Here is a 66,302-nt window from a genome sequence, read left to right on the forward strand (position 1 = left end):
CACAGGCAGGCATGCGCACCTTTTACCGTGTCCTTTCCTTCCTGGTATTCTTTTTGCCTTGCCCCTCTGCCTCAGGGCTTGTTTTTGAAAATCACATAACGCTGCCCCTCCAGATGCCATTAAACACGGAAGAAAGAAAAATCCATCTTTTTCATTCGTTCTTCAAATTATCCCTTTCTCCCGCAAAACCGGCACCCGGTTGCTCCTCATGGCTTTGCACACAGGTCTCCCCCACCCCCTCGCCTTCCTTTCTGCATCACAGCCTGCTTTCTTGTTCTAGTCCCACAGAGGCTGGCTCTGGCCCTGACATAATCATCATCAAATTCCAAGCCCCCGTTTCTCCCTGTGTCCTTGTGCCTCTCCAGTTTTCTCTTCACATGGCTTCCAGCTTCCTGTAGCTTGTCTTTGTCATTTTTGTACCCTGTATGACACCTTGCCCTGTTTTATGGTAGTCTTCCATCCTTTCTGCCACTCTCGTCTCCCCTGCTCCCAGTTACTCTTCTGTCTCTTTTGCATGAATTCACTGTACTCATCTCCGCTTAAGTCTACCTAGGGGGGCACCTGTCCTTTGTCTTGCTGCAGTGCCTGATCAGTGTTTCTGAAATTAGCCTGGCATCAAGTCCATCCCCCTGGCATTGTCTCTGTTGCATGGCTGTTCATTTGGTTATTTGTCTTTACACTGTTGTGGATTACTGTCACTGATTCACAATTCTCTACCCTTACCTCTTGCAATTAAAAGCTTTTGCCTCCCTCCCTTGGCATTTCATTCTTTTGTGCACCTCTTCTTAAGACATGTCTACCTCCAGCCCCGTTTCTTTTTACCTTCAGGCATATCCGTTGTGCTTTGATATGCTACAGTGCCTGACAGAGTCTTAGCCTGGCATTTGATGCTATTGGTAGGGCAAGGTACGTGGACAGGGTTGGGGGGAGACAGCATTAATCAATATGAAACAGCAGAAATCTAAATACAAATAACTCATATTTAACCCGCTGTGACATTTAGCTAATGCATATAGATCAGTTTGTTTAAAATTATTTTAAGTTCCACTCATCTTCATGCCTTTGCCCTTCTTTGTCAAGAATGTTAGAAGCCAGGAGAAGGCTTACTACTTACTCAGTAACTGAGCTGAATATTGGCACCACACATTTTCGTTGAAAACAAGCAAGCTGAAATTTTGGGGAAGGCACCTCCAGCCTTGGTGCCAGTGCTGGTGGACCTTTCCCTGGTTAAATTTATTTTCTGCAATACAGGCTTAGGTTCCTTTTGGCTACTGAAATTGTTCTCCCTCCTTATAAGGGTGGGTGACACATCACTGCAGAAAATCAGTTTCTCCAGCCAGTCTTGTGTGGGCAGATATTTAGTTGTGTTTGTTGTAACTTATGTAGGACTTAGTAAACTGGCATAGGCCAGTTGAGGTTACATGAATACAAATAACTTGGAATCAAATCCCAAATCATTGAATAATCTTACACAAGGTTCTGTCTCAGTTTGAGTTCTTCACATATATGTTTTTTTTTAAAAATAACAATCTTCCTTGTAGTGTTGTAAGAAAATGAGGATAATAAACTGCATGTACAGAGACAGGCATTCTTAAGCCTGTTGAAATTAATGTGCTTAAGCAAGCATAACTCTGTTTAGGGTTGCTGGCTTAGGCATTATACACATTTATTTATTCATGTTATTTATAGTCTGCCTTTCTTGCTGGGACTCAAGGCACAGTACACAGAATAAGTTAGTACATTCAACAGGATGGGATATCCAATAGATAATGCAATAGGATTTGACTTCGAACCCACCAGAGATCTGAAACACAGATGAAACAACACATAAGTATTAACATGACACGTAGTAGGAACCTACTTTATAGCAACATATAGTACAAACTGTACACAGTGGTATAGTCTCCAATCCCAAACCCCAAGGTTCTTTCTGAACCATTTTGTTACAGCACAGCCCTATTTCCTGTGCAAAAAAACATTCTTGAATAAATCAGTTTTGCATAGTTTGCAGGCAGGCCATTCCATAAGGTGGGGACCACAGTGGAGTAAGGCATGTGTATGGGCAGTTGTTGATTTTGCCCAGTTGCAGGGTAGCTCCCACAGAAGGCCCTGCTCAGATGAGCAAAGCTGTTGTGGAGCATAGTGGGAGAGAGTCCCACAGGTATGAGGGACCAAGCCTTGAAGGATTTTTGTATGTGATACCTGAGTACCTTAAATTGAGCCCAGTAACTGATGGGCAAACAATGGAGAGCCTGCCGAATGGGAGTAATATGCATGCTCCATCTGGCTTCCAATAATCGCCGAACTGTGGAATTCTGCACCAACTGGAGTCTCTGAATTGACTTTAAGGGGAGACCTATGTAGTGTGCTTTATAGTAGTCTAGTCTCGATGTTACTGTGGCATGGATCCAGGTGGCCTAATTGTCCATATCAAGGTAGGCCATCTTCCCGGCTAGTTACGAAAAGGATTTTTTGGCAAATGATTGTAAGGTGGATAAAAATAAGTTATTTTTTAATGTTACAGCTATAATTTAAAAATAATTTGGTTTAAAATTAAATCTTAAGTGAGTGCAGATATCTCTTAGAACTGAACATGACCATTTTACAAACTTACAAAAGGCTGCTTTTCTTTGTAATGAAAGAACTTATGAAGAAAACATCAGTCATTGTACAGCAAAACAGTTCATTCATTTACATTATGGCTTGATACTGAGACCAAGGTAGGAAAGGTCACCCCAGGACTATCCTATTGATCCATTGGGTGTCTCTTTTACTCCTGTATTGTGCCTTGGAACTACCTGATCTTTAAAATCTCAGTTCCCTAAATTACAAATATTTGACTATACTTGTTAATCAAACAATCAGTCAACCTTCCATCTCATACAGGTGACAGTGATCTGACCAGTAGCTGCCACAGCCTTTGCTTCTGGTTGAGATTATTTACGTTTTTGTGAGGTCCGGAGGAACAGACTAAAACTAAAAGGAACCCTGGATCTTCTGGTGTTCATTCCAGCCATCATATGTTTACAGAAACCTGTCATAACTGCATGCCATAAGAGACAGTGTGTGAAGTTATGAGTATTGCTGTTTCAAAACTTATCATTTGTGTTTGTATAGTGAACATCATTTTCTAAAACAATATATTAAACATTTAAGAAACATTGCAGGGTACCCTCTAAGGTTGTCTAAAGGCTATACACAGTTTTAAATCAATATGTTTTATGGTTATAATATCTAATTATCATGCACTTGAATTGGGGAAGTATCTCAATAATAAATGGAAAATTGATTTAAATCTACAATTTTAATCCTTTTCTCTGTGATTTAAATAATCAAGAAAAGATTAAATTGTGGATTTAAATCAATTTTCCATTTATTATTGAGATGTAATTTAATCTCAATTTAAATCAATCCGTCCTGATGGTTGATAGCTTGCCAGAGTAAGATGCAAGCGTTGTCCTTAGAAAGCAAGAATTACACTATCACTGTTTCAAGATCATCTTCTCAACAGATGACATTGCTACATTAGTAAAAGGCAATTCTGTTATACTCCCATCTTCTTCCCTTAGTTTATCAATAACTACTTTAGGCTTAGAAGTTTTATGTTCACATTTTGCAATAAGACAGCAGCCATGAACTATGAGTATCATTCCAGACATCTAGGACCTGGAAGGTTCTGCACTGCAAGAGATAACGACCTCATTAAGCTTGAGGCGTGCGAGTCAGGTGAGCCTGTCAGGATAAAGCAGGCTTTAGTACTATCAATGTTACATGCAACAGGGTACCGTTTGTAAGATCAGGCATACAAATGGCCTCACAAGTATTGTCGAGCAAGGTTTATGCTGAGTTATAAATCCTTGGTTTGGAACCAGTGCAGCGTGTACAAAGGTGCAAAGAACTCCTGTGTAGTGTGACTTTCTCAGCTTTCGCCTCCCGCAGCAGCCGGAAGTGTCCCCTGAAAGTCTGATCCTTGGGAGGAGAGGACCTAGGAACAAGATTGAAGGAGAGGGTTCACTTATATTAGTGAAACATCCTGGAGTATATTAGTGCTACCATGTTGCTCTCTGTCATCGCATGTGCATCGCTAGCTGTGTGAAGTAAATTCTGACCTTCATTTCAGCAAACTCATTTTACAGCCACTTGTGTTTACTTAATTAGTTGTCTTAAGAATGTAGCACAGGTGAAGTGAGAAATAGTTCAGCAGGAGGGAATTACAAACATGGCTTAATATTGTGGGAATTACTGACAATAGGTTAGAAACAGGGGCTCCACTTCCGCTCACAGGTTCAACCCTTGGTCAGTACAGACGTTCTTATTCTGTTAACACAGTGTGTAATTCCCCAAGTGGATAACGAACCAACAAATTTCATTTCTGGACCTCTAACTGCTTCCATTAGTAAGCTCCCCTACCCTGCATTGTAGAAGAGTGACGGTATACTGGTAACGTTTTTGACGTTACAAACTGAAGATTGAGAATGCAAGCCCTGCTTTATTCTGTTTGTGGACGACTACAAAGGGAAACCTTTCTTCCAGGCTGGTGAAGTTACAGTGTTGGCTGGTCCTGCTTGGCTGGAGGTAGTAACTGTCGAGTGCAAACCACAGCGTTTCATAGGCCCTGGAGTGTTGTTAGAGATTATATCTAGACAAGGAAATAACTTATGTATTAGCCACAGCATTGATAAAGGGAAGTGTTTCAAACATAGCAATACATTTCAGAGTTTGTGGTGAGTGGGAAGAGATATAAATCCACACGTCACTTTGCTTCCCACTTCTGATGCTTCTCCCCACACGCACGCTCAGCCTAGCACTGTGTGGATAGCTGCTGGTCCCAGCTTTTCCATTACATGAACACATGAAGCTACCTTATACTGAATCAGACCCTTGGTCCATCAAAGTCAGTATTGCCTACTCAGACCGGCAGCGGCTCTCCAGGGTCTCAAGGCAGAGATCTTACATTTATTAGATTTATTAGATCTTATGTGTTGGTGGCAGGGATATGTTAGAGTTTTTCAAATGTACAACACCTAGCGCATTAGGCATTTCATAAATAAGTTGGTAATACCTAGCGCTTTACAGAGTAATCCAAGTGAACACATGAAACTGCCTTCTACTGAATGAGATCCTTGGTCCGTCAAGGTCAGTATTGTCTATTCAGACCGGCAGTGGCTCTCCAGGGTCTCAGGCAGAAGGTCTTTCACATCACCTACTCACCTAGTCCCTTGAACTGGAGGTGCCGGGGATTGAACCTGGGACCTTCTGCATGCCAAGCAGATGCTCTGCCACTGAGCCATCAAAAGAGAGCACGCGCAGTTGCTGTAGTACTGCTGTGGAAAAACACTGGGCGGCATTATAGCGGGTTCAGGAGTCCAACCAGTAGAAAATTATTGCTTGGGTATTGGGGTCAGGGACAGTGGCTTCTCGCCCCCCCCCCCCCAAGCAAGTGGCAGCATATATCATTGCTTTACATTGGGGTAGGTAGAAATCAGTGGGATTTTTTTTCTAATATGAAATTATCTTTTTAACTTAAGGTTTAATTTTACATTGGATTTGATTCTTTTAAAATAACTTTTTTATTTTAAAATAACTTTGTATTTCAGAATACAAAGTCCATATTTACTGTTTTTATTATCATAACCCTTTAATTATCATAATCCTTTGGTTAATTATCATAACCCTTCATTCAAGTCCCCATCCCCTTTTTTTGAAAGGCAGAACTATGGGGACAAGATACTACTTGCTCAAGGCTGAAGTCATTGCGTTATAAATATGATACACAACAATTCATGTTTTGTATTTTTGTTTGAATTTTTGTTAATTCATAATTTACCCAGTACACCTTGGACCCCGACGTTCCATGTCACAGAGAAGGCTTGTTCTGCCCAACAACTATCAGTTCTGGGCACTTGGGCCAAGAACTAAGGAGCTGCTCACTCTCATACAAGAGGCTTGCACCAGCCCAGTGACATTTCTCATAACTTGAGGCAAGTTTCAAAACCAGTTTCTTAACTGGCATAGAGGGAGCTGCTACCAGTGAAACTTATCAAGAGCCTCTTCGAGCACCAGTATTCTGGTGAGTCCTGACCTTAGCATAGTACAGCAGCAAAAATGTTTCAGTTCCTTTAACCAGGACGTAGAAGAGATACATAATGGCTTCTGTGCATAGTGCATACTATTAAGTAGGTGCCTACTTATACCTACCCTAAGTGCCCACTGCAATTAGTCTGCTGCCTGGAAGCTGAAAACTCATTTCTGATGAAGTTCATCAAAGCTGAGTACTTAGTGCTCCAAGACTTGGGATTGAACAGCTGATAAGAAAAAAAACTAGCTTGCTTTTATGCAGGTAAAACAGATTATGCAAGAAGATATTCCTGCGACTTTTTTTGTGTGCAACAGAACTGGCACAATCAAGTTTAAGCAATTGAGAGGGGTAGAGGCAATAGAAGCAGCTGCACCAAACAGTACAGCTCTCCCCATCTTATCTCGTAGTTTTGCAGGGCAAGGCTTTCTTTGTGCCCCAATAGTTACCACAGCAGAAAATTCTTCAACAATATAATGCAATTTGCAAAACACACACACACAAAACCCATAACCATCTCAGTGGGAGTTAGCACCATTTTTCCGACACATATTTACATAAAGGTAGGTGTTCATGTAATGAAGCTGGAATGGGACTACTTGAGTCAGTGAGGCAACTTGTTCCTTTTTTTTAAAAGCTAATTTGCTTATTTCGGATACTGATCTAAATTAAAAATGTCAGTGTGTTTTGCCATCTGCGGTTGCAGTTGGTGCAAGCAGTGCTTCTTACTGTAATAATTCTGTTACCTTCACATCGAGAATTCTTAAAATGATGTCCTCAGATCACATTAACCCCAATGAAGTTTGGTTTCCAGTAGTTTGGCAATTCTGCCATGATCTTGAGGCTTCTTTTGCAGCCACAGGGGCAAAACCCTGTCATGCTTGCATGCTCCTTCCTCCACTTAACCGTGTCCAGATTCCCTCTCTTATCTGCTGGTTCTTAGTAATTATAATTTGCCTTGATGCTTGGGTCAGGCAAGCCACAGTTACCGCAAACTGTCATTTGCTTTTCAACCAACGTTGCAAACCCAGTTTGCAAACCTATGATTTCTAATTTTGGTTTGGGGGCAAATTGTGGTAATCTTAGTTGGCTGAATGTGATCATTATACCAAACTGCAGTTACCAAGAGCCAGAGTATGAGGGAGGAAATTTGAGCATGGGAAAAAGGAGGCACAGACAAACAGCATGTTTGAAAGAGGCCATGGTCAGGCAAGAAGCTCAGTGCTGTGCAGGTCAAGTTTGCCAAATTACTGGAGCTAGTCTTCAAAAAATATTACCCAGTTCGGATCCAGTAACTGAAATGTTAGGAGTTAGGAGTGGAGAAAGCAGGGTTTTATTTGGGAAGGTTTATTTAGGTGATTTATATAGAGTGTTTTAACTGTCCCGCCAATTGTATGATTAACTACTCATGGCAGCCTTACAAATAAGTCCATAAACTTTACTAACCTAGAATGCAGCCTGCCTAATGATTTACATGAGTGCAGCCCCCCCAGTCGTCTTTTTTTTTTTGAAATTTTTTTTATTGGGTCTCAGGTTTTGGAATACACGCTTTGTCACTCAGTTTTTCTGGGCTTAGAAAATTAAGAGAGAACTGATCGGGATGAGGATGTCTTTATCTTGATGTCAAGAGTTTAAAGAAATGTAGAAAAGTCAAAGTCTCCTAGGAGCTTTTCAATTAATTTTCCCTTCACAGAATCCAAACACATATAAAACATAGGGATGCTACCCCCACCCCCAATTTGCAGCTGCTTACTAAAGAAGAAAGAGGTAGTACCGGAATTTGCTTAACTTCTTTTCCCTTTCTTGTTGTATGTATCATAACACCTGTAATATATACAACATTGAGTCGGAAGATGGTATATAAATGCCCCAAATAATAATAAAATTGTAAGTGCTGTGCAAGTGACCATATTTCCTGTCCTTCCTTTCGTTGAACCAGAATTTACTAGAACAATGCAATAACTTGTTTTTCATTGCCAGTATCAGGCTCAGGACTCTGAACAATAATAAATTAATTTTCCCAGGTAACCTTTAGCAGTCTTGCATGTATACAAAAGCTGTTTCCTGCCTATTTTCTCTTAAGGTAGCTGCAGCATCTGCTGCAAATGCAAATTGGAGTCTTCACACTCTTCACACTTTTTTGTTTGATTCCACTTCAGGGCAATGAAAAGGTAAATAGAAGGATTTAGGAGCTCCTTCTGAAGACCACACAGAACACAGTCAATCACCCTCCCTCCCTTTTTAAGGATAGCAGTTACAGATCTGAACCCAACAGTGTTTCTAAGAAAGCCTTGTTTGTGCTGGCATGCCTGTGCTGATCCTGCAACGGAAGTGCTTGTTACTGAGGAAGTTTTAAAAGTGGTCTTAACATAAAAAGTTTTGTTCATATGATTGCTCAAAGATGACTCAGTGTAGAGAAGGTGATGACAATACTAACTATTGGTCTTGTTTAAACTTGAGCAAGATTCCTGGAAGTCACTTCCTTCTACAGACGAAACTTATGTAAGTGTAATGGATGGATTAGTGAATGAGTACATACCATGAACCTTTTATTTTTAGTGCAACAAAAAGAAAAGTGGAGCTGTAAAGCTTTTAAGTTTTGGAGGAGACCTAAAATGAAAGCTTGGGAGGAAGTTGACAGGGGTGAGGGAACTGCTTATAAAATTTTCCTGTTGCAGAATTAAGTTTTTGAAGTGATAGTTACATAGCCAACTCATGCTGCTGTAGATCTTGGATTTAGGGCTGTCGATTCAGTACGTCCCGAACCAAAAAAACAGCCGAATTTCCCCTGATTCGGCGGTTTTTAGTTCGGATGGAACCGAACTCAAAAAGGGTGGGAAAATGGGGAGCTGAATTCAGCAAGTTCGGGGTGTTCCGTGAATAAATTCGGGGTTCGGCGCAGCAGCATAACCGTCAGTTAGTAAGCAGCATTCTCCCACGGCCAATCGGTGGCCAAGCTGGGTCTTCGTCTGGCCAATCAGTCGCGATTGAGTGCATGAGCCCAGCTGCTGCATGGCCCAGGGAGAGAAAGAGAGAGTATCTGTTTGTTTGAGAGAGAGATCCCCCTTGGGGGGGTGCGTGTGCACATTCGCGCCATTCCGTGGCTGCAGGGAGCGCATTTTTGGGGGTAGAGCCCCCAAACTTTGATCATAGCTTCAGAGGACCCTTCTTGCAAGAACCCCCAAGTTTTGTAAAGATTGGATCGGGGGGGCGAAATATGGGGCCGGGAAGGGGTCCCCCCACCCTTAATGTGCATCTCTGACAATGGGGGTTTGCAATTAGCAGAGCTTGCCTCCCACGCCCGAAGCTCCCAGCCCCCCCCCCGACCCGATCTTCACAAAACTTGGGGGTTCTTGCAAGAAGGGTCCCCTCAAGCTACGCTGAAAGTTTGGGACCTCTACCCCAAAAAATGCCCCCCCCGGAGCCGTGGAAAGGCGCGATTGTGTTTTTAATGGCTTTATTCGGCCGAATTTTTCCCCGAACTCCGGATCTCATGCCGAATTGCACGGACCCGAAGCGGGGGAGTTCGGACTTCGGCATTTCCTGAATAAAAATGGGCCGAATTTTGCCGACTCCGAATTTTACCGAATTTCTTTTTCAACAGCCCTACTTGGATTAAGATTTCTGAAGTAGCAATGGTAGTGGCAACTGTATGGCTTCCGCACTTCGATTGGTAAACAAGTAACCTACGCAAGAATTGATTTTGGAGAGGTATTGCAAATGTTGATAAAAGTTTGAAAAACACACATGAAGAACAAACTAAAATGTACAAGAGTTGAAAAACCTTTTTTTCCAGTTCAGACAAGCCTTCCAGTTTTTAAGTCTTTAAAGGTCAGAGTCAGAAATGGGGGGGGGGGGTATCCTGATTAGAGAGCTAAACTTCAGTTACGCTAGCATTTCCAGGGATGTATACTTACTGGGATGGAGCAGGATATAAACTTACTATATATGGGGCCAGCCACACAAATCCTAAGCATAGGTACAGTGTTCTAACAGTGTATTCCTGAGCGGAATGCCTGTGCTGTGTCCAAAGGAGGTTTCGGCCCCACCCAAACCACCTCCTGGTGCAAAATATCCGTGCAACCCACCACCTAAAAGGTATCTCTTATCTCGGCAAAAAAGGGGGGGCATTCCCGGGCTGAAACTACTTTATACCCCATTATGCGCCGGGAACGCCTTGCGGGTCTCTGGCACAGCCTTTGCCTGCCTTTGGACGCTGCTGGAGGGCTCCGTCGGCGTTGGTGCCACTAACGGTGGTGTAACTTGCCCGGGCCCTGCTGGGCCTCCTGGATGCCGGCACAGCTCAGGAATGCACTGTAAATCACAAGAACCCTTGAAGTAGCCTTATACTAATTTAGACCATCAGTCCATTATAGTCAGTATTGTCTACTCATACTGGCAGTGGCTCTTCAGAGTCTCAAGAAGAGGTCTTTCCCATCACCTACTACCTGATCCTTTTAATTGGAGATAGCGTGGGGTAGTGGTTAAGAGTGGCAAACTCTAAGCTGGGGAACTGAGTTCAATTCCCCACTTCTCCTCATGAAGTCTACTGGGTGACCTGGGGCCAGTCACGGTTGCCTCAGAACCCTCTCTTTTCCTTAAGTTTTTGTCAGTTGAGAAAAAAAGATATTTCAAGATGCAGCAGATTAATCTCTGACACTTGGTATATTTGTAATTGTTACTTTACTTGTTATTCTTGTTATACTTTTAAAGTATGCCATAAAGTACAATTTTTGTGCCAGCAGTCATACATAATTCACTTCATGTGCTTCAGATGCTAAAGTAAATTTACATTTAAAATTATTTTACTATTATTGGTGCAGTAAATCTCTAAAAGTTTTTTTTATTTATACAGCAGTATTTCTAAAATACATATTAATATTTTGCCATGTTTACCAAGACTTCCATATTCTTTGGCCTCCTCTCACCCACCCACCCCCAAAAACTCCTCTGGTTTCCTTAATGTTTCAAGTTTCCAGAAACTTTCCATCTCTACTATAAATCTGAGTTCAGTTTATCCCTTTGAAATTGATGGAACACAGAAGTGCTCAATTTTTGGAATAATAAGTATGAGCACAATCTTGCCAGTATCTTAGTGCACCTCAAGATACAATGCATCTTTTTGAAGAAGACACACTGCATGTTTTTCTAATTTAGACGTAGCCCTAGTAAAAGATAATGGGAAACCACTATTCCTGGAGCAAGGGCCACTGGGAATGAATGAATAGCTGTTATCCTGCTACTTAACGCCCCCCCCCCCCAGCTGGTTTCAGTTAAGCTACATGCAGGATTGCATCCCTTGTAAATAACCTGCAGCCATCAAAGCTTATGTCTAGTAATACAACATCTGAAAGGCAACAGGTCATACCTAACTTTGTCTTTCAGATAAGACTGTCTTAAGAAGCTGGCCTTAGATGCCTTCTCCAGTACAAGGAGAAAGTTGTGCTATATTTAGAAACCTGTATTACTGAAAGCCCAAGCAGTAGCAGATGGAGCAGTTAAACTCTTGCAAAACTTTAAAATGTTTACTCACCTGTTGTGACTTCTTCACTGTCTCAGTCACATTCTACTGGAAAGGTAGCCCATCTTTCTGTGCTAGAGTTCTTGAAGAGCAATGTGCTCTCTGTGTTATACCCTAAGGTGAAGGAGACGTTGTGGCTGTCTTACTAGCCCTGTTCACAAGTTACAGTGAACACAGCTACCATCCATGTACAATAGATTTTTCTTTCTATGTGCATTTTGTATTTCTCAGGTTACATTCAATGCACATACAGTTGAACATGTGATCGAAACCACACATTTATCCAGGTACTGGTACCCAGTTTCATTTGGCTCTTTCTGACAAACAGATGTACGCACATACATGCAGGATGTGCATGCATTCATTATAATGTGAACACTACTGGTGGGATCTTTATACCAAGACCCCATGAGCTGTGGTAAGATTGTTGAAACCTTGGCTGTACATAGTGATTCTGCCAGAACTCATAACTTCTGGACCTGGCAAATGAAATTTGGCTGCTCATAATGTTCACTGATAATATGAGGTGAACATTATAACACATCACTATTATAATCCAAGTCTTTTTGTGATTTGGATTGTAACTCTCCCATCCTCCCACTTACCTGACTATGGTTGTGACCTCAAGGAAGAGAGGGCATCTCTCCCCCCTCCTTCCCCCCTGTCACGTTCTTTGCAAGCTACAGTTCCCAGCTGTCCTGCTCAAGCAGCTTTAAAGGCTCTTGGGAAGAGGAGGAGGAGACATACACTTCCTGCTCTGCCCACATGGCCACTACAGTGAAAGCCAGAAGTAGGTTTAGAGAGCGGGCTTGTTGAAATCCATAGTTCTCCCAGTTACGTTAGGGAGCACATGGGTGGGGTTTTGAAATTCAGAAACGGGCTCCAAAAGTGCTAAAATGTATTCCAGTTTATCAGCTCAATAGCTCAGTGTAGCAAGCCCAACTCCAGGTCAGGCTGGGAGGGGAGGAGCGCCCATCACAAATTTTTTGTTAGGTTGGAGCCTAAATTCCTAAGAGGACCTGGCAGTAAGCTTTGCAAGTAAGTGAGGTGGGAGCAAGCCAAGAAATCAAAGGCCGAACATTGATCAGGTAAGATTAAAGACTCGGCCTTGCAGATTTCTCAAATACTATGTATCTCAGCATTTTAATATTTTAAAATGAAAGCAACCCCACAGGAGTGTGGTATTTCTTAATGTGTCCCATAAAACCACAACAGTCTTACCATAGTTAATCACATGCTATAAACGGAATAGGATTTATTGGCCCTCAACCCATGAGAATAGATTTTTGCAGGAAAGTTGGGGAGGGGAGAGCAGACAGTGTTACTGCGTAGGCCAAGAACAACTGCCCTGAACGCTGGGAACACACACAGTGCTGGGTGCAGGAAGAACTACAAGCAGTTGGCCGCATCCAACTGTGGTTGCTTCCTATCTGTTCTGATGAACTTGCTGCTCAGGTTATAAAGCACTCCTATGTTGTTCTTGTTATTTAATTATTTCAACCTCGGTAGTGTTTTAATTGTTCTTCTGCATATAAACAGATTACATCAATTTTAAAGAACTGCAAACATGGAAATTCAAAAGGCTTGCTTGACTGTGCCCTTACGTTGATTTCATTGAGTGTTTTTCCTGGCCACAGTTCTTGGTAAGCTTCAGCTAAGGTGTGCCTTTTCAGGCAACTTTCAAAGGGTACTGGAATGTGTCAAGCTTAAGTTTATTATATCTTCCACATTTTTTTCCCTGCCCTTCCTCCCAGGAGCTCAGGATGTTGAACATATTTCTCCCTTTCTCTATCTTATTCCCTAATAACACTGTGAGGCAGGAGGGGCCAGTCAACCTAAGACAGCATTATGATTGAGCAGAGATTTGAACCTAGGTCTCACTGGTGTTAGTGCAAAATCTTGATAATATGACAAGCTTCTAATACTTCCTCAGTATTTAGCCGACCTACTAACAGTCCATCTGCCTACTTTTATAATAATTTCAGTAGCTGCTCCAAACAAGTTAATCACATTCAGATGAATCTTCCTTGGCTTTCTGTCTGTAAGGCTGCCAACTACATGGGCCTTATTTCACCAATACTTAGACATGTTGTCCATTATTTTAAAGCACACCTGTACCCAGAGGTTCAGGTAACCTTACTTGTTTCCTCCTGATCAGGAAAATCATAAATCTATTAAAAATGGCATAGCTAATATCTATAAGAAAACCTCCATATTCAGAGACTGTATACAACTAAGAACTATCACTGTCATCTTTCGAGTCACCAACTGCCTGGAGAAAAAAATGTACTGTCCCTTTCATAAGATGCTTAGTGGGATGTTATTTACCAGGTGATTATATTTACCTGTATGCCATAAAAGGTTTTGGCCGCCCATTTCCATATATGAAACCTCTATTAAAGGGATAGAATATTTTACTTAAGGCCTGTTGGCAACTCTGATAATCTCTGCGCTCTGTTTTCAGAAGTATCTGGCTATCTCCTGTTGGAAACAGGATTACAGGATGGACCCTTGGTCTACTCCAGCAAGACAGTTGTATTCTTACGTCCTGGGTATCCTGTTGAAATTACAGATCCACATTATGGGGATTATGGGCGGAAGCTTGATTTGTATAACTTACTGTTATGCAATGTAAGCAGAGACAAAGAATAAAGAGAAGCTGTGGAAAAATTGGGACGGAAAAACTTTGTTAAACAATAGAGATTCATGTTGCTGCAGTTGCCCAACTCTGTATTTTTTTGCAAGGCATGTTCTTCTCAATGGAAAAAATCATAGTCCTTGCCTTCCTCCCAAAAGAATCCTGCAGGAACTGAGAGCCAGGAGTTATTGGCAAAAGGCATGTTGGATCAGAGCTCTGTTCCAGAACATCTCAGGGACATGGTTCCCAGGTTGCAGTCTAAAGAACCGACCCACAGCACTGAGGCAGCTGATGAGGTTGTGGCACAGTTGTCCTGTCCCTTCCCTATCTACCGTAGCAGGCAGGGCTTTCTGTTGCCCGGCTGGTGGAAGAGGAGGGTTAGCACCAGAACCTGAGAAGGAACCAGCCAGTGGCAGCTGTGGCAAAATGGGGCCCACACGGGGACATGAAATGTGCCCAGCTGGCCCAGCTTCCAAGTTACTAGACTCCAATCTTGTTCCACCTTCCCACACCCAATAAGCATGAGAAACTTTTAACGCACACTGCCACAAGGAATTTGTGGAGCTGTTCTGAAAGCTAAGCCGTTTCTTTTTACCTACAGTTTTTTCCTGGCCATGTTTCACATGTGGGCAAATTTAAGTGAAGCCGACTGACTGCAATAAGATGCCAGTTTCAGAAAATGGAAAATGTTAACTTAAAGCAATTAATTTCAAAAAAGAAGGGGGGAGGGAACCTGTAGTATGTACAGGAATGTCTGACTACGTAGCAAAGGAAAAAAATATGAAAGGAAATATGGTTCCCTAAGTGTGATATTGAATTTATATAATTTTCTGTCATTTTGTTTTGGCTCTGTCTCTGTCCAGGTTATGTTCTCGAAGCTATGTTTTCTCTTCCTTGTTCTAGCCAATTAAAGAATCAAAACCTTCTCCCCCCCTTCCTCAGACTGTGAGGAACTCTCCTGAAATTCCTGGTATTCTGAGCAAGACTCCCAACAAATCTCTCCCCCTCACACTTTGTATGAACATCAGACTCCTCCCCCTATCTGGTAGAAATTCCAGTCCCCTGGTTCCAGAAGATTCCAATTAATCCATTGATTACATGTAGGATCCTAATGCTACAGGAAAACAATGTTTGGCTATTTACTATTGGATTATCAGTTGTCATCTTCCTAGACAGGCAGTCTGAAAGATGGCTATAGAAATATGTTTGGCATCCTTTCTAAAGCTCGGAAAGTTACTTTGAGCATTGACAGGGTGCAAATTAATTATAATTGTTATTTGTGTTACCTGTGGAGTGAGGCATCATTTCATCACAACGGCAGCCTTGTTCTTCAGTACTAGTACTGTTTTCTGGGTTGTAGCCTAGCAGTCATGCATCACATGCTTGAAAGTCTTGTGCTATATGGTTATATATCAAAGGGATTTCCAGTGGTGTATGGGAAAATGCAGGTTTTACCTATATAATGTTTGACATGGGCCTCATGGAGTTTTGATAATCCGGAGTTTACTCTGCAGTTTCAGCAGTACGAAATCCAAAGCAGGTTGTTTGGGCATAATGAAATGAGGTGTATAAAAACAACAACTTTCATTCATTTTATGTATTTGTTTTACAAAATCTACACTATGTATTCATGACAAATCTTAGTTTAGGAACTTATATCTGAAGATTGACTCTGAAGAGTTCCTAAATACCATCTTGAAGAGACTGGCTTATATAGAAAAAAGTGGACACTGTTCCGCTTACATAATGGGAACTTCCTGTTCTCCCACCACTAGTCCAAGGGCTTTAATCCTCATATTCACTGAAAAGTCACTCCCAAGGTTTGGGGGATTCCCTGAAATGGTATGTTGTGCAAATTGGAGGGGGGCGTGGCTCAGTGGTAAAGCATCTGCTTAGCATGCAGAAGGTCCCAGGTTCAATTTTCGGCTTCTCCAGTTAAAGGGACTAGGCAAGCAGGTGATGTGAAAGACCTCTGCCTGAGATCCTGGAGAGCTGCTACCGGTCTGAGTAGACAATACTGACTTTGATAGACCAATGGTCTGATTCAGTATATGGCAGCTTCATGTGTTCATGTGACACATGAGTTGATTTCCAGTTATTGCTTGAGGAAAAAGTGCCTTCTCCATGCACAATTAGAAGGAAGTGTTCCTGAAACAGGTTTTGTATTTAGTGGAATAGATATTATTTAGGTAAGGTCTTAGACACATGAAATATTTATTTGCTTATGTGGTACAAACAGATTCCACATGGTTTTTCGCTCTAAAGAAGGCTTGTGTTTTATGTTTACTTTTACTTTCCAAATGGTAAGGGGGTTCATTCTAAATCCTTATAGCTTAACCCAGCAGCACTCTGCCTTGTTAAGTTGTTGGTGTTCCTTCATCATTTCTAGCTAATGAAATGGATCAGTCATGTGACCTTTAATGCCGGTCAGTTGATTTTGTGCTCCAGAAGATACATTATTTTCTCTTGAAGTAGTCTGCAGTATGATTCAGGAGAAAGCTGGAATGAGATGGGAAAATGAGCTTGGAATCAGCTGCTTTTCAGTAGAGCAGTGAAAGAAGTTCACATGGGGAAATAGACTGGCACTAAAATGATTTCTTAGTCATATAACCTGCATGGTAAAGGCAAAGATTGCTTGAACGTTTAAAGTGTTTTCCCTCATCTTTCAGCCAGACTGATTCCAGGCTTACATTTCATTGCAGATTTTGGACTGATAAAATTACTGTCACTGAAGAACATGCAGTACAGTCTTGACAGTGGATGATCTGAAGCAGTTCTTGGCCTACCACACCTTTATGAGAGAAGTGACACCATGAGTGCTGATGCACTCTTTCCATGTCCAACTCACCTTCCACCCCAACCCAGTTTACTAACCCATGCAACATGCCGCTGGGGGAGAATATTTACTTGGTCCTCAACCTTCCCTCCACAAGTTTGCTCACAGGGTTTTTTAGCCTTTGCGCACCAGTGATTTGGAGTGGAAAGCAGACTAGCAGAATAATTTCTCCTGCTCAGTAACAGCAAACAAATGCTATTAACTGACTGACTGAGGATATTGCTTTGTAGTTGGGTCTGCATATGAGATGGTGGAATATATGTAAAGAATTCCTGAGGATTGTGCTTCCTATCATAAATATATGTACCTTATTTTTCGCTCCATAAGACGCACTTTTTTCCTCCTCAAAAGTGAGGGGAAATGTCTGTGCGTCTTATGGAGCGAATGTGCGCACAGAGCCAGCTGGGCACGCTGGAATGGCGCGAGCCGGCTCTGTGCTCCTCGTTCCAGCGCGCCCAGCCGGCTCTGTGCGCCCCGCTCGCCTCCCAGCTGGCCGTCGGGGAGGGAAAGCCGGCTTGCGTCGTTCCAGTGCGCCCAGCTGGCTCTGTGCGCCCCACCCGCCTCCCAGCTGGGAGGCGGGCGGGGCGTAGTTCCAGCTCGAGCCGGCTTTCCCTGCCCCGACGGCCAGCTGGCAGGCGGGCAGGGCGCACAGAGCCTGCTCTGTGCGGCCCCGCCCACCTCCCAGCTGGCCATCAGGGCGGGGAACGCCAGCTTGCGCCGTCCCGAGACGCACGCGCCCAACCGGCATTCTCTCCTTAAGACAAGTTTTTAGAGGAGGAAAACAAGATTTTTCCTTGTTTTCCTCCTCTAAAAACTAGATGCATCTTATGGAGTGGTGCGTCCTATAGAGCAAAAAAACCGGTATGTTGTTTATTATTTAATGTATCAATGCATTGCCTTTCTGTCAACACATCAAGCAATTTGCAGTTTAAAATGTGAAAAGATAAAAACAGTAGAATGCTTGCAAGTCATTGGTGTCTCCTCGGGAGTTAATGATATGAACTCTCTGGCCTGCATTTTTTCTTTCTTGACTTCTTTTCAGAGGGTATGAACGATGTACTGTATGAACGATGTACTTGAATTTTGCAGCATTATAGTATTAGCTCCATTTGTTGGGGAAATGACTTGCTTCATCATGGATTTTTTTTTCTTTCTTAGGTCCATTTTGATTTCTCATCCTGTGGATTCTGGCAAAAAAGAAAATTAAAAAAATGGGCGTCAAAACGTTTACCCACAATTCCCCCGCACACAGCCAGGAGATGCTTGGGAAGCTGAACATGCTGCGTAACGATGGGCATTTCTGCGACATCACCATCCGCGTCCAAGACAAAGTCTTCAGGGCGCACAAGGTGGTGCTGGCAGCCTGCAGTGACTTTTTCCGTTCCAAGCTGGTTGGTCAAGCAGAAGAGGACAGCAAAAGCGTACTGGACTTGCACCACGTAACTGTCACCGGCTTCATGCCCCTTCTGGAATATGCATACACAGCAACGTTGTCCATTAACACAGAGAACATTATCGATGTCTTGGCCGCAGCTAGCTATATGCAAATGTTCAGTGTGGCTAGCACCTGTTCTGAGTTCATGAAGTCAAGCATTTTATGGAACACTCCCAGTAACCAGCAAGAAAAGGTGCTAGATACAGGACAGGAAAACAGTGCAAACTGCAACTTTACCTCTCGAGACGGCAGTCTTTCTCCGGTTTCCTCTGAATGCAGCATGGTAGAAAGAACCATTCCCGTCTGCCGAGAGTCACGGCGGAAGCGCAAAAGCTACATAGTCATGTCGCCCGGAAGTCCGCTTAAGTGTAGCACTCAAACAAACTCCCCCCAGGTTCTGAATCCTTCAGCTTCCTATGCAGAGTCCAGAAGTCACCCTGTAGATTCTTCCTTGGCTTTTCCTTGGACTTTCCCTTTCGGAATTGACCGGAGGCTTCAGTCGGAGAAGGTGAAGCAAGTGGAAAATTCTCGGACTCTAGAAGTGCCTGGCCCAGCAGAGGCGTCCAGAAGAATTGCTGACTATGTGACTTGTGAGAGCACAAAGGTCAGCTCACCTCTGGTGATTGAAGAAGATGTGCGTGTCAAAGTGGAAAGGCTAAGTGACGAGGAAGTTCACGAGGAAGTGTCACAGCCTGTCAGCGCGTCCCAAAGTTCACTGAGCGATCAGCAGACGGTTCCTGGAAGCGAGCAAGTTCAGGAGGACCTTTTGATCAGCCCGCAGTCATCTTCCATAGGTAGATTCGCTTGCACTTCTATGCGTTCCGTTGTGATTTTATTGGCAGCCATGCGGGCTCCCTCTTGTCATGTAGCATTCTCAGTGCTTGGGTGTAGCGTTTTCAAACGATCTGAAAAACTCTGCTTGTTAACAATACTGTTTTCATTCTGCTTCATCCAAAATGTTGTGGTCATGAGAGTGTACAGTCATTAATCCCTTTTACAACTCAGCATTGAGACTCTTCTGCAGCTTAAATCTTTCATTTAGAGGGCCTAGCACCATGAAGGGGGGTGGGAACGGACTGGAACCTTTCAGGGAGGAAATGTCTGAGCTGTGGAGTCATGCTACTTCAGCTGCACCATTGCTTTAAGGAAATAGGAATAGTGTCCCCGTGGCACATGCCTCGACGTACTTCTGTTGCTATTTTTTGCATCGTGCTCCGAATAGCTCATATGTTGACATTCTATATTGGTGGCGTTGCTGCTCAAATTAAATTGCTTGACCTATTAAGAGTTTTTGTAGACTTTAGTGGTTGTGGATCTTCTCTAAATAGAAAGCCCGCAAACGTTAAATGCATCATCTTGCTAGGCTCCTTATACCTAATCTGCCAGAAATTTGAGAGTGTGGTTTATAAATTAATGGAGGGGGAGCAGAATTTATTTTTGGCAGCCTGTCAGCCAAAAGCTGGTTTACTGGACTGATGTAATCTGACCCCATGCCCTTAAACACATGGAAGTAGGAGTTCGGGGAAGAGGTTGCCAGTGGCATGTGATTGCTTATGTGAAGTCATTACACGAGTAGAGCTGTGTATAGTTTCTTGCATCACTTAAGCAAAAATGAAGGGGCAGCATTGTTATATAATGATAATGATGTTCGTGCCAAAGTGGAAAAGTTAAGTGACGAGGAAGTTCATGAGAAAGCGTCACAGCCTGTCAGTGCATCCCAAAGTTCAAAACATGAAAACAGTTAAAACTAGACCTAAAAAACCACACAAAATGAAAACAGCAATTTAAAACATTGAACGTGAAGGATTTACTATAGTTTATTGTTCTTTCTCTGTTGATATATGCCTGTTATGGCTTCCCTTTCTTGACTGATGCTGATTTGTTGCCATCAAAAAGCAACAACCCTATGAGGGAGGGTCTCGGTGTGGGTCCTGTGATCTGGGTTCAAAGGCCAGGCCCTCAGGATTTTCCCTGGCGTTCTGCAAGATGGGCCTCTTGCTGTGTTTCCTAATGACTCGATAGAAATCACTCCTGATAAAATGTTCATTCCAGCGTTGTGTCTACCTAGGAGTATCTGGATGGTGATGGTGGAGACAGTCTTCAAGGAGTTTCTTCTTGCATTAACCCCTATTAAATAAATGCTGTTTTCTGTTGCAACCATTATTCATTTCAGAGGGTTCTTGCACAGGAGGCATTCCTGGTAGGCTACACTTTTTTAGTCTGAGTCCATTGATCTTTTTTCTTGATCTTTTCTCCACTTCTTGCCCAGGGGGAAAAAAAGCAGCGATCCATAAGATATGTACTCGTTTGAAAATTCTGCTTTGCTTTGTTGTATTTCTGCAGTAGCCTTTGGATTTCTCTTGATTAAGATACTAACACACACCAGCTCCTTGCACGGAGCATCATACAGAAGCTATATTTGACAAATACTTTAACAGTTGAAATATATTGGCACGTAGTCCAGCCTCACTGTTTCGAGGACTAACTCACATTAAGATCTTCAAAAGAAAGAGCAGTAGTTTCTGCTGGATCTCCCTTCTCACTGCAGACCACCCACTATGCTCTTAGTGCTGTACCTGAGGGTTAGGGTTGCCAAACTCCTGGTACTAGCTGGAGATCTCCTGCTATTACAACTGATTTTCAGCCGATAGAGATCAGTTCACCTGGAGAAAATGGCCACTTTGGCAATTGAACTCTATGGCATTCAAGTCCCTTCCCAAACCTCGCCCTCCTTAGGCTCCACCCCAGAAACCTCCCACCAGTGGCGAAGAGGGACCTGGCAACCCTACTGAGGGTCTACGGATGCCCAGGAATGAAATTTCAGTGGACTGCAACAGAAGGGGGAACTGGAAAAGCCCCACTCTGCAAAGATGACAGACGGTTGGATAAACTCAGTCTCTCTTTAAAAATGATTTAAAAAGCAATACTTGTAATTAGTAGTCTGAACTTAAAAGGGGGGCAGGGGGCGGGTAAGCTTTGAAGGCTTCCCATTCTTCCTGGAATACCACATTGCTGCCTTTGGCCCTGCAGCTGCCATGCAGGTATCCTGCTTTGCATGACAATGTGGTTACACGCTCCTGATGGTAATAGAACTCAACCGTTTATTTTCCTTATTTATGTCATTTATATATTTACGTTATTTATAGTATGCTTTTCTGACTGGGACTCGTTACACAGTGTGAGTCATACAGTCAACAATGCAATAGGATTTCAGCTGCGGAAATCTGAAAACAGAGCTGAAAGAAAGCATAAGTTTGCCTGATGAAGTTAAATAAAGAAGGCAAAATGGTATCTGACAGACTAACATATTTTCCTACTATCAAAAACTTTTGTGGTCTAGAGCTCGCTTTGTCGGATGATTGTATAGTGTGTTGGATCGCATGACTACCTTCTACTAAAGTGGGCCCTAAAATTCCTCTCCATCAAGCCTTTCTTCAGGGGAGAAAGACTTTTTCCAACAGATAAAGTCTCCGTCGGAGGAACATATGATGGAAGGAAATCATAGGGCCTGCTTAGCAGTGGGGAATTGTAGGGTCCAAACTATACAATGGAGGATATCAAGAACATTATAACAAAACATTTTGGGCAGAGTAGATAAAGATTGCAGTTTAAAAATTTTTAATGGAGGAGTTGCACTTAAATTGCATTTTAGGTATCAGCTATGTTAATATCCATTTTAATGAGATACAAACCTAATGCAAACAAATGTCTTTCAAAGTCATCAAACAGTGCAATACTTCATGCACTTGTATTGTGAGACAGAAGGGGGAGGGGGAGGGATTGGTGAGTCATCATTGGTTTCAGGCCCTGGCTAGTTTACATGCTTATATGAATTTAATTTAATCATAAGACTTTCTTTACTACAGTCAACAATAGCCATGCAGATTAGCTTTGGATTTCACACATTAACAGATCACTTCAGGATACAATGGTTCCATATTAACATACCACACCCTCATCAGCACAATATCTTGATACTTACAGGACAATGGTTAGCACATTACCTTTGTTACTTTTTGCAGGACAATGATTCAGCTGAAACCCAACCCCTTTCTGACTATATATTACTCTTCCTACACACTTGACACTGAGAGACACTGTCCTTCAGTGTTACTCCTCTGAAGATGCCTGCCACAGCTGCTGGCGAAACATCAGGAAAGAAAATACCAAGACCACGGTTACATAGCCCGGATAACCTACAAGAACCAATAAGTCTTTCTCTTTCCAAGAAGTCAAAAAGCATTTTCAGACAGGCAAATGAAGTGTTCACTGTCTAAAATATGTACTATTTCCTGTCACTTTTTGTTTTTATAACCACAGCTCTTGAGTTTTAATCTCTTTATTTACCAGAATTATGAAATCACAATTTGAATATGTTACTAACCCTGAACTAATGCTAGCTGTGCAGACCTCATATTAGATTTGAGTCAGACAAAAGGGCGATGACTTCTGGATCTCATTGCCGTGAGATGCAGTGATGGTCAGTGGCCTAGAAGTTTGTAAAGGGACAGGTTTAAGGAGGATAGGTCTATCATTGCCAGTTAATCATCTCCAGATGCAGAGACATAATGCCTTTGTCAGATGCTAGATATCAGTCAGCAAGCAAGGGCTGTTGCTCACGGGTCCTGCTTGCAGACTTCTGACTGGCTGTGGGTGGACACAGGATGGTGGACTAGGCAGATGGTTAGGCTGATCCGACATGGCTGTTCCTATTATCTTAACCTACGAACCTGCCTTATACAGACTTGGGCAGTTGGATAATCTAGCCCACTCTTATGTACCCCCTCTAGCAGCAGTTCTTCCAGGTCTCACGAACTTTCCCAGACCTGCCACTTGAAATCCTTTAACTGGATATACCAGGAATTTAGCCAACACTTTTCTGCTTGTAATGAATGTGATTTGTTACTATTGCCCACCCACCACCATTGTTTTGATTTCACCGTTGAGTTACAACTTTTATGCGGAGAGGGCTGGAGAAATTCTGCTTAGAATTGACTTGTCGACTGTTTAAGCAATGGGTAAGCCTTAGGGCGCTTTCACACATAGCAAATAATGCACTTTCAGTCCACTTTCAAAGCACTTTGCACCTGGTTTTTACTGTGTGAAATTTCAAAATCCACTTGCAAACTATCATTAAAGTGCATTGAAAGTGGATTTATAGTGCATTATTCAGGATGTGTGAAAGCACCCTTAGAGATAGCAAAACAGATCAATAGACTAACTTGCGAGAGCCAGCATAGTGTAGTGGTTAAGGTGTTGGACTAGGGTCTGGGAAACCCAGGTTCGAATCCCCACTCGCACCATGGAAGTTTGCTGGGTGACCTTGGGCCAGTCACACACACTCAGCCCTCACCCTGGCTAGTATTTGGATGGGAGACCTCCAAGGAATACCAGGGTCATAATGCGGAGGCACGCAATGGCAAACCACCTCTGAACGTCTCTTGCCTTGAAAACCCTACAGGGTCGCCATAAGTCAGCTGTGACTTGATGGCCAAAAAAAACCCCCAAAAGACTTACTTCCACCCCATTCGTAAACATGCTGATTCAGAAGTCCCACTGAGTTCCACAGGAGTCCCTGGTATGTATGCTTAGGATTGCCTCCCCAGTTAAATAATGAGCTGTCCAAGTATCTCACAGTAAGAAAAGGTGACCACGGTTGTCTGGCCAAGAAAAGTAGATGTATGAGGCTTGAGATCGCCTGCAACAAAAATCCGGGCATTATCCATCCAAAATAGCACTCAACATCAATAGTGAACTTCTCCAAGATTTGCTTTCCATAAAAGAACAGGTAATACAATCAGTTCCACATGTTCAAAATGTCCATCCACATATTGCAGGACTGGCTTACATTTAATGAAATTTCAGATGAGTTTGTGGTTTCTACCTTTTTTCCCCCTATTGTGATGTACCACAATTACAATTTTATTGTGTGTGTCAAATGAAAGCCACTATTCGTCTGTTGTGCTGAAGTGTCCTAATCCTGAATATATTTACTTGGAAGTTCTTTGTGAAGTTCCTTGGTTTTCAGTGTATCTTACTTCATTGTCATTGTATGTAGAACAGAAGTGTTTTGGAGTATACTGATCTATTGACCAGAGATGGGAGAGGGAGCTTGTGAGAGGATACAAGATTTGGGCTCTTATGGCACAATAGACATTACTTTTAATGGGGGGGAGCCCTGGTACCAAGGTCTTTTGAGTTAACCCTGGTTCACCACTTTGTGAGTGATACTTGGCTAGATTTTTACTGATTGCTTGTCAAGATTACAAGTCTGTCAGTTAGTTTGACAGGTGCAGGATAGATCAGTGGGATCTAAGGATGATGTGATCAGCCTGGAAAGTACCTGGGGAGCTAGAGAAAGCTGGCCTGATCCAGCTAGAGCCAGGTGGCTGATGCAATGCAGTAGCAATGCCAGGATAATTGGATATCTACTGTGATTGGTGGTTGCAATCACCAGGTGTATATATTGAAGTGAAACCGCAGTTCTATGCGGGATGTTATGAGCGGAGAGTGTGAAAGGAGTATCTGTATATATTTCTGCACTGTACAAATAAACTACACTTTTTCTATGTGGCCGTGGACTTTCTGATGGGTATCCTGGACAAGACTGCTAATCCGCTTGGCTTCCGCGTCATTGCTCTTGCTACTTTGTGCTGTGCCTTTTAACGTGTCACTTTGATAATTTGGTTTTCCGGTGATAATTTGGTTTTCCAGTGAGAGACATGACTTTGGCTGTGCAGATCTAACTAAGCCTTGTTCCCATCTGAGAATCTTCTGATCATTGAAACAATGAACAAAACTGATTATAATTTGCCCTATCATATTGAGTCTGAGCACTGAGCTATTGACTAGCGAGCCCTCTTATCTCTTCACTAAATTTTGAAATGTCTTAGCAGAGAACACCACAGTCTTTACAAGGCTGGTTTTTATAACGTAACCTCGCAGTTGCTGAGAGTTAGTCTAAGAAAACTATGAGGAGAGATTATGAGGGTTCGTCCACGTATGGCTGCATTTACTCCCACTAAACTGCAGGTTGATACATGTTCTTTCCTTAACTGCCTAGGTTCAATAGATGAAGGAGTCACTGAGGGATTACCAACACTCCAAAGTACCTCTGGCGGTAATGTTCATGATGATGATCGGTATGTACCAGCATAATGTATAAAATGTTCTGCAGTGTGTGTTCAGTTGTACAAACGTGCACACATTTCGTGTGCTAAATGAGATATATGAGTAAGGTTAAAAAAATGCCGGCAGCTGTGTTGGTGTAGTACAGGGGTCCCCAACCTTTTTGATTCTGTAGGCACATTTGAAATTCTGAGACAGTGTGATGGGCGCAGCACAAAACGGCTGTCACGGGAGGCGGAGCCAACCACAACATCTACACTTTCCACCCAATCTCCAATGGCCAGTCAGAAGCCTTGCTGTGCAAAAGCCCCACCTGGCCCCACCCGCTACCTCAAAACATTTGACGGGCACCAGGAAAGGTGTTAGTGGGTGCCATGGTGGCCATGGGCATCACCTTGGGGACCCCTGGTCTAGTAGCACAAATCCCTAAACCCCATTACATAACATTTTTAATTAGTGCCACACAAAATGTCAAAAAATTATAAGTGAGCTTTATACCAGTATAAGGCCAATCTAGTGTTATCCTTTGACCAGAATACTTGTTGAAATCAAAAGAGTTTCCGTCTAGACATTAGGAAGAATTTTCTAACAGTTAGAATGGTTCCTCAGTGGAACAGGCTTCATTGAGAGGTGGTAAGCTCTCCTTCCCTGGAGGTTTTAAGAAGAGGTTAGATGGCCATCTGTCAGCAATGCTGATTCTTTGACCTTAAGCAGATCATGAGAGGGAGGGCATCTTGGCCATCTTCTGGGCATGGAGTAGGGGTCACTGGGGGGGGGGAGGTAGTTGTGAATTTTCTGCATTGTGCAGGAGGTTGGACTAGATGACCCTGGTGGTCTCTTCCAATTCTATGATTCTATGACCTGGGTTCAAGTTCTGCTCAGCCACAAAACTGGATAGGTGGTTATGAGCCCGTCACAGTCTTACAGATTTAACCTAATTCACAAGATGGGTGTGAAGGAAAGAAAACGAGATAATCCAGTGTGTGCCACCCTAAGCTTATATAGGAAACACATATAACAATTAAAATTAATAGTCTATAACAGGCCTTGGCAAATTTTCTTTGGCTCTAGGACCCAGCCCCAAATATTGAGCAGCCAGCCTCATTTCAATCTTCAGGGTTTTGTATTTTAATTTCCTAACAATAGGTGCCACAATGAAATTTCTGGACACCGCAGTGAGCTGGCACCTAGGGTTTGTTGAGCTCTGATCTATAGTAGATATTCAATGCCATTATCATTAGTTGCGTATGTTTTTTTATTTCTGTCCTCCTAACAGCTCTGTGAAATAGGTCAGTGCCAGTAAAAGCTTAAACAGAGTGTCACCCTTCTAAGCCCAGTGACTTCAGTGGACTTTAGAAGGGGGTAACTGCGTAGGATTGTGCTGTGCTATTTCCAGTTGACACTGAGAGAGGTAATGGCTTGCCTTGGATTACCCAGCGTAATTCATAAGTACAGTATGTGCACACGTTTCACATGAATATGTGTGTTGAGATTTCTGCAATGCTGGCACAACATCTGTGAAGTCAGTGTGATGTATGGGCAAATGTTCATGCTCTGGTCACCTGCTGTTACAATTTTCCACAAAAAAAGTCCGTTGTGGGCAAAATATGTTTTACATTCATTTGGGCATTGGATATAGTTCAGCTCAATGATCTTTGTTGTCTTCGCTTTTTAATTGCACGTTACAACTTTGTGTCATGCTTTCACATTCGTATGTTGATGTTTTGCATACATACGTCCCTGATGCACTTCTAAAAGAGTGATTGTTTATCTCTTCAGATTGGAGACTGTCCAGTATCCTTACCAGCTCTATATTACTCCTTCAACCAGTAGCATAGAGAGACCCAGCCCAAATGGTCCTGATAGACCTTTTCAGTGCCCAACTTGTGGTGTTCGATTCACTCGTATTCAGAATTTAAAACAGCACATGCTCATCCACTCAGGTAAGAATGGTCATTCTTTCACTTTCCACATTGCAACAGTTTGATTATAAGCTATGTGGATTGAGGAACCTGTGACTTTTGTTTAAAAGCTCATTTTGCAATTCAGCCAACAAGATAATATAGGTGGCAGAAGCAGTAAAAATTCAGTAAAAGCTAAAAATGAATCAGCCTTTGGTCTGTGGAAGCCCAAGAGATTGGGATTGCAGAGCGAGAGCATTTTAGCACATTTTGAAAGGTTCACTTTCATTCTGGATTTGGCACGGCCAGCAGTGTCTCCCCCAACTGCATTTCAGCCTTTGCGGTATTCCCACAAACACCTCATAATCTCATCTGCATGTGGAAAAGATACAGCCTTGCTATAAGGAGATAACCATGTCGAAGTTTTTCCTTTTAAAAAAGGAAGAAAAAAATGGAAGATTCACACCACTGAAAGTTTTTGAAAAGTTCAAAATGGCATATGTTTTTGTTTGTGAGTAAAGGGCGAAGAGCCTAAAGCTGTTAAAATGAACCACATTTGCTTGGAAACAAGTAAGGCCTACTTAAACCAGCTTGTGAATAAAGAGGTTTAGGATCGGAATGTCATTTGCAAAAGTTGGGAGTATTCAAAACCACTGGTTAATCCCTTAGTTTCATTTTTCACTGCGCCACAAATGGCAAAGAAAATGTCACAGGAGAAGCCAAATCTCCCTGCATTTTGATCTCTGAAAAAGCCGCAACCGCATTTTAAACATGCTTCTTAGTACTTGGCAAGGCATTGGTGCAGAACATAGAAGTCCTCTTGCTACTAGCACTATAATAATAATGCCAGATGCATTCCCATGCTGGATGGTGTATGGCTTGGAAGCACATCAGCTTTACTACTTGGACTAACTAGTCTTTTGCTGCGGATTATACAGGTTGGCCGAAAGCACACATTCTGTAGAGGAAAAATTAGAAATGTTTAACAGAAACACAGACTATTACAGCACAGTCATGTAAAACAGCCCTTGATGCGACAGAACATAGAGGGCTGCAATTGCAGCCAACCCATATAATCAGCAGCAAAGACTCATTAGTCCAACTCTTTGATATTAAAAAGCATTTTGTGAAGATTGCAAAAGGGGGGTGTCATTAAATCTGCTGCCTTTACAACCTACCGAGACCATTTTCTTACAAAATGGTTTTTTTAAAGGTTTTTTAAAAGGAGAGGTTTGGAGCGGTGGAGACTAATCTGGTGAACTGGATTTGTTTCCCTACTTCTCCACATGAAGCCAGCTGGGTGATTTTGGGCTAGTCACAGCTCTCTTAGCCCCACCTACCTCACAGGGTGTCTGTTGTGGGGAGGGGAAGGGAAAGTGATTGTAAGCCGGTTTGAGTCTCCCTTAAGTGGTAGAGAAAGTTGGCATGTAAAAACCAACTCTTCTTTTTCTTCTAAAATAGTTAAGCCGTTGTGTTTGATCTAAAAGCTTTCCCTTCCCTTTCCTACCTTCCCTTCCTTCCCCTTTTTTCCTTTTCCCCTTTTCCCTCATCATCTTATCGGGCTTTCTCCAATTTTGCCCCTATCTTCTGTATGCCTAATATGCTAGTTTGGTCCATGCCCCCCTGAGATACGAGACACAAGATACAGTATTAAATCAACCTACAATCACCATATTAACATCTCTACCTATTGGGATTTAATTGGGCACCAAAGATAGTTTTATAGGAAATGTAAATCTCAGTATGTTAGAATGTTTTTAATGTTCCATTTTGAATTTTGTAATCCAGTGTTTACATATTTTAACTGTGCTGGTAGCCGCCCTGAGCCTGGTTTATTATTATTTATTATTATTGTTGTAAAACTGCACTGCAGGTTTAAATTATTCATCCTGTGCTTGGTCGCTACAGACTGAGGTTGACACTTGGCTCAAAGATTTATACACTCAGTCTTTTGGAAATAATATCTGCAACCTTAAAGTTTTGACATTTCCCCCCCCCCCTTTTTTTTTCTTTTAAAAGGTTCAGGTAACAGATTTTGTGTCAATGGGCATAACTGTTGCCCTCACAGTCAGTGGTGGCTGGAATTTTGCCCACCGTGGTTTACAGTTGTGGAGAGTCATTTTTCCCCCCTCTCCCTGTCTTCCCCACAGGCATTAAACCATTTCAGTGTGACCGTTGTGGGAAAAAGTTCACCCGGGCTTATTCGCTAAAGATGCATCGCCTGAAGCACGAAGGTAAACGCTGTTTCCGGTGCCAGATATGTAGTGCCACTTTCACTTCCTTCGGGGAATATAAACACCACATGAGGGTTTCCCGGCACATTATCCGCAAGCCTCGGATTTACGAGTGCAAAACTTGTGGCGCCATGTTCACCAACTCTGGAAATTTAATCGTTCATCTGAGGAGTCTGAACCATGAAGCGTCAGAGCTAGCAAACTACTTCCAGAGCAGGTGAGGTGCACAGCAAAAACCCATCAGGGAAACATGCTTTCTTTTTCCTAAACCATCTCTTCCTGCTTTCAGGGCAGCCTGCAGTTACCTTTTCCTATCAGGTTGCCATTTTATTGCCCTCCAGTGGGCCGTTGCATCCCTGTTATCATTAATATCTATTCTCTTTTTGGAGTATGTAAACTGTGTATATATCAGGGCCAAAGCGGACGATACTGGGACCCCGAGCCTGCCACAAGGATGCGCTGTGATTTTAGAGCTTGGCTTTTTAAGTCGGTGTAACTTTTTAACTCGGGGTTGCAGCACGGAGGGTATGAGGGGCTCCTCCCCCCATTTTCCCCATGTGCTGTTTTCAAGTGGGGAGGAGACAGGAGCCCCTCATCTCCCCACACGCACTGTGGTTCCCAGCAGAACTGGGCCCCAGACCAAGCTGTAAAATGGGGCTGCGTCCTCTTGGTGGGCTTGACTTGGTATCGTCTAGTTTGGCCCTCAGATCTGGGGGGAAAGTTACAGTCAAACTGCCTCACATGATGTAGCCCACCCACTTTGCTGTCCTGGACTATCTACCAGCAAGTTAATGGTACAGGGTATAACATTCCTTATTACCTGTCTTTCTTAATTGCTTTAACAGCTGCCTCCAAAAGCAACAACACACCATTGAGGTGGCTGATTTGATCTGAAAGTTCTAGTTTTCTTTAACTATTTGTCTATTTTTGAGGCGAAATCGAATGCATTTAACATGAAATGGATTCTTACCAGTTCTATAGATAAAGGGCACCAGGCAAAATTGACCTCCCAGATGATCAGCTCTTTAAAAGATTCATTGATTTCAGGAGGGCAGTTCAGCATCTGCTTACCTCTTCCACTGATTTAAATTGGTCAGATTGAAAATTGCTTTATTTTGACTGGATTGTATTCAGTAACATACCTGTTAAAACCTGCTGCTTGTAGAAAACTTTAAGTTATATCACCTGTTTTTCATTTATATTTTCCCTTTTATTGGCCACAAAACATCACATGAATGCACTTTTGTGGGGCAGCTTGTTTTTAACTTTGAGCTGTTGTTTATGTATACTGTGTTGGTTCCTGATTCTGACTCCATCACAGATGTGAAATGCAAAGTATTGATTTCTGTTTAAATTGGTGTTTCCAAAATTGCCTTTTTAAATCATATCTTTTATTGGGCAAGCAAGATCTCTTTCCATTCCGCTCAGCAAGTTAAGCATTGTATGTGTTCTCCTATTTACTGCGGATATTTTTGCGTTAGTGAATTAAAAGCCTTGTCTCAACGTCTGTCAGAGAAAACTGGCCTATATATTAAATTCTGCAATACCAGTCCAACAAAAATAGTTAGCATTGGGTTGTGCCCATTGTCTTGTGCAAGACAAAACTATCCAGCAAGTCATGGAAGAAGGGGCTGTGGCTCAGTGGTAGAGCATCTGCTTGGCGTGCAGAAGGTCCCAGATTCAATCCCAGGCATTTCCAGTTAAAGGGACTAGGCAAGTAGGTGATGTGAAGGACCTCTGCCTGAGACCCTGGAGAGCTGCTGCCGGTCTGAGTAGGCAATACTGACTTTGATGGACCCAGGGTCTGATTCAGTATAAGGCAGCTTCATATGTTCATGTGTTCAAGAACAAAATTCCTCTAATTTATGTGTCGACTGGATCCCCCCCCCCACTCAGAATCTCTGTCATCCCTCTTTTCTTATTCAGAGGTTAACATATATGCCCCATGGTCTGTTTGAGGCCCACCAAGGCTGGCCCTCCCCAGGAAGGTCTACTGTCTCCATTCCTGTCTCATGCTTCACTGAGAACAGCTGGCTCACAGGAATCACCTTTCAGTAGCAACACAGGCTTTTTGGACCAGTGGAAAAACCTTGGTGGTCTAAATATGGCTCATGAACCCAATTCTTGCTCCCTGCCTGTATCATTTTGTCAGTTTGATTCTCTGTCTCTTTAGTATAAGCATCCATCCATTTTTGCATGAAAGCACTCAGTAGGTGATGATGCACCATGCATTTCTTATACATCTTTAGAGGAGTCAGAATTTTAACTCACACCCTGTGGAAAAAAGCAAGATTGATCTTCTGGTGCATCTCCAAACGGAATTTTGGCACCCTTTGGACCAGTTTACAAAATTCTGGCCTTCGTGTAGAAGGTCTCCGGAAATGTTTTCATGTTGTAAACCATTCGCATGGCTGGGGTGACTTTTTCGATGCTCCCGCAAACATCTGAAAAGAACACTTTGCAGGGCCTTAGGGGCAACTGCCCCAGCTACATTCTGAGTCCTTCATCAAGAGCGACTTCATGTAACAACAGGTGCAACCTGAAGCAGTTTGAAGGGTTCTCTGCATGGCGGCCATAACATGTAGACTGGTCCATAGAGTCAGCTTTCTCCTGAGGCAATCTTTAGACTGTGCGGTGAAGGGAGTTTTCCTCATTCGCCTATGCAATGCTGTAATTAGCCCAAGCACGTTCCCTGTTTCACTAACACTCTCTCTTGACCTTTGACCTCCCTTGTAGTGATTTCCTAGTGCCGGACTACTTAAATCAAGAACAAGAGGAGACCCTCGGCCAGTACGAGCTAGGAGAGCATGGATTTGAAAGCAGCTCCTCTGTCCAAATGCCTGTCATTTCGCAGGTCTCCTCAACTCAGAATTGTGAAAGCACTTTCCCCTTGGGGCCTCTGGGTGGGTTGGCAGAGAAGGAGGAAGACATGCCAGAGCAGCCAAAGACTATCGTAAGTGCCGAGGCAAGCCGGGATGAACCCCCGAAACCGGGGCTCTCGGCCATTACTATTGAGTAAGTCAGAGTCTGGTTTCATTTTTTGTCTTTTTGGAAAGTGCCTGTGTTTGGTCTTGTACATTTTAATTTAATTTTCAGAATGGGGGGGGGAGGGGAGAATGCACCCCCTTTATTATTTTGTAAGCTATGCTGTTAAAACCATGAACTGCAAGAGACATTACACTATTTTCACAACCCAGCAGCCGCTTCCGCGGAAACGTTTGAAGGCTGAAATGCACAGCAGAGTTCTGTCCGAACATCACATGCACTTCTAAAGAAAAGCCAAGCACACGCAAGCTCCAGTTATTCTGCAGTTAGCACCAATCACCGTGAGATTTTTTTTTCCTTTCCCCATCCTGGTTTTCGCAGAACTTCTTGTAAAAGAAGGTAGATTGATGGCTCTCAGAATGACAAGTCACGCATCAGAAGTCAAGCACTGAACAGACGTTTGATGAACATTGGTAATCGTTTGAGTATTTTCGCTTAGAAGGGATTGCTTTTGGTCTCTTACTTTTGTTGGGCATGCAGTAACTATTGCTGAGACTTACAGGACCTCATCTGTTTTTAAAAGTGGATGATTGATTGGATTTGGCGAAGCTAGGAGAGGGAACATACCCCGGTATGTTCACCTCTTGGTATGCCACTCCTTTTTAGAAACTGTTTGTTGAAATGGCCTTATCTGGATTTTATTCTCTGAAGTCTAACTGTTCTCTCTGGTCAAGAAATCCTAGTAATATTTAATAACTTGGGATAGGTAAAAAGAATGACAAAGGAGAGAGTTTACAAAGGACAAAAAAAAGAGTTTGTGCATTAAATGCGGTTATACATCTTTGTGTGTACTTACCGCGGTTTTATTAGTCTGTTTTAGATAAAAACGAGCAATTTATTTTCTTTTAGAGGCCAAGTTTCTAACCCAAACGGGTTTGTTTACAAAAGGCCTGTTAGCGATGATAAAATGTTCTTATTCTAAAACTTTTTTTATACCCTTGGCCAAGCTGGTTTCATAAAAGCCATTCCTCCATCTTACAGACACGGCTCCAGCAAGCAATAATCTGAAGGACTTGCCATTTCGTACCCCCCCAAACACCCCCTGTTTATAGGAGGTTGAAAACACACAATATAAAGCATTTCAAGCCAGCAATTTTCATTTAATTGTCAGCGTCTTCTGTTATTGGTAAGGCTTAGAAATTTACATCAAAGATTATATTAATTCTTTTACTCTGTTTTGGGCATCCCAAAACAGTCGAGCGTCATAATTCATCTAATACCCCCCACAAGAAGTTAGATTCATTCCAGGAGGTGCTGGTGAATTGAATTTCATGTCATCATCATCACACTGAGGGAAAATTGGTAAAGGGCTGACAAGAACAAAAGGAGTCTCAAGTAACCGCAGAGGTCAAATAACAGGGTTGATATTCTGTGCAGCAGTGCTTGAAGTCTAGAAAATGGTGGCAGTCAGTTTCCAAAGGAACGTGACTCTCCTGCCTATAGCACATCAGCTCAGCATAAGGAGACTGACCGCTCCTTGCTGCTTCTCTGCTATTTTAATAAAGGGCTTCACAGATAAATACTAATCAGTTTTGAATTTATGTGTTCCATTAAGTAGGTTTTTCTTCTCATTAATTTTTAAACATTAAGAAAAAAATTGAAGTATTCCCCCCCCCCCCCGGATTTGTAAAATAATAACGTTCTGGGCAAGAGACATATCTTCTTGAAGAACTCATAGCAAAGGATTACGGGGCTTGGAAGAAGTACGGTGGCTTCGGTGGCTTCATCACCAGCAAAAGAGGCCGCTTGCTATTTGTACAGTGGTCTTTGCATTCTCATAATTATGTAGGGGTGAGTCACAGTGGTCAAGGACACTGATCAAGTACAGATAGATTCATGCTTTACAAGTAACCCAGCAAGCAGGCAGCTGTTTTTAGCTTCTTGTCCATAGACTTATTTGTTCTGCTCACACCCATGCATCTTATCCAGTATGACTGTTAATGAGGAACAGTGCACAGATTATATAGTCAGAGCTAGAGCAGGTCATCTACATAAACAGAATTTTAGGAAGATTTAAAACTTGATATCAGACACAAATTACTTTCTGACAGTGGGAAAAACACTAAAAGAAGACATTCATAATAATTGTGCTTTGAGCTCAAAAGTTTGTTTCCATTGTCCTTATGGAAAATAAAAGTGAACCTAGTTACTGTTTGCATGAACTGTGGGCCACTGTGTTGTGTCACAGCTTTTTGAAAGTCCTCATCTTGATGTATTTATTCAGTATTCTTAAATCTCAGCCCAGTAAAGGATCAGTTCATAATTCTCTCTTTTTGTACAAATAAAATGTTTCCCGTTAAAGGTATATGCCCCTATCCATAGAGCTACCTACCAATGAAACAAGTCTCTTACTGTTGTTCTTGTCGTCGTCTTTAGTTCTGGAAATGTTTGCTTATTTAGCCACAGGGAGACTTTCCATTGTTCGAAGTGCTTTAAGATGAAACACTGTGGATGACAACTGAGGATTAAAAAGCAGGCCAGTTTCTAACCCTTGACGTGTAGCCCCAGTGATTTTCAGATTAAACTTACTTACAAGTTAGTATGCCTTTCTTGCAACCTAAGCAAGCTAGAAACAAAGCATTTTTTAAAAAAAGTCAAAGATAGTCAGTTGACAACTTGTGGCATATCTGCCCTCAAGTTCCTTTTTTCTGGCCCCCTAAAAGCCTAGAATGTTCTGGCCAGCGCTTGGGCAAATCCAAGTCTGAGGGCCAAACGAGATGCAGTGTTGTGGATCCTTTAAACAGTACCACATTCCTTTAAATAGCTGGTGCGGGCAGGCCCAAATGCAGCCTGGGATTGCAGCACTTCTTGCAGTGGTCTCGATCTGGATCAAGAGCTCATGTACCACTATTCCAAAAGCTATAAGGAGCTTCATTCAGCATTCTCTTGCAGAGTGCATGAATGAACCAACCCGAGGGGTCGACCACTGAGGTTTACCACAGCCTTAAAAGACTGGCCATCTGTGCTTTAAAGTAAAGTAAAATAAAATTCCATAAAATTTTGCCAGGGCAACATCACAAGAATTGCATTTGTAGACTGAATGATATTTCCAACATGAGATCGTAAATTTGGGTTCTCTTTGGTGACGGAGTGGAATCCTCTTAATCAACTGTTGGCTCTACGGTTCCTGTCCAACTTAATTCCTGCAGTGGCTTGGTGGAGCATTACATCATGTGTACATATCTCTCAAGTATCAGGATGTATTGTACAGCTTTCCCTTCTGTAGCTGGTAACAAAAAAAGGTTTAAATTCAGATGGAAGGCATCTGTTCCCGCACAGTTTGGAAAGAGGGCTGGAATCCACACCTGACATTTCCCTCATTTCTCTCCCACAGTAGGAGCAGAATTGCACAGTGCTGTGAGGATTGAAAAGGTGTTTAATTTTTTGAAAAAAATGTGCCAACAGATCATGCTCCCTAAGGGCCCCATGGAGAGTGTATGTACATTGGAGATGAGATTATGTTTCCCCCAAACTGCAGTGTGGAATGTCAACTTCATGTAGCATAATGTCTTTCTATCACCAGCTTGTTTCCCTTGGATGCATGTTTGGGAAGTCAATTTGACCTCTCTTCTCAGGCTGACCAATTTTATGCTCACAGTTCTGACGCTGAACATAATAGTCGGCTAAATTGTTGAGAATACTTCTAGTTTTGGCACTTAGACTGAAAAGCGTAGATGTGAATCTTTTCTTTTTAAACGAGAGCAACCGGTGCCAGTGTAGCAAAAGAAAAAACATTATAGAGAGATACTATATTTTGTAAAACTATAGTCCCTAGGCCCAAAAAGAGATTTAAAATTGTATTTTTTTAACAATGGCATTTGCGAATTTTTAAAACGGTGGCTTTGGCCAATATTTTTTTTTAACTTTGGTTTTCGGTTACTATTTTTTTCTTAACCAGCCTCAAGATAGCAGAGGGTTAGATTCCTTCTCTCCCCCCCCCCCGCCCCACACTCCCCCTTCCTTTCTTAGAGTCTGCTGAACTCCCTGTATCAAGAATGGTTTGGATTACATGTGATACAAAGGAGAGGCAATTTCTGCTCCTCGGTTGCCTTTCTGCAGAAGGCATTTTCTTATTCCAATCAAGAACAAAACGTTACCGTTACTGACCTCCGGCTTTTGCAAGAACAAGCGGTCCCTGCCTGTATCCAGGATAGTATTCCACCGCGTTACAAGGCTTTGGTGGGCCACGTTTGGCCAGGAAGCGGGGTAGAAGTATATAAAAAAAAAAATGCTAGAGGTTATCAGTAGAATAAAGCTGGTATTAAAAACACAAAATCTATTTTTAAATGCAAAAATAACCAGTGTGTGCGTGTTTTGTTTCGTTTTGTTTTTAATTTTTAACTCTGTATGGTGTTGAAGTCCTTTCAGTGGGTCTTATAAAGCTCGCCCAGAGATCCAGCTGCGTTAAGGGTGCTTTCATGCAGCACTGTGGTTGACCCGGGGGGGGGGGTTCAAGACGCCTCGAAAGGGGCGGGGCCAAGGCCGCGGCTAGCTGCCCGATATTCCGATAGCCCCGAGTAATGGAAGCCCGAGATTGTTTTCTGGCTCTGCTTCTGCAGTGCCTGCTTTCTCTGGGCCTTTAGAAGAATCGGGGAGGGGGGGGGAGTAAATTAGGAATGGCGTTCTCACGGGGGGAGGGCCCACAACAGCAGCCTCCCCTCCCTCTTTTAACTGTGCCAGCCTTCGGTCACCAGTCGCCATCTCTTTCAGCTTCCTTTGTCCGTGCCGATCGCAGCTACACTACTTGGCATGTGTATTGACTTAATGGAAAAATGTTTCTTGGGTTTGTTCTTTTTGTTTTTTTGTTGTTTTTGTTTTTTAATGTTGAAATACACTTTGCATTTTATATACTATATCTGGCTATTAGTATTTTTCAGGAACCCATAGTTCTCGGTGGCTATATATATATTTTTGTGACTTTTTGTAAACTAAAGTGCCGTTTCACTGTTACAATCATTTTTAGAGTTCTTGTAATCAATGTGAATATCATGGTTTTTTCAAATCTGTTCTGAGCCTGTAGTGTTCGCTTTTGTGATTCTATGTGTAATGTATATATTCTATATAGTTACATTGTACTGAAATATTAGCTTGTTTGATATAAGAAGAATATGTATTGGGTACCTTTTTGCTAGCCTGGTTGTTTAATCTTTAAAAAAAAAACCTTCAAACATTTTTAAAAAATCTCCAGACTGGTCCCATTATAAATCAAAATTAAGAGGGAAGAAAAACTAGTTTTGAGTGTCTTTGGATAGAAACATGATGCTAAGATTTTTCATTAAAATATTAATGTTTTATGGAGTAAGTACCTATTTCGGTGTCATTATTTTTCTGTATTTTAACATACTTGCAAAGGGCGCACAGCCCTTATAAAGTTTATTAAAAAGATACACTTCACAAAAACGTGACATCCAGATAGACCTCTGTTGATACACTCCAAGATCGCATTAGCTTTTTTTTGTCTCTGCATCACACTGGCTGCTCATATTTAACTTACGGTCCACCCATACCCAAGATCTTGTTCACACACACTGCTGCCTAGAAGTGTATCCCCCAGATGTTAAAGGAAAGTCAGTTATTCAGCCCAAGTTTTAATACACTGGTTTGTAAGGTTCCTAGTTTGTTCCATAGTCTGTTTTAGCACCGTTTTCCTGCCTCAGGATACAGCTCAGGGCATGTCTGGACTTGTCCCAGTTCATGCGGACGTACTGTAAACTTGCCCTTTCAATGTGGATACAAAAACAGACTTGTACAGAGGAATATGTGCCATATCAAACAACATCCCAAAATCAGTGACATCTGCATTTGGTTAAAAAAAATCTATTTAGAACACATACATGGTCTGAGATTCCACCACCCAAAAGCACATTTAAAGGAATACGCATACTGCAAAAGGAAAGGCTGTCTCCCAGTGAATGCGGACTGCCGGAGGGCCAGGCTCAAGGATTGGCATGCATGGGTACCTGCCTTCGCCCACAGCATTGTAGATACCCTGCTTCCAACTGGAGACTCTGGTTGATCTACCATCTCCAATGGGAGAAATTCCTAGTGGGGAACACACAGCACAAGACACCTCTTCAAACTAGCCCAGAGTCCCCTTCAATGTCACATTGATTCTATCCTGCTCATTTTGAGACCAACCATCAGCAGCAGGCCTCTGGATTTGAGAGAGGGGCCGTGGCTCAGTGGTAGAGCCTCTGCTTGTCATGCAGAAGGTCCCAGGTTCAATCTCCGGCATCTCCAGTTAAAGGGACTAGGCAAGTAGGTGATGTGAAAGACCTCTGCCTGAGACCCTGGAGAGCTGCTGCCGGTCTGAGTAGGCAATACTGACTTTGATGGACCAAGGGTCTGATTTAGTATAAGGCAGCTTCATGTGTTCTATCAAAGTCAGTATTGTCTACTCAGACCGGCAGCGGCTCTTCAAGGTCTCAGGTGGAGGTCTTTCACATCACCTACTTGCCTAGACCCTTTAACTGGAGATGCCGGGGATTGAACCTGGGACCCCCTGCATGCCAGGCAGATGCTCTACCACTGAGCCATGGAACCTCCCTATGAAGCTGCCTTATACTGAATCAGACCCTTGGTCCATCAAAGTCAGTATTGTCTACTCAGACTGACAGCGGCTTTCCAGGGTCTCAGGCAGAGATCTTTCACATCACCTACTTGCCTAGTCCCTTTAACTGGAGATGCCGGGGATTGAACCTGGGACCTTCTGCATGCCAAGTAGATGCTCTACCACTGAACACAGCCCCTCCCCAACCAAGAGTCCGATTCAGTATAAGATGTGTTCATGTGTGAGGGCAAAAAGTAGGCCTGGACTATCCCGTGGTCGTCCTCTTACATTAATTTTTCCTTTATCCAAAACAGGATAAGCAGCCCTAAGTATTGCGTAAGAAAATTCAAGTGGTATTGGTGGTGATGGGGGAAAGTTACCATTGTATAATGGACAACAGGGTGTTTCGAAAGAGTATATTTCCAGTGCGGAGGCACGCCCTTTCCCCCTGCCTTCCCCTATTAAGGGAAAAGTTTCTTTGCATGAAATTGGCAAAGCACAGATTTATTTGAGGATGCATGTGACAGAAATTATAAACAACAGTTATGTAACCACCTGTTGATGGATTTGAAATTAGTAACAGTTAAAGAAAAGGGCACACATGAGACCAAAAAAAAAGAGCTGGTTGTGTTTTGAATAAATATTTTTTGGCTGACATTTTCTCCCCCTAGATGTTCACACAAATCCTAATGAAAAGCTGGATTTGAAAGATTGTCATGCATTTACTGCTGGGAGGTATGGGAAAAGGCTCCAGCTGTTAAGGACAAACTCTTTTTTGTATTCTACAAGAAGAGGAGGAACCAGAATTATGACTGTACCACTGTCAAGACCAGGAAAGCCAGAGTTGGGGACAGGAAATATGAGCCAAGCGGCAGGAGATGCACTACAGAGAGGCACAAACTGTTGAGGAGACTTCTCTGACCACTGAGTGACCATGCTCTTTAACGCATGGCTGTTTCACTTGTTGTCACCCCACTGACAACTTCGGGTCTTTCTTTGGATTATGCATGCCGTTTCTGACCATCAGAGGTCGCCTCGCTCTCCCCCGCCTTTCCCTGCGTTTTGCCCATGTTTTCAAATTCGAGGTAAAACAGGTCCCTCAAAAAGCGGGGAAACACAAGGGGAGAGCGAGGTGACCTCTGACGGTTGGAACAGCATGCATAATCCAAACAAAGACCCAAAGTCGTCGGAGGGGTGCGAGCGAGAGAAACAGCCATGCATAAACGACCCTTGTCTCACCATCTTGCTGCTCCTGTCAGTGGATGTGCAAAAAGAGGCAGGAAGCCCTTGCTCTCTGCACATGCACAGAAGCTGCAGCTCCTTCCACAAGGCAGCAAAGGGGGGGAAAAACCCCTGTGGCTCTGCAGGGACTCAGGACCCAGCGCTGTAAACCACCTGAGCATTCTGACCCATGTATTGAAAACCATTGTTTGGCTGGAGCTACACGTGCGTACTCAGTCGATATAGTAGAGTTCCATCCCATTTCACCCCCACGCATAAGAGATTTCCCTTCATGGGACAAAACTTGTCTCATGATTGCACAGTCCGTTGGTTCCACTGAGTGCACTAAGATGCTCTAGAACAGCGGTTCCCAAACTGCTCCACGGAGCACTTGATGCTCCGCAAAACATCTCCCAGTGCTCCGTGAAGAGATTGGAAAGAAAAATACTACTGTCGTTCGGTTTAGTATATAGGTGCTAGGTGAAAATTAGTGCTCCGTGATGAATTTCTCTCCAGAAAAGTGCTCCATGACTCAAAAAGTGGGAACCGCTGCTCTAGGATGAAGAAAACCAGCAGCTGCCAGGAGAATGAAAAAGTAAAGTCCATCAAAAAGGCAATTTTAAAATACTAATTAAAATGCTAAGCCGCTGTACTCAGAGTGAATCTACTCCATAGGGCTTACTCCCAGCAAAGCGTTTTTAGCATCGTGCTATAGGTTGTCAAAAATACCTGTCCATTTTTTTTTTAGGTTTGCAGCTTATGAGCGGGTTCAGGTTTGAATTTATAGCATATGGCATAAGAACATAAGAAAGGCCATGCTGGATCAGACCAAGGTCCATCAAGGCCATTCAGGTCCAGAGTATACTAAAATGTTGCTTACAGATGAAGATCCACAGGTTGCAGCAGGAACGGCAAAGTTTTGTGCAGCGGCCTGTAGAATCCGTCAGATGCTGCTGAGAATATCAGTATGCCAATAATTTTAATGGGCAGTATATATAGTTTGCAACAATTGTGCAAACTTTTTTACTGTTTGTATAAACCTGAGGGTAGAGTGTAATACTAAGGGTTTCAGTGGTAAATTGTGAAGAGCTGTGCTGGTCTATGACTGTTTTTAATAAAGATTGATTGAAGGTGGGTAGCTCGGTTCATGATCTTTGAACCGATGAGGCTTCCCCCCCACCCCTGATGTATACTTTTAAAAGTATTGATTAAAAACAGGGATGAGCTCAGTTTTGCCAATAAATGCATCATGGTCCAATCCTTCCGGTCCTGGCACTTTAAGGCTCAAGTTCCATCAACCTGTGAGGCAGGGGAGCTGTCCAGCAGGGCAAAGAGCAAGATCCAGATCAGGGTTGCTGAAACAGCAGGGGAACTGTCCAGCCAGCCCTTTGCCGCAGAGGCCAATCAATATACAGATGGTCAGAAAAGAGGTGTGCGCAGGCAAAGACCCAGGTAGTGACCTGAAGGCTGGTTCTGCAGCTCCACCCCTTCGGGGAGCGTTATGGGGCCAATTCTTCTCATCCTGTGTGGTGTAGTGCTTAAGAGCGGTGGTTTGGAGCGGTGGACTCTGATCTGGAGAACTGGATTTGATTCCCCATTCCTCCACATGAGTGGCAGAGGCTAATCTGGTGAACTGGATTTGTTTCCCCACTCCTACACACGAAGCCATCTGGGTGACCTTGGGCTAGGCACAGCTCTCTCAGACTCACTTATGTCACAGGGTGTCTTGTGGGGAGGGGAAGGGAAGGTGATCGTTAGCTGGTTTGATTCTTCCTTAAGTGGTAGAGAAAGTCGGCATATAAAAACCAACTCTTCTTCGTAGTTTACTGGTGGGTTATTTGCCCTGGGTTCAATGTTACTGGGAAGCAGGGGGTTTTCTTACCACCCCAACAGTGTGGCATGTTCGTGCATCTCTTAGGGTTTCCCTAGTTTTTCTCCAGTCTTCCTTAAACCTGCTTCAGTTTTGGGAAAGATCACAGTAAAGCCTGGATGGAAGGAAACTAAGGAGAAACCTGCAGCATGGAAGCTCCGGCATTGTATTGGCAGCCGCCGCAGCAATGGAGAAGCCACACAAGCCTGTCCTCATGTGGAAGCTCCAAGTTTTGGCCCAGGAACTTCAGCTTGAGGTTGTACACAACTTCAATAGAGTAGCAGTACAGGAGTAAATATAGGGTGAAGGCCACAGCTGCAAAGCAGTGGATCTGCAGTTACAACTTGTTGGACAAATGTACAAGCAGACCAGTTCGAAAACCAGCAATTTGCCAAAATCCTGGATAAAGGAAAAAATATTGGGCTGGTTCCAAAAGACTAGCAGATGTTGTGCTGGACAGAGGGTAATACTAGGAATGGGAGACCTCCAAGGAAGTCTGGGGTCACTATGCAGACACGGGCAATGGCAAATCACTCTTCTCATCTCTTGCATTGAAAACCCTACAGTGTCACCATAAGTCACCTGCAGCTTGATGGCACTTCCCCCCACCATTCCATACATAGAATCATAGAGTTGGAAGGGACCACCAGGGTCATCTAGACCAACTCCCTGCACACTGCAGGAAATTCACAACTACCTCCCCCACACACACCCAGTGACCCCTACTCCATCCCCAGAAGATGGCCAAGATTCCCTCCCTCTCATGATCTGCCTAAGGTCATAGAATCAACATTGCTGACAGATGGCCATCTAGCCTCTGCTTAAAACCTCCAAAGGAGAGCACACCACCTCCCGAGGTGCTCTAACTGTCAGAAAGTTATTCCTAATGTTTAGCCCAAAACTCTTGATTTAATTTCAACCCATTGGTTATGGTCTGACCTTCTGGGGCAACTTGGCACCATCCTCCATATGACAGCCCTTTAAGTACTTGAAGATGGTTATCATATCCCCTCTCAGTCTTCTCCTCTTCAGGCTAAACATATCCAGCTCCTTCAACCTTTCCTCATATGACTTGGTCTCCAGACCCCTCCCCATCTTTGTTGCCCTCCTCTGGACACGTTTCAGCTTGTCTACATCCTTTTTACATTGCAGTGCCCAAAACTGAACACAATACTCTAGATGAGGTCTAACCAGAGCAGAATAAAGTGATACCATCTCTTCGCGAGATCTGGACTAGGGCTGTTGATTCGGTTTGTCCTGAACCGAAAAACAGCCGAATTTCCCCTGATTCAGCGGTTTTTAGTTAGGATGGAACCGAACACAAAAAAGGCGGGAAAACGGGGAGCCGAATTCAGCGAGTTCGGGGTGTTCGGCGAATAAATTCAGCAAATTCGGGGTTTGGCGCAGCAGCATAACCGTCAGTTAGTAAGCAGCATTCTCCCGCGGCCAATCGGTGGCCAAGCTGGGTCTTCTTCTGCCCAATCAGTCGCGATTGAGTGCATGAGCCCAGCTGCTGCGTGGCCCAGGGAGAAAAGAGAGAGTTTCTGTTTGTGTGAGAGAGAGATCCCCCTTGGGGGGGGTGCGTGTGCACATTTGAGCCATTCCGTGGCTGCAGGGGGTGCATTTTGGGGGGGTAGAGCCCCCATACTTTCTGCATAGCTTCAGAGGACCCTTCTTGCAAGAACCCACAAGTTTTGTAAAGATTGGATCGGGGGGGCGAAATATGGGCCCCGGAAGGGGTCCCCCCTTAATATGCATTTTTATTCCATTTATAGCACACATTCGCACCATTCCGTGGCTGCAGGGGATGCATTTTTGGGGGTAGAGCCCCCAAACTTTCAGCATAGCTTCAGAGGACCCTTCTTGCAAGAACCCCCAAGTTATGTAAAGATTGGATCAGGGGGGCGAAATATGGGGCCGGGAAGGGGTCCCCCCACCCTTAATGTGCATCTCTGACCATGGGGGTTTGCAATTAGCAGAGCTTGCCTCCCATGCCCAAAGCTCCCCGCCCTGACAAACAGCTGAGCTGTGGGGAGCAAGGGCAGGGCAGGTGCGAAGAAGATGGAACAGACGACATCAACAGTAAGACCCATTTTGGGGCTTTTCTCTATAATTTTTCTCCTGTGTGTGTGTGGGGGGGGGGAGCAGAGTCTGTGTGTGGGGGGGGAGGGAGCAGTTTCTGTGGGGGGGAGCCAAAGGGGGCTTTCGCCCGTTCTGCCTGGGGGGATGCCCCCTCCAGTCTCCCTGGTTTGAGGGGGGGCTTCAGTTGTGTGTCCTCAGGTTTTCCCTCATTCATAAGATCGGTTAGGTCTATTTTGATGCTTGCTCAAAACTGGTTTTCAAATTGTGGTTTAAAGAATGCATTTGCCTGGTCCCGAGTCCGATGCAAAAGGGGAAATTCCACCCCCTCCTGCTCCTTATGCTTAGTTAGCGTGCCTCTGTCCCTTTCCATGGTATGCAAACTCCCAGGCGTCAGGTGTTGCTTTGCATGGTTGCAAATGTGTTGCTTTGCATGGTTGGCATGGTTGCAAACCTGTTGCTTTGCATGTTTTGCAAACTTCTTCGCACCTGTCCCGCCCTTGCTCCCCCCAGCTCAGCTGTTTGTCGGGGCTGGGAGCTTCTGGAGTGGGCGGCAAGCTCTGCTAATTGCAAACCCCCATTGTCAGAGATGCACATTAAGGAGGGGGGACCCCTTTCGGGGCCCATATCTCAGCCCCCCCTGACCCAATCTTCACAAAACTTGGGGGTTCTTGCAAGAAAGGTTCCCTTAAGCTACGCTGAAAGTTTGGGACCTCTACCCCCAAAAATGCCCCCCCCGGAGCCGCAGAAAGGCGCAATTGTGTTTTTAATGGTTTTATTCGGCCGAATTTTTCCCCGAACTTCGGATCTCATGCCGAATTGCACAGACCCGAAGTGGGGGAGTTCGGACTTCAAGATTTCCCGAATAAAAACGAGCCAAATTTTGCCGAATCCGAATTTTACCGAATTTTTTTTTTCAACAGTGGACACTATACTTCTGTTGATGCAGCCTACATGAGGTCCTAGTATAGAAACTGCCCTGTCCTTAGTTGCGGAGCTACCACAATAAAGGCCCTGACTTCCGTGGCCGCCCCACCTCATCTCTGAAGGATCAGGGTGTCCAGTGGCCGTGTGCCCTGTTGGAATGGTGAACCCTTTGACTGGAGCTGAAAGTACCAGCAACTGGCCGGTGTTATCACCGGCTACAACCAGCCCCGTGTGGATTATAACATATGGGCAATTACTTTGTGGAATTTCACTTTTTCCAGTAATTTGCATCTTTCCAGTGCCGACTTTGGGTGGAGGGTCCCAGCCAGATGCTTCTATTGCTTATGGCCTGTGCTCTGGGCAAGGCTGAAGTTGTTCTGTTCTGGGACGGCAGCGCAGGCAAAAGACACACGTAAAGCATACTGGCGATTTTTGCTCTCTAACCCCCCCCCCGTCCCAACTTTTAATAACAGTTTACTATTCTGTGAGTGCGTGTAGAGCCCACGTCCTGCGCTTCCCGCCAAGGAACTGGAAAGCTTGTCAGCGAAAGCAACCACCGGACTCGAGCGGGTGATTTATACAAGCCCAAATCCACGTGCCAAGTTCTGGCTGTGCCTCACAGTCGATTTTTTTTACCTCCCCCCCTTCCAATAACTTGGCATCCCTCCTGCGTCACCTTCCTCCATATTTTTGCCTTTTATAGTCTTTGAATATAGTCTTCATTCCCCTCCCTCCCTCCCTCCCTCCCTCCCTCTCTTTCTTTTAGCAAAACGTATAGGGTAATAAACCCTAACCCAACCATTCCCCCCACCACCACCACCTCCGACTTAGCTATTTGCAGTAGGGAACATTTTTCTCTTCTAACACACGCCTTTACAAACACAATCCATGCACATGTGAAATTCATGCTTGGACACAGAAAGGCAGACGGCCTGCTTGGCACACCCTGTGTGTTTGTTCTGGGGGGAAAAATGCCCCCAAAGGTTTAGAGGCATTTGTTTTATATCCTGTCTCTATCCCTGATCAGCAGTGAGTTTCGCTGGCAAGAACAGGATGGCTGGGGTGAGCCCCGGCTCCGCATTCTTCTCAGAAGGGTCCTGCCAGACACCTTTTCTGCGTCGCCCATCCCTCCTCTTTCACCCACACCTGGTGCCAGAGGTTGGCCAGTCGCCAGGGCCCTGGGATACAGCCTGTGACGCCAATGACGTTTCTATCTTCACTTCATGCTCAGGAAGGCGGCTGCTTTCCTCTCCAAAGCCTGGCAAGAAATGAAAGCCCCAGACCTCCTGTGAGATTGTTGGCCATTGCAGAGGTTCGGGGTGGGTTAATGGCTTCTCAGAAGGCACCGATGCCCAGTGCTAAGTGGAAGATTCCAGCCCGGATGAATTCTTGGCAACATGCAGAAAAGGGGAGCCTTCCAATGCTGAGAAATCCAAAGGGCTAGACCACACAGGATGCTGGGGGAGTTGTGTTTGGATCCTCAAATGAGTAACTGAGCTGCAAAAAGCAATCATAGAGGAGGAGGATCAAGAGAACCATGCTGGGGAGGGGGTGGGGATAATGTCTCTCCCATGCCATTCCCTCCGTCCGAAATCTCCCACCTGTACACTTTATGTCCAAGTAAGGATAGCTCTGACTTGGATGGGCCAGGCTAGCCCAATCTCATGAGATCTCGGAAGCTAAGCAAGGTCGGCTGTGGTTAGTACTTGCATGGGAGCAAGGAAGAGGAAGAAGAAGAGTTGGTTTTTGTATGCCGACTTTCTCTACCACTTAAGGAAGAATCAAACCGGCTTACAATCACCTTCCCCTGCCCACAACAGACACCCTGTGAGGTAGGTGGGGCTGAGAGAGCTGTGACTAGCCCAAGGTCACCCAGCTAATGTGTAGGTCACCCTGCTTCATGTGTAGGAGTGGGGAAACAAATCCAGTTCACCAGATTAGCCTCCACTGCTCATGTGGAGGAGTGGGGAATCAAACCCAGTTCTCCAGATCCACCGCTCCAAACCCCAGCTCTTAACCACCACACCACGCTGGCTCTCAGGGCTGCTATGCAGACCAGGGATGCTATGCAGAGGCAGGCCATGGCAAACCACCTCTGAAAGTCTCTTGCCTTGAAAACCCTACGGCAGGGGTGTCAAGCTCATTTGTTATGAGGGCCAGATATGACATAAATGTCACTTATCACGGGCCAGATAAGAGCTCTCAAGGGGCTGGATCCGGCCTGTGCACTGTACGTTTGACACCCCTGCCCTATGGGGTAGTGTAAGAAGAGAAGAAGATAGAAAACAAGCCCTTATGCATTGGGACAGGAAGATTTAATTCACGGACGAGGAGAAGTTAAACTGTTTCTCCAGTGCTGGTCCCAATCCATACCCCCCGCACACCTTGCATTTTGCAACTCAATAGTCACTTGTATTTCGGCCCTCATAATACAGAACTCAGGTAATCTGAACACAGCTGTCTCACACCAAGTCAGATCATTGGCCCGCCTGGCTCAATATTGTCTCTTCTGATTGGTAGTGGCTCTTCAGGGTCTCAGGTGGAGCAAGATCATCCCCATCACCAGTGATCCTTTAACTGGAGATACCAGTGGCTGAACCTGGAGTACCCTCCACGAGCACAGCAGGTGACCTAGTACTGAACTACGGTTCCATTGATATCAATAATACCCTCTGCCAGGCTAGCCACACTTCCTGTACTCTCCATATAGGAATCCCACAGCTCTTTGCAGTACCGAAATACTTGTTTAACCTTACAGTTCCAAGATACAGGCGAGCAGTTTTGCTCACAAGATTAAAAGCACTACTGTCTGCAATCTCTGAAGGCCGTATATTATATATATACCATTTCAGATAGACGTTGTGGTTTTGGTTTACGGATCATAGAAACTGTGAAGCGAGTTCCATTTGAATGTCCGTGGTATAGGTAGAGAAATTGATCAAACCACTTATGTGTTGGGAAAATGAGCTTCCTCTAGATATTTTAGATACTAAATTTTTAATGGATTATAGGCCAGCAAATATTCTTTTGTGAGCTAAATTCCTTGTTTAAGCCATGAGATTTCAGGCTGCCTGTGGCAACACAGCTTCTCTAAAAAGGTATAGCCTGACCGCCCTGGCTTGAATTCTTCCTTTCTTCCTCCTCTTATTCCTAGTTGGGGTGGATGGATGGATGGATGGATGGATGGAAGGAAGGAAGGAAGGAAGGAAGGAAGGAAGGAAGGAAGGAAGGAAGGAAGGAAGGAAGGAAGAAAGAAAGAAAGAAAGAAAGGAAGGAAGGAAGGAAGGAAGGAAGGAAGGAAGGAAGGAAGGAAGGAAGGAAGGAAGGAAGGAAGGAAGGAAGGAAGGAAGATCAGACCAAGGCCCATCAAGTCCAGCAGTCTGTTCACACAGTGGCCAACCAGGTGCCTCAAGGAAGCCCACAAACAAGACGACTGCAGCAGCATTATCCTGCCTGTGTTCCACAGCACCTAATATAATAGGCATGCTCCTCTGATCCTGGAGAGAATAGGATGGATGGATGGATGGATGGATGGATGGATGGAAGGAAGGAAGGAAGGAAGGAAGGAAGGAAGGAAGGAAGGAAGGAAGGAAGGAAGGAAGGAAGGAAGGAAGATCAGACCAAGGCCCATCAAGTCCAGCAGTCTGTTCACACAGTGGCCAACCAGGTGCCTCAAGGAAGCCCACAAACAAGACGACTGCAGCAGCATTATCCTGCCTGTGTTCCACAGCACCTAATATAATAGGCATGCTCCTCTGATCCTGGAGAGAATAGGAAGGAAGGAAGGAAGGAAGGAAGGAAGGAAGGAAGGAAGGAAGGAAGGAAGGAAGGAAGGAAGGAAGGAAGGAAGGAAGGAAGGAAGGAAGGACTATAGTTCCTCCTCAAACCTGTGGTTGCACATGTGCTCTGGCTCTGGAAACCCTCATACACTGTCTGGGAACATCATGCTTGAATAAAGGAACGGGATCTTCTTTCACGTGAAAATTGTCATGATAGAATGCAGTGGTGTGGTTATCATCACTTGGCACTTAAATCCAAGATGGTTTGCAGCTGCATGAAGAAATGCTCTATCCTCCTGAATCATTCTATTTCATCAAGCCAGTTCAGCACTATCAGGTGTTAAGCTGACACGGTAATTCTAGAACCGTGTTAACAAGTTTGCAGACAGAGGCACCAAGCACATCTCAGTTCTGTGATATTCAGGTAAATCGGTGCGCATAATGTTCTCACTTCAAAATGCGTGCTTAGGGTGAGGGGCAAATATTATCTCTGATTTGCCTAATTTATTCCAGTCTCTGGGGGCTTCTGGCCTTAGCGTGGTGTCATGGTTAAGAGCGGCAGACTCTAATCTGGTGAACCAGGTTTGTTTCCCCACTCCAGCAATCCACATGGGACAAAATCTTGATGCAGAAGCAGCTCAGGCTAATTTATCTTCCACATTTCCCCAAGGGTTGCCAGGTCCCTCTTCACCAGCGGGAGGTTTGGGGGCGGAGCCTGAGGAGGACAGGGTTTGGGGAGGGGAGGGGCTTCAATGCCATAGAGTCCAATTGCCAAAGCGGCCATTTTCTCCAGGCCATTGTCTCTGTCACCTGGAGATTAGTTGTAATAGCGGGAGATCTCCTGCCACCACCTGGACGTTTCCATGTGAGAGCCAAAGTATAGATATACTAAACAATTGTTACGTATGCTAAAAAACGTTAGTTAAGGAAAATAAACAGCACCACAGCTCAAATACTTAATAGTATGCAATGCAATTTTACAATTTTTAGAATTTTACTAATAAACAACCAAATGCAGAGAGACAAGACACCAGCAAGAATTAAGGTACATCTACCTCTTTAAGACGTTGTCCCCCTCAGGATTGAACAATGAGTTCGACCTATCTAGCTTTTTGTAAAGCATAAGATTCTCTTCAGCTGGCAGGGCTAGAATATCTTTTAAAACTAAGAAGCAGAATCATTGACTTACCAGCCTTCAGAGTTAAGTGTGATACCCGTGAGGGTCGCTGGTCAGAATATTGGTAAGCTGGAATTTATGCCTTTCTTTTTCTTTTTATTTAAAGTATAAATGCTGAGCTCTTTTCGCGATTGTTGTCTTTTTCATGTAACGTTTTTCTTTCAGAGGTCTTTGTACCCGTGGGAATATTGTTCTTAAACAAACAAATGTACAACTGATGAAGCAAGTTTGCGAAACGTACACAGACTCCGGAAGTGGCGTTTTGTTGTTCGTTATTCTTTATATTTATTTCATATGGACTTTCTACGATTGATTTTGGAGCCTTGGAACCTGATAATTTATATTGAAAGAACTGAAAAAAGCAACTGTGTTGCCAGGAGGATTTGTTGGTGAACTTCAACCAGTTCTGTTGGACAGTTAATTATTTGGTGAATCTTAACCAGTTTTCTGTTGGACTTCTTAATTAATATTAGGCTGAGGTTTATTTCAAGCCATATTTATTTTTGTATAAAATTAGTTCTGGAACTTGTCTCTCTGCATTTGGTTGTTTATTAGTAAAATTCTAAAAATTGTAAAATTGCATTGCATACTATTAAGTATTTGAGCTGTGGTGCTGTTTATTTTCCTTAACCACCTGGACGTTGGCAACCCTACTTTCCCCCCTCCCCCTTTAACTGACTCAGCTGCTTTCAACATTCTGTGCTCCAAAAGCATATTCAAGCCTCATCAGGATGGCTTTTCCCCACTTTTGGTTAATTTATGATCATATTTTTCTGCATCAATGAGGTCAACCCTCTACTTTGTCTGGGGGCAACCCTCCTTGCGCTGATTTTGGGATTGGCAAGGGGGCCGGTCGGTTTACTATTCGATACAGTTCATCTGCCCTAAGACCTGGGAATAAATCATGACAAGAACATGGGCAGCAAGAGAGGTGAGCAGATTGGGGGGGGCAGCAGTGGGCCCCCACTGGAAAACCTGGCCTTTGGCAGCTGCCTCAGCTCAGAGTATGCTGAAGCCAGCCCTGTCCTGAGAGATTCAAAACAGATAAAAGGAAGTATTTCTTCACACAATGTATGGTTAAATTGTGGAACTCCCTGCCCCAGGATGTGGTGATGGCTGCCAACTTGGAAGGCTTTAAGAGGGGGTGTGAACATGTTCTTGGAGGAGAGGGCTATTCATGGCTACTAGTAAAGATGGATACTAGTCATGATGCATACCTAATTCCAGGATCAGATGAGCATGCCTATTATATTAGGTTCTGTGGAACACAGGCAGGACAATGCTGCTTCAGTCGTCTTGTTTGTGGGCTTCTTAGAAGCACCTGGTTGGCCACTGTGTGAACAGACTGCTGGACTTGATGGGCCTGGGTCTGATCCAGCATGGCCTTTCTTATGTTCTTATGCCCTTATGTCCCAGAGTATGATTGGAAGGATCATGATATAGAAAACTTGCTGTAGCTAAGCAGGTTATGATCTTATGTAACCAACTTCCAGGTGGTGGCTGGAGATCTCATGCTATTACAAGTGATCTCCAGGTAGGGTTGCCAACCTCCAGGTGGTGGCTGGAGATCTTCTGCTATTACAACTGATCTCCAGCCATTGGAGATCAGTTCACCTGGGGAAAATGGCCACTTTGGCAACTGGCCTCTATGGAATTGAAGTTCCTCCCCTCTCCAAACCCTGCCCTCCTCAGGCTCCGCCCCCAAAATCTCCAGGTGTTTCCCAATGCGGAGCTGGCAACCCTATCTCCAGGTGACAGAAATTAGTTCACCTGGGGAGAACAGCTGGTTTGTAAGATGGACTCTATGGCATTATACCCCACTGAAGTCCCTCCCTTCCCCAAACCCTGTCCTCCCCAGGCTCCACCCCTAAAATTTCCAGGTATTGCCCAACCCAGAGCTGGCAACCCTATTTGGATCTGGTCAAAACCTCCATAGGAGACCTCCTGGGAACCTTGTACGCATTGTCATAAGCTGCGTGATGGAAGGAAAATGCAATACAAAATACTAATAAATAATGTTGCCTTGTAGCACCACAAAGTGACGCAAAATGAACAAGGAAAAAAATAAAATTCAGCAACTAAATAAAGCAAAAAAGATATACATAGAGATAAAAATATAACAACATTGGTGGCAGATCTACACATAAGTTTCTATAAAAGGCTTCCAAAAATCTAAAATTAAGTCCATATGCAACTGACATCTATATGCCATGCATTCAAATACTGATAGAGTTCTAAGGTCCTCAATCCATTGATTTACCAGAGGTGAGCTTTTATCTTTCCAGTGTTGAAATATGAGTCTTTCAGCTGTAGTAAGTGCACGGAGGGTCCATTTTCATTGACCACCGATTAGCCTCCAAAAAACGAGCAGATAGTTTAAAAGTCAGTAAGCATCCTCAAAAATCAATGAACATTCCAATACAAAACTGATGTGAGTGATAACTTCTTCCCAGAAAAAGCGAATGACTGAACACCTCCAAAGCACATGTTTAAGGGACAATAGCGCCACACAATGAGGAAGTGGTGAATACAAAGTTGGCCAGGTGAAGGGGATCTTCGGTTCAGTCTCCTCTTAAGAGGCATGGACAACGTCAAGGCTGAATTTTCACGCACAGGCTGCTCATCTCAGACTTAACACACATTCTCAGACAGACAGAGACACTCTCTCACACAAGCCTCGAGATTTACGATTTGTTGTCCAAGTGGAAAAACAGCTGGTGTGGGTTAATCAAATACAGGGGGAGATTTAAAGCAAAAGGCTCCAAAACAGTGTCTGGTAGTAGTAGGGAAGAACCCCTTCCAAACATGATGGCCCATGACTCCGGGCCAAAAGCGAGACAGTTTCCACCTGGCCCCCGATAAACGTCAGCCAGAGTTGCTGCGTGGATTGTTCATCCTGACAGCCCATTCCAGGCCCAAAGTGGAACAAGGCGCACATCGTTCCTAAGTGCCGACACGCTGCAGGGATAAACACTGGCTCTGAGTGACGGCCAGGGCACCATCCTGGAGGGATTTTTATTTCATTAGACACAGGAATGAATTAGGGGCAATATAAAGGCATCTCTGTGCGGCTTCCCACTTGCTTCATAGCCACATTCCATCACCTACATCTAGGGTCTTGCCTATGAAAAGCTAGGGCCTCTGAGAAGCATGACCCTCCCTAACCTTGGTCTGAACCCAAACAGAGCCATTTGTCTGGGACTGAGAGGGGATATGATAACCATCTTCAAGTACTTGAAGGGCTGTCATATAGAGGACGGTGCCGAATTGTTTTCTGTTGAAAACAATGGTCGGACCAGAACCAACAGGTTGATATTAAATCAAAAGAGTTTCCATCTAGACATTAGGAAGAATTTTCTAACAGTTAGAGCAGTTCCTCAGTGTAACAGGCTTCTTCAGGAGGTGGTAAGTGCTCCTTCCATGGAGGTTTTTAAGCAGAGGCTAGATGACCATCTGTCAGCAATGCTGATTCTATGAGTTTAGGCAGTTCATGAGAGGGAGGGCACCTTGGCCATCTTCTGGGCATTGAGTAGGGGTCGCTGTGTGTGTGTGGGGGAGGTAGTTGTGAAATTCCTGCATTGGGCAGAGGATTGGACTAGATGACCCTGGTGGTCCCTTCCAACTCTTTGATTCTATGACTTTAAAGTCCAACTGCCATAAGACAAGGGGCATACTTCCATCGACACCAAATTAAATGTGGCTAGACTTTTGGGCCAGTCACTCTCTCTCTCAACCTAACCTACTTCACGGGGTTGTTGTGGCAGTGATAAACACATGAAGCTGCCTTATACTGAATCGGAACCTTGGTCCATCGAAGTCAGTATTGTCTACTTAGACCGGCAGCAGCTCTCCAGGGTCTCAGGCAGAGGTCTTTCACATCACCTTCTTGCCTTGTCCCTTTAACTGGAGATGCCAGGGATTGAACCTGGGGCCTTCTGCATGCCAAGCAGATGCTCTACAAACTGAGCCACAGACCCTCCCCAATAAAATGGAAGAGCAACTGATGTTGTAAACGGCTTTGGGGCTATTTGAGAGAATAGCTGGGTATAAATATTGCAACAAACAAATAAATAAAGTTATTTCAAGGCTAGCTGCAACTTTTTTGGCAGCTGGAAGTATCTCTGTGGGGATTTAGTTGTTTAGCACCTCAGTCTCCCGTCTCTCGAACATCTGCCTGAGGGAATACAAGGACTCAGAATATGCTCACTCAGAGAATGTGCCACAATAGGGTTACCAACCTCCAGGTGGTAGCAGAAGATCTGCTATTACAACTGATCTCCAGCCAATAGAGAAAATGGCAGCTTTGGCAATTGGACTCTATGGCATTGAACTCAGTCCAACCCCAGCAACCACTGCCCAAATTGGCCAGACCTTTCCCAAGGAGAGGCTCCCGGGGGATGGAAGGAAGGAAATCTGAAGACAAGGGAGCTGCTAGAGGTTGGTTGGCTGGTGGGTGGGTGGGTGGGAAGGAGAGAAGGATGGCATAGGCAAGCAACTACAGGATCTGCCAGGAAGGGGAAAGCTAGAGAGTTGCCAGCTTGGGGAGGCATGAGGGGGCTCAAGCATCATGTGTGCCATGATGTCTACTTTGCTGATGGAAAATTTAGCCTGCATCCATCCCACTGAATATATTCCAATGTTTCCCAAATATTCCATTTTTCTCAAAGAAAAAAAAAGGGGGGAATCCAGATGGTTTTAAAAAGTCTGGAAATATTTCATCCCTAGGATAGTCTACTCTGATTGACAGGGGCTGTTCAGCAGCGAAAGATCTTGCCTAAAACCTGTTACCAGAGACCCTTTAACTATTGGTGCTCAGCAAAGCCTCATGCATTTCCTGTGTTAGACTGCTAAACTAAACTTTGACATCTCTGGTACTCTCATGCCATTCTCCCGGGGGTCTCAAGGCATGGGCGACTCCTTGGGAACAGCCTGGTGAGGGTGGCATGACCCATAAGTGACTTCATTTCTGGATGATGTTCTAGGAATTCTCCCAAATCTCTATGGTAAAAGCCCTGCTGGGAGTGGGCAAATGGTAACCCTAGCTGTTCTTGAACCAGGGATTTCTTGCAACCCAAGTAAAAACCAAAGCCTTTGGCCAATGAAGAAAGCTGATAGGAAGAAAGTAGATTCCTTTGAAATGTGGTGTTGGGAGGAGATTTTTACAGATACCGTGGACTGCTAAAAAAACAAATCAGTGGGTTATAGATCGAATCGAGGCTGAACTGACCCTAGAAGCTAAAATGACTAAGCTGAGGCTGTCGTACTTTGGTCACATGATAAGAGTCACTGGTAAAAGACACAAACGTGCTAGGAAAAGTTGAAGGAAGCAGGAAAAGAAAGAGACCCAACAAGAGATGGATGAAGGAAGCCATGGCCCTCCATTTGCAAGATCTGAGCAAGGCTGTTAAGGATAAGACATTTTGTAGGACATTGCTTCATAGGGTCTCCATGAGTCGGAAGCGACTTGACGGCACTTAACACACATACAGGCCAAGAAGCCAGGTGAATTTGCTACTTCATTCTGCTAATTTCTTTTAGCCGAAACCATACCAGGCTGCCTCATGCACATCCCATTCCAAGATTACACACACAAACACACATAGCCCTCTTTTGGCAAAACAACTTCCACTGTATTTTGGGCGGGTGCATAGGTGCATGGTGGCAAATGGCACCCGGTTGTTGTTGTTGTTGTGGCGGGAAGAAATAATGAAAAACAGAACTCGCTCCCGGGAGGAGGCCCTGCATATGTACAGGAAATGCGCAAAGATCACAACCAGGACAAAACAAAATTAAGCGCGGCAATTCATCGTGGTCTGGAGGCAACCTCATTATTATGTTCTCCCACCCCACCCCACGCCTGCGAGGGAGGGGGGCTGCTGCTTTCGTCTGGGAATTTTTGTTCTGCTTCTTTGTAGGCAGATGAGCACTGGCAGGCATGTGTTGAAATGTACTCTCCGTGGCTATTAAAACCATCTGCTCATTCCAGATGTTTGGTCCTGTCACTGTTTCTTAAGACTGCCGGACAGCAGCCTCTTCAGCTGTGATGGACACTGGCTGGTATACATTCTAGCCTGGGCTGGAGGGACAGTCTCCTGCCCTGGTCAGCAACTAATTTTTAACAGGGCCATATTTTTTTCCACTTCAGGAAGGTGGGAAGACCAGCGACTTCGGCTCCACCCATTGACTCCATCCCACATCAACTGAGTCACAGGCAAATGCTTTCTAACCCTGTCTTCCCCAGGGTGAACAGCAAGAGATGCTGCGGTGGAACTCCCTCTTCAAGTACCTCAACAGCTCACCACCTTTCCTCCGTCTTGGTTTATGTGTAGGGATGAGGAGCTGAGACACTCAGGGAGGAAACTCTGACAGAGCTACTGGGTGCTCATAGGAATAGGTTCTTTCAAAATGGCAGTCGCCATGCTCTGGAAGCTCACTCAGTAGGGTTACCAGGTCCTTCTTCACCATCGGCGGGAGGTTTTGGGGGCAGAGCCTAAGGAGGGTGGGGTTTGGGGAGGGGAGGGACTTCAATGCCATACAGTCCAATTGCCAAAGCGGCCTTTTTCTCCAAGTGAACTGATCTCTATCGGCTGGAGATCAGTTGTAATACCGGGAGATCTCCAGCTAGTGCCTGGAGGTTGGCACCCCTATCACTCAACCATGTTGTCATCCATAGCTGCACCCCACTTGAGGAAGCTGGCTGTACCCCATGCTGACTGGCTAGCAGCTTGGACACGTCCAGGGAGCCAGTTTTCTGACTGGCCATGTGTACATTTATTGAATAGTTGACGTCTGTTCAGCAGGGTGCCTCACCATATTAATTCCTAACTAGGAATATTAACTAATTAATTCCTGATTCCCATATTAATTTGCCATATTAATTCCTAACTAGGGTTGCCAGCTCCAGGTTAAGAAATACCTGGAGAATTTGGGGGTGGAGCCTGAGGAGGGCGGGGTTTGGGGAGGGGAGGGACTTCAATGCCATAGAGTCCAATGGCCAAAGTGGCCATTTTCTCCAGGTGAACTGATCTCTATTGGCTGGAGATCAGTTGTAATAGCAGATCTCCAGCTAGTACCTGGAGGTTGGCATTGGCAACCCTAGCTAGAAAAGTGCAATCATACTCATGCATTCTCACACAGCTCAGTTGAGTTCTATTTCTTCCTTTTGCCACTGCTCTACTCGATAGGCAGTTGTTTGAATAGTTAAATCAGTAATAAATCATACAAACCAGTAAAAAAAAATTGTGTTTTAAGAAAAAAAATTCTACTATTCAGCATTGGTTAAAGGAGTCTTTAACAGCTGCTGGTCTGTTTGGACTGGCAGTGATTTTACACAGGCCCATTTTTGGGAGGAGCCAATGCAAATCATATCAGCAGGTGTTCAAGTAATTCAGGCTCAGTGGGTCAGGCCCGGTGACCAGCTCATGTCGGACCATCACAGTCACACTAGGTAAATTCAGCTGTCAATAGGGTTGCCAACCTCCAGGTACTACGGTAAGTCAAGAAAAAAACAACATACAACTGCTACAGAAGTATTCAACAAATTACAGTCGTGTGGCACTTGCTATATAAACTATAAAACAAACCTTTGCATGAGCAAGGCTTATATCTTGTAATAAATTTAAGTGATTGTAAATAAATACAACTTATATAAGTTAAATATAAGTGATTGTAAATAAATATATTATAAGATATAAGCCTTGCTCATGCAAAAGTTGTTTTATAGTTTATATAGCAAGTGCCACACGACCATAATTTGTTGAAAACCTCCAGGTAGTAGCTGGAGATCTCCTGCTATTACAACTGATCTCCAGCCGATAGAGATCAGTTCACCTGGAGAAAATGGCCACTTTGCCAGTTGGACTCTATGGCATTGAAGTCCCTCCCCAAACCCTGCCCTCCTCAGGCTCTGCCCCCAAAAAACCTCCCTCCGATGGAGAAGAGGGACCTGGCAACTCTAACTGTCAAACAAATTCACCCCCATATTCATGGCATCCCTAATTTGAACCACTGGTAGTTTCATCTGTCAAGTAAAAAAAAAAACTTGAATGCACCTAGGCTTACCAGGTCCCCCTTCTCCTTCGGCGGGAGGTTTTTGGAGTGGAGGTGGGGGGGTCGCGTGCCCCCGGAAGTGCTGCATCGCAAGGGGTCTTTACCATTCAAATCGGGAGTTAGAGTGGTAACCAGCCTCTTGTGATTCGGTGCTTCCGGGTGTAAACCAGAAGTGACGTGTCACTGCGGGCAGGCACATGTGCAAGTGTTGCCCGCCAACCCTCAGCTGGTCGCTGGGCAGCCAGGTGGATTGGCGGGGGTTTGCCCGCCACCACCTGGCACTTGGCAATTCTAGATGCACCAAATGTTTCTGTTCTTGCTAGGCAAGAGTCTTTGTGCACTGCGGCCCCACACCCACCCCAACCCCTAGGGTTGCCAGCTTCCAGGCGGTGGCTGGAGATCTCCTGCTATTTCAACTGATCTCCAGGCAACAGGGATCAGTTCACCTGGATAAAATTGGAAGGTGGACTCTATGGCATTAGACACCATTGAAATCCCTCCCCTCCCTATCCCCACTCTCCTCAATCTCTACCTCCCCAAGTCTCCAGGTATTTCCCAACCCAGAGCTGGCAACCATACTGACCGCACACCCACCCCTCAGTCCTTGCTTGCAGTCTGCTGATTTTCTCTCTTGCAGTTTCCTGTTGCCCTTACAATCCCTTTCCCCATTGCCAAGCTCTTTTTAAAAACTAATTTTCTCTTCAACAGGCTACATTTTTAGTTTTTTTTCTTTCAGAGTTGGCTGGCTGTGTGGTATTGTCCATGTGTAAGGCCTGTATCATGTAAAAAAGAAAAAACCAAGTAAACAAGAAGAATAAATCATAGCTATGACTGCATGACCAATTTTGAAACTAAACTTAAAAAAAAATCTCAATGTTTGGTTGTAGAAGTCAGCGTCTTTTTTAAATAGGGGACCATGCCCTCTGGTCCCACCCTTTAACATCCCTAGGGTTTTCTGTCCTCCTTAAAACCAGCATAAGTAAAGAGCAAAATTTAAAAAACCAGCAAGTAAATAAGTATAATTGTGCTGATCGGTTACTATTTTTATTCTTGCACAGTTTCTGCTGCCTGTGATGTTTATACTTTTGTGTTCCTGTTTTGGGTGGTTTCCATGTTGATCTGCGGTAGAACAGCTAGATTTGAGTCCAGTAGCACCACAGAGACCTACAAGATTTTGGGGGGGATAACCTGAATCTAGCTGATCTGGATAGTGGTCGATCTATTGTATATTGCAAAATATAGCCAGTAAATGTAATTCATATTGTGCACTCAGACATGTAGAGTTATATTTAATTTCAGATTTATCATTGGGGCCCTCACAGACTATGGTCTATGGGCATTTGAACATATTGCCCGCCCTATAGGGCTGCCAGCTGCTGGTTGGGAAATACCTGGAGATTTTTGGGGGGTGGAGCCTGAGGAGGGTGGTGTTTGGAGAGGTGAGGGACTTAAGTGGGGTTTAATGCCATCTTCAAAAGAACCATTTTCTCTGTCACCTGGAGATCAGCTGTAATCCCAGAGATCTCCAGCCACCACATGGAGGTTGGCAACTCAACTACCCTGTGATGTTTGCATTTACTTATAAGTCAGGAATAGGGTATCCATAGGGGTGCCAACCTCCAGGCACTATCTGGAGATCTCCCGCTATTACAACTGATCTCCAGCCGATAGAGATCAGTTCACCTGGCGAAAATGGCTGCTTTGGCAATTGGACTCTATGTAGGGTTGCCAACCTCCAGGTACTAGCTGGAGATCTGCTATTACAACTGATCTCCAGCCGATAGAGATCAGTTCACCTGGAGAAAATGGCCACTTTGGCCATTGGACTCTATGGCATTGAAGTCCCTCCCCTCCTCAGGCTCCACCCCCAAAAACCTCCCGCCAGTGGTGAAGAGGGACCTGGCAACCCTATTGAGTAGACCTGCTTGCTTAGGCTCATTGCGATAGTGTTATGAAACCTGTTGCAAGCTGCCATAAAGCACATTGCTAAATGAATGCAGTAAGGTACAACTCTTCCCCTCACCCACCCGAGTGGTAAAATAAGTTGTTGACCACTTGCAGCTCTTCAAGAGTACCCTAAAATCTAATCCTTGAAGCCAACTGTCTCTCACCTCCCAAAGACAAGGCCCGTTTGGGTCAGCAAAAGTAAAACAGCTAGAAGGAGTTGGCGACGCTCGCATCTCTCCTTCTTGCATTTGCCTTTCAGGCATCGCATCTATTTCTCAAGGCTTCCTTCAGCCACCAAACAGAGCTTGATTAGGAAGAGTTGTTTTCATCATGTCGACAAATCCTTCATCATGTCGATGTTCCTTCACCAACTTAACAGTTCTTCTCCCCCCCCCCCCCGGCCTTCCCTCACAATAAACAATGGGGCAATGTGGCCCAGAGGAAAATGTGACCCCCCACCAATTCCGGCCATATGCTTCCCCAATTCTGAATGATAACCATATGGAGGCTCTCTCAAACTTTCTTGCAAGAGAACAGGAGGAAGGCGCAAAGAAGGGGGTATTTCCCAGCATCGCCTGAAGCTGGATCTGAATGCCTAGAACCTGTCCATGCCAATAAACCCTGCCGTGTTAAGTCTCACAAGCTATGCGGAGCTGCACCAGATTTCATTTATTTATTTACAGCAGTTCTTTTTTTAAAAAAACACAACATTGTAATGTAAACCCCTCTGAAGCTGCAATCCATCAACCTACTGATGTTTACAATATATCCCACATTTCCTCCATTACATCATAGGAGGGTAGAGATTGGTTTCAAGTACAGAATTGAGGATCGTAAGAATCTGGGGGGTGGGGAGGAGTGTTGTTGCAAGCAAGTTTCTGGTCCTCAGGATTGTGGCAAGAAGCAAGAAATCAAGTGGGTCATTTCTGAAGAAGTTTCAGAACTGTATCCCGTTTGTTGCACTATCTTGTGATGCAAGGTTGGGGTCTCCCGAACATTGCAGTCCGGGGGGCGTGTTTTACAGGGGTCCAGATAATTTTCGCCCTGTTTCAACCCTTTGTCTTCATCAGAACATGTCCAAGGCAGTTAGTATATCTGATCTTGCAAAAGGAGGAACTGCTGAGTGAGAATGTTCGAGAGACCCCAACCTTGCATCACAAGATATACATGAAGCCAGCTGGGTGACCTTGGGCTAGTCACACTCTCTTAGCCTCACCCACCCCACAGGGTGTCTGTTGTGGGGAGGGGAAGGTGATTGTAAACCAGTTTGAGTCTCCCTTAAGTGGTAGAGAAAGTCGGCATATAAAAACCAACTCCTCCTCCTCCTCCTTCTTCTTTTGTAGGAGTGGGGAAACAAACCCAGTTCTCCAGATTAGAGTCCATCGCTCTTAACCACTACACCACGCTGGCATGCCCCCAAAGATTGGGGGGGTATGGTGACTGGAGTTGAGGAGCTCTTCCTCTGGCCAATGCAGGTTACCCAAGGTTTCTAGATATTCAAGGGCCAGATCTTGTACCTTCACTGCTATTCAAAGGCCTCCTTTGCCTCTGGGAACCTGGAGACAAGGATGCTTCAGCAGGGAGCCAGATTGAACTCAGAGGGAGACAGCTGCTGACCCATGCAGATGTTTAAGTATTTTAATATGAAAGAATGGCCCAAGAATATTAAAGAATGGTTACCCAGCAAGCTTCCATATCAAAGAGAGGATTCAAATCTGGGTCTCCAAGATGCTAGTCTGACATTCTAACTTCTACATCTCACTGGTTTGAACCCAGATCTCTTCCTGGCATAGGTTCAACACTAACCACTACTCTGCAGTGGTTCACAATCCATCAGCACTAACCACTACTCTACACTGGTTCACACTGAATCAACACTAACCGCTACTCTATACTGGCTCACACTGAATTAACTTGTGATTTCTTTCCAAAAGTTATCTTCACAAGTCAGCCTCCATGATTCCCAACTTTATTACGAGCTTCCTGGCTTTAAACCCCTTTCTGTAATTTTATTATTTTTTTAGCAGCTGAACTGACATCTTTATTGTGAAGTTATCCAAAGGGAACAAGGGGTTTTTGGTGGCTTGCTTCCCTTTTAATTTTTGTTTTTCAGGGTTAAAATCGGTTAACGTTGCGCTCAACCCGCAGCCCAGCATCTGCTTACTCAGACAGGCGGCCATAGGCACTTGGCAGGGGCCTGCCGGTGTTTGAGAATCGACGTCCTTTGCGTACATGAAAGGCCCGGAGAAGGAGTCTTGTTTTTCAGACAAAGAGCAAGCCAACTCGGTGATTTCATCGGCAGGGCAGGCTGTGTCGAGCTGGCGGGATTCAAACATGCAGGAAATCAGCCTTGGACCTTGCTCAGGAAATAAGGGAGCGTGGCAGCGCATACCCACAATGCAAAGCAAGCCGGCCAAGTTGCCTGGTGAGCAGCATGGAGGACCAGAGGTTGGTCCCTCGCCCTTGAAGGATTACGCTGGCGGGTGCCTCGAATCACATTCCTGACACACACACCCCTTTTTCTCCAAAGCAACTTGATCTGTACTTTTCTAGATCTGTTCAAGAGGCCCCCAGAAGGAAAATTCAGACAATCATATCATGGGAGAGGGGCCATGGCTCAGTAACAGGACATCTACTTTGCAAGCAGGTTGTTCCAGATTAAAGGTCGGCAATGTGATAAATGTCGGTGCGAGGCCCACTGGAGAGCTGCCACCAGTCACAGTAGATAACGGTGACCTTGAGGGACCAATGGGTTGACTCACCAAGAGACAGCTGCACGTGTTCACTTTCTCCCATTTTATCTCAGACTGGATTTTGCAAAGGGATTGGTGCATGTGGCTGCTTCTGGGGAACATGGCTGCCCCAGAGCCTCTTTTAGTTCTTGTGCCCAAAATGGTCCCGTTGTCAACAAATATTCACCCCTCTCCATAGGTCCTTTCATGAATGGGCCACCATGGTGAGAGCCAGCGTGGTATAGTGCTTAAGAGTGGTGGACTGTAATCTGGAGAACCAGGTATGATTCCCCACTCCTCCACATGAAGCCTGCTGTGTGACCTTGGGCTAGTCATAGATCTCTCTGAACTCTCTCAGCCCCACCTACCTCACAGGGTGTCTGTTGTGGGGAGAGGAAGGGAAGGCAATTGTAAAACGGTTTGATTCTCCTTAAAAGGTAGATAAAGTCGGCGTATAAAAACCAACTCTTCTTCTTTTTCTTCTTCTTCTTATCCCACATGGAGGCTGTTCGGGGAAAACGGAGGTGAGCAACTGGCTGAACACATCAGCTGTGGTGTGGTGGTTAAAGTGTTGGACTATGACAAAGGAGGAAGGCCCTCAAATCCCTACTCTGTGATGAAGTCCACAGTAGAGCTGCCTGGTCCCTCTTCGCCATCGACGGGAGGTTTTTGGGGCAGAGAAGAATAAGAAGAGTTGGTTTTTATATGCTGACTTTCTCTACCACTTAAGGAAGAATCAAACCGACTTACAATCACCTTTTCCTCCCTCCGAGGGTTCACAGACATGATTTGCTTGTGGGTGTCACCCACAAGCAAATCACATCTGTGACCCCTTGGAGGTCCAGGAGAAACTTTCCAGCACTCAGGCTGACTGTATCATGTGGTCATTTGGCAATGTGCCATATATGTAAGGCACTTTCACCGCGGAATTATTCTTACTCAAGGGAGTCCTTGGACTACAATGGACATCAATCAACTCACAAGGTGAATCATTAATCAATGAGCTGAAGAAGATATTCACCAAACGCTTGCAAGATCTAGAGGGCGCGTACTCTTGTTGATAATACACTCTGCCTATATTGTATTAACAGGAATTTTTGCTTCCTGTGTCTGAATATGGTGAATTTACACCTTGAACACTTTGTGGTGAATGTACACCTTTAAATATTGATTCTATATTGGTGTTGAATAGTTTACGGAATAAGTTAGATTTGTTTAGTGTTAGGAAGTATGTTAAGAATTTGAGAATGTATATTTGTGATTTTTGAATAAACATTGTACTGGAAGACTGATAAGATTGAGCCCTCGTGCTGCTCATTGAGTTATAGTCTGTTCACTTTTGCAGCCTATGTTTCTGCTTTGTTATATCAAGTACCTGGAGGTTGGCAACCCTAGTTCACAGGGGGAGTATTAGGCCCATCGCCCACACTCAACCTAACCTGCCTCACAGGATAAAACGGAGGAGGGGGGAATTATGTATGCTGTCCCAAACATTTTGGAGGAAGGGGATCTGCCCCACCTGTATTTTCCCCATCAACCTACAATCCCTGTTGCCCCAAGAATATGCCCTCTACTGGAGTGGGATTTTGGAGAGTCCAAGAGAGTATTGCTGGTCCTCCAGGATTTGGGGTATTTATTGCTTTCTTCTCAGACATAATTAGTTGGCTAAGTCATCCATATCACAGCCACAATCTTTCGAACTCATTTACTGTAAAAGACTGTGGGATCGCCATTCCAGCCATGCTGTGTGGGAAGGGGAACAAAGATGATGCCAGAAAGGAGTAATTCTACCAGAAACAATTAAAATAGGCAGACAAAATAAAGCACTTGCTAAAGAACTGCAATTACACACTGTTCGTTCCCTCCCCCAGCTACACTGGCAATTACGTCATTAAACTTCCCATGTGCACTCCTGCATCCAAGAGGAGGAATCCAGATCTTCCCAGCCTTAGATTAGATGTTTCACACACACTAAACTTAGTAGGGAGCTGTTGTTAATCCCGTCTCTCTTATGAAGAGTCAAAGAAGACAGCTGGGAGTAGGGCTGCCAGCTCCAGGTTGGGAAATACCTGGAGAGTTGGGGTGTGTGTGCCTAGGGCTGCCAACCTCCAGGTACTTGCTGGAGATCTCCTGCAATAACCACTGATCTCCAGCCAATAGAGAGCAGTTCCCCTGGAGAAAATGGCCGCTTTGGCAATTGGACTCTGTGGCATTCAAGTCCCTCCCCTCCCCAAACCTCACCTTCCTCAGGCTCCACCCCAAAAATCTCCAGGTATTTCCCAACCAGGAACTGGCAACCCTAGTGGAGCCCGAGGAGGGTGGGGTTTGGGGAGGGGTTTCAGTGAGGCATAATGCCACAGAGTCCACCTTCCAAAGCGGCCATTTTCTCTGTTGCTTGGAGATCAGATGTAATAGCAGGAGATATCCAGACACCACCTGTAGGTTGGCAACCCTAGCTGGGAGCAAGACTGGGGCATCCATGAGGTGCCTAGGGTTACAGAAGTAGAAGGGCACCAAAACCAGCCCTGTTGCCACCCTGCATCCCAGAGAAGTAGGGTTGCCAACCTCCTGGTACTAGCTGGAGATCTCCTGCTATTACAACTGATCACCAGCCGATAGGAATCAGTTCACCTGGAGAAAATGGCCACTTTGGCAATTGGACTCTATGGCATTGAAGTTCCTTCTGAATACAAAGCAGGCACTCTACAGCTGAGTCACAACCCAGTGGGAACACAGTTAAGGACACAGTAAGACATCCAAAGCATTGTCATATGGCTGCCAGTACGAATGAGCTACATGTATGGAAACCAAACAGAAACCTCCCTTTCCAGAGAAAGCTTGAAGAGCTTGAAGAGGAGAAGATTGAGAGGGGATATGATAACCATCTTCAAGTACTTGAAGGGCTGTCATATATAGGAGGGTGCCGAGTTGTTTTCTGTTGCCCCAGAAGGTCGGACGAGAACCAACAGGTTGAAATCAAATCAAGAGTTTCCGTTTAGACATTAGGAAGAATTTTCTAACAGTTAGAGCGGTTCCTCAGTGGAACAGGCTTCCTCGGGAGGTGGTAAGTGCTCCTTCCCTGGAGGTTTTAAAGCAGAGGCTAGATGGCCATCTGTCAGCAATGCTGATTCTATGACCTTAGGCAGATCGTGAGAGG

General features: G+C 44.4%; 1 protein-coding gene across 1 annotated transcript; it reads left to right on the forward strand.

Moving 5' to 3' along the window:
• The first annotated feature begins 18,282 nt into the window (after window positions 1-18,282).
• On the forward strand, window positions 18,283-32,983 carry ZBTB44 (zinc finger and BTB domain containing 44). The gene is made up of 5 exons (XM_056860781.1): window positions 18,283-19,300; window positions 25,570-25,648; window positions 27,414-27,577; window positions 29,686-29,986; window positions 32,506-32,983. The coding sequence occupies exons 1-5, from the start codon at window positions 18,283-18,285 to the stop codon at window positions 32,786-32,788; spliced, it is 1,845 nt and encodes a 614-aa protein (XP_056716759.1). The 3' UTR covers window positions 32,789-32,983.
• Window positions 32,984-66,302: the final 33,319 nt, after the last annotated feature.

Source organism: Euleptes europaea, chromosome 14 (genome assembly GCF_029931775.1).
Source record: "Euleptes europaea isolate rEulEur1 chromosome 14, rEulEur1.hap1, whole genome shotgun sequence".
Classification (NCBI taxonomy): Eukaryota; Metazoa; Chordata; class Lepidosauria; order Squamata; family Sphaerodactylidae; genus Euleptes; species Euleptes europaea.

Excerpts from the sequence above, each read along its gene's own strand:
- ZBTB44 (XM_056860781.1), top strand. The coding sequence starts at position 18,283 with ATGGGCGTCAAAACGTTTACCCACAATTCCCCCGCACACAGCCAGGAG. Across the intron at positions 19,301-25,569 it reads CCCGCAGTCATCTTCCATAG|GTTCAATAGATGAAGGAGTC; the intron begins GTAGATTCGCTT and ends TTAACTGCCTAG. Across the intron at positions 25,649-27,413 it reads AATGTTCATGATGATGATCG|ATTGGAGACTGTCCAGTATC; the intron begins GTATGTACCAGC and ends TTATCTCTTCAG.